Source organism: Theropithecus gelada, chromosome 4, assembly GCF_003255815.1.
Source record: "Theropithecus gelada isolate Dixy chromosome 4, Tgel_1.0, whole genome shotgun sequence".
NCBI classification, from domain to species: Eukaryota; Metazoa; Chordata; class Mammalia; order Primates; family Cercopithecidae; genus Theropithecus; species Theropithecus gelada.
Window position 1 is genome coordinate 34941694 of NC_037671.1, and position 62401 is coordinate 35004094.

The window sequence follows — 62401 nt, forward strand, 5'->3', positions numbered from 1 at the left end:
CAAAAATTTTGCTGTTTCCCTGTGTCTTTCTCTCCCTCTCTCCCTTCCCCCTTACCCAAAACTAAAGATAAAGGGAATGTTAACTGCCCATTTTTCTGTAACCAGCAAACCTTATCTAACTTCTCAATTCCAATTCCTTGTGAACATACTTTATAAAGTCCTGTAAGATCCTGTCTCTTTTGCCGTGCCACTACAAGGTCATAAGGTAAATAAAACCTAGGCTGCAATTCTGGTTTTCCTCAAGATCTAAGACATGGCACAAAATAATTTACTGCCTTTGTTTCTCACTCTGGTAACATCTCCCCGCCACACGTACTTCCCACCTTTCTGGTAACATCTTCCCACTAGCACATATTTCCCGCCTTAAAGAGTTTAAAAGGCAATCACCCAAAACCAGCAGTGGCTACCCGTTCGGGACCCCTTCCACACTGTGGAAGCTTTGTACTTTTATTCTGTTCAATAAAGCCTACAGCTTTTTCTCTCTATTGGTCCGTGTCTCTATCACTCACTGCAGGCAGCCGCCACACCAATTCTTTGGTGTTACAACAATAGCGATAATAGTTAGTTGTCTTAGTCCATTCAGCTGCTATAACAAAATGCCTTAGACTAGGTAATTTATATACAACAGAAATTTATTGCTCACAGTTCTGGAGGTTAGGAAATCCAAGATAGAAGAAACAGTAGTTTCAGGCAAGGGCTTATCTGTTTCCCAGACGGTGCCTTCCACCTGTGTTTTCATACAATGGAAGTGGTGAATAAGCTCCCTCAGCTTCTTTTCCAAGAGCACTAATTCCATTAATGAAGACTCTACCTTCATAAGCTAATCACCTCCCAAAGACCCCACCTCTTAATACCACACTCTAGAAACTGGGAATTGGGCTTCAAAATATAAATCTGGGGGCAGGGGACACAAATATTTAGACAATAGTATAATAAAAAGGAACCAAATAGAAATTATGGAGTTGAAAAGTACAATAATTGAAATAAAAATTCACTAGAGGGGGCTCAACTATAGGTTTGACCTAGCAGGAGAAAGAATTATAGAAAAAAGTTTAAACTATATTTCAAAAGATTTTGGTAGGTCTAGGCTATACTTCTTCCTCATTATCTCTGCCTTTTAAAGTCTAAAGACATATTCAAAGTGTATTTAATTGTAACATTTCCCTTGAAAGTACGCATTATTCTCCAAATGTGCATAATTTATCTTTTTCTAAGAAACCACCCACTACTTAACATTATAAATGGGTACTTCTTTTGTGTCCCATTAGACCATAAGCCCCTTAAGTTTAGACCCTGTTTTCCACAAGTCTGCATCTTCCAGCGTGCCTAGAAAATAGCCTTGATTCAAAAACTATTTCTTGTGTCTTTAAACAAATTGAGCTGAATTCCACACAGAGGGGTATTTCTCTACAACTCTACACTGTCCCTACATTCTCTAGTGTTTTCATATTATACTTACCTCTAACACATTTAATTGTTCCTGGTCTCGCTCTTCTTCAGTAATAAGGTACAACTAACAAATGAATAATATAAAAACAATAACAAGTACTTACCTCATTCTCATGTGTGCTTTTTTAGGTACATATTTCTAGGGATTAATTCAAACACAAGGACTTGCATCTGGAAATTTAGAAGCTAGAATTCTCTAATAATAGAGATTGCCTTGTAATTCTTGTCTGGCCAAGACTAGCACTGTCTTTAGTCAAGATGCAAATGTATACTTCCTCTCTCATTTGTCTATAAGCTCAATCACATGTAGATAAGTCAACTTGTCATGTAATATAACTGGTTGCAAAAGAAGGGTACCAGGGCTTTGGAATTAGGCAGAACTTAGTTTAACTTTTACTCTGCTATATCCTGGATGTCGGACTTTGGGCAATTTTAATGGTCTCTCTGAATCTCAACTTTCTAACCCACACGATATGTTAAGCAAGTCTTATATCAACAAATAATTGCACAACATTAAAATTAAAGTTAGGTATACTATCTATAAATCTAACAAGTTACAGAGATCTGTTACATCAGGGTTTTACATTGAACTAAATAAAATTGATCAAAATTCTTTTTGATCAAAACCAGATGATTGTTGGTAATTTTAGGTAGTTTAATTTAAGCTAACATTTCATTAAAAGACATTAGAGACTGAGAGCGGTGGGCTCATGTCTGTAATCCCAGCATTTTGGGAGGCCAAGGCAGTGGATCACTTGAGCCCAGGAGTTCAGAACCAGCCTGGCCAACATAGCAAAACCTTGTCTGCACTAAAATTACAAAAATTAGCTAGACATGATGTCGTGAGTCTGTAATACCAACTACTCAGGTGGGAGAGACATAAGAAAGGCTGGAACCTGTGAGTCAGAGGTTGCAGTGAGCCGAGATTGTGCCACTGCACTCCAGCCTCCAGACAGTGTGAGATTCTGTCAAAAAAAAAAAAAGACATTAGAGATACCTATGTAAATGGAAAGATATACTATATTCATGAATAAAATATCCAAAAAATAAAATTTTTCTCTGAATTAAACTATAGAGCCAATGCAGTTCTATTAAAATCCCAACATAATATTGTGGACTCACCATGCTGAGTCTAAATAATTATAGAAGAACAATTGTTTAAGACTAGCCTACAAGATAGTTACATAGGCAATAAACAATTTGGTTTCTTTACTAGTTATACATAGAAAGAAACAGCTTGGTAAGATTTTGTCCAGCTAGTCCTCAGTTTATTATCACACTTAAGTATAAATAGGAGAGTGATACTGATGCATGAATAGACATATAGACAAATGAACAAAAACAGCAGGCCCAGAACTAACTCACTCATATGTAAAATCATATTTGTGTTGGAGTTGGCATTGGAATTTACTTATGAAACAGTGCAGTAAGTCATCCTGAGATAATTTGTTATCCAGAGGGAAAACTCAATGTTGGATTCACACAATGTAATATCCACAAAAATTAATTCAATTCAGACTAATCAAATGTGAACAGGAACCACAATGAAGTATCATCTTATCCCAGTTGGAATGCCTACCATCAAAAAGGCAAAAAAAAAAAAAAAAAAAAAAAAAAGGCTGGCAAGGAGGAGTGTAAAAGGGAACTTTTATACACCATTGGTAGGAATGTAAATTAGTACAGCCATTATGGAAAACTGTATGGAGGTTTCTCAAAAAACTAAAAATAAAGCTATCATATCATCTAGCAATCCCATTACTGAATATTTAGCCAAAGGAAAGGTAATTTTTAAATTTTTAAAATAGAAAATTTAGAAGATTATTTTATGGGGGTCCTGGAGCAAGATGGCCGAATAGGAACAGCGCCAGCCTCCAGGTCCCAGCATGAGCGATACAGAAGACGGGTGATTTCTGCATTTTCAACTGAGGTACAGGGTTCATCTCACTGGGGAGTACCAGATAATCGGTGCTGGTCAGCTGGTGCAGCACGACCAGCGAAAGCTGAAGCAGGGTGAGGCATCGCCTCACCTGGGAAGCTCAAGGGGGAAGGTAATCCCTTTTCCTAGCCAAGGGAAACTGAGACACACGACACCTGGAAAATTGGGTAACTCCCACCACAATTCTGCATTTTACCAAGGGTCTTAGCAAATGGCACACCAGGAGATTATATCCCACACCTGGCCAGGAGGGTCCCACACCCATGGAGCATCCCTCATTGCTAGCACAGCAGTCTGAGAAGGCAGACTGCAAGGCAGCAGTGAGGCTGGGGGAGGGTCACCTGCCATTGCTGAGGCTTAAGTAGGTAAACAAAGCCTCCGGGAAGCTCGAATAGGACGGAGCCCACAGCAGCTCAAGGAGGCCTGCCTGTCTCTGTAGACTCCACCTCTGGGGACAGGGCACAGCTAAACAAAAAACAGCAGAAATCTCTGCAGATGTAAATGACCCTGTCTGACAGCTTTGAAGAGAGCAGTAGATCTCCCAGCATGGAGGTTGAGATCTGAGAATGGACAGACTGCCTGCTCAAGTGGGTCCTTGACCCCTGAGTAGCCTAACTGGGAGACATCCCCCACTAGGTGCAGACCGACACCCCACACCTCACATGGCAGGGTATACCCCTGAGATGAAACTTCCAGAGCAAGAATCAGACAGCAACACTCGCTGTTCAGCAATATTCTGTCTTCTGCAGCCTCCACTGCAGATACCCAGGCAAACAGCGTCTGGAGTGGACCTCAAGCAATCTCCAACAGACCTACAGCTGAGGATCCTGACTGTTAGAAGGAAAACTAATGAACAGAAAGGATACCCACACCAAAACCCCATCAGTATGTCACCATCATCAAAGACCAAAGGCAGATAAAACCACAAAGATGGAGAAAAAGCAGTGCAGAAAAGCTGGAAATTCAAAAAATCAGAGCACATCTCCCCCTCCAAGGAATGCAGCTCATCGCCAGCAATGGACCAAAGCTGGACAGAGAATGACTTTGACAAGTTGAGAGAAGAAGGCTTCAGTTGATCAAACTTCTCAGAGCTAAAGGAGGAACTACGTACCCAGAGCAAAGAAACTAAAAATCTTGAAAAAAGAATGGAAGAATGGATAACTAGAATAATCAGTGCAGAGAAGGCCATAAATTAACTGACAGAGATAAAACCATGACAAGAGAAATACGTGACAAATGCACAAGCTTCAGTAACCGACTCAATCAACTGGAAGAAAGAGTATCAGCGATTCAAGACCAAATGAATGAAATGAAGTGAGAAGAGAAGTCTAGAGAAAAAAGAGTAAAAAGAAATGAACAAAGCCTCCAAGAAGTATGGGATTATGTAAAAAGACCAAATCTACGTCTGATTGGTGTGTGTGAATGTGAGGGGGAAAATGGAACCAAGTTGGAAAACACTCTTCAGGTTATCATCCAGGAGAAATTCCCCAACCTAGTAAGGCAGGCCAACATTCAAATTGAGGAAATACGGAGAACGCCACAAAGATACTCCTTGAGAAGAGCAACTCCAAGACACATAATTATCAGATTCACCAAAGTTGAAATGAAGGAAAAAATGTTAAGGGCAGCCAGAGAGTAAGGTCGGGTTACCCACAAAGAGAAGCCCATCAGACTAACAGTGAATCTCTTGGCAGAAACTCTACAAGCCAGAAGAGAGTGGGGGTCAATATTCAACATTCTTAAAGAAAAGAATTTTCAACCCAGAATTTCATATCCAGCCAAACTAAGTTTCATAAGTGAAGAAGAAATAAAATCCTTTAAAGACAAGCAAATGCTTAGAGATTTTGTCACCACCAGGCCTGCCCTACAAGAGACCCCAAAGGAAGCACTAAACATGGAAAGGAACAACCAGTACCAGCCATTGCAAAAACATGCCAAAATGTAAAGACCATCAATGATAGGAAGAAACTGCATCAACTAACGAGCAAAATAACCAGCTAATATCACAATGACAGGATCAAGTTCACACATAACAATATTAACCGTAAATGTAAATGGACTAAATGGTCCAATAAAAAGACACAGACTGGCAAATTGGATAAAGAGTCAAGACCCATCAGTTTCCTGTATTCAGGAGATCCATCTCACATGCAGAGACACACATAGGCTCAAAATAAAGGGATGGAGGAAGATCTACCAAGCAAATGGAGAAAAAAAAAGCAGAGGTTGCAATACTAGTCTCTGATAAAACAAACTTTAAACCATCAAAGATCAAAAGAGACAAAGAAGGTCATTACATAATGGTAAAGGGATCAATTCAACAGGAAGAGCTAACTATCCTAAATATATATGCACCCAATACAGGAGCACCCAGATTCATAAAGCAAGTCCTTAGAGACTTACAAAGAGACTTACAGTCCTATACAATAATAATGGGAGACTTCAACACACCACTGTCAACATTAGACAGATCAATAAGACAGAAAGATAACAAGGATGTCCAGGAATTGAATTCAACTCTACATCAAGCGGACCTAATAGACATCAACAGAACTCTCCACCCCAAATCAACAGAATATACATTCTTCTCAGCACCACATCGCACTTATTCCAAAATTGACCACATAGTTGGAAGTAAAGCACTCCTCAGCAAATGTGAAAGAACAGAAATTATAACAAACTGTCTCTCAGATCACAGTGCAATCAAACTAGAACTCAGGACTAAGAAACTCAATCACAACCACTCAACTACATGGAAACTGAACAACCTGCTCTTGAATGACTACTGGGTACATAACGAAATGAAGGCAGAAATAAAGATGTTCTTTGAAACCAATGAGAACAAAGATACAACATACCAGAATCTCTGGGACACATTTAAAGCAGTGTGTAGAGGGAAATTTATAGCACTAAATGCCCACAAGAGAAAGGTGGAAAGATCTAAAATTGACTCCCTAACATCACAATTAAAAGAACTAGAGAAGCAAGAGCAAACACATTCAAAAGCTATCAGAAGGCAAGAAATAACTCAGATTAGAGCAGAACTGAAGGAGATAGAGACACAAAAAACCCTCCAAAAAAACAATGAATCCAGGAGCTGGTTTTTTGAAAAGATCAACAAAATTGATAGACTGCTAGCAAGACTAATAAAGAAGAAAAGAGAGAAGAATCAAATACACACCGTAAAAAATGATAAAGGGGATATCACCAGTGACCCCACAGAAATACAAACTACCATCAGAGAATATTATAAACACCTCTATGCAAATAAACTAGAAAACTAGAAGAAATGGATAATTTCCTGGACACTTACACTCTCCCAAGACTAAACCAGGAAGAAGTTGAATCCCTGAATAGACCAATAGCAGGCTCTGAAATTGAGGCAATAATTAATAGCCTACCAACCAATAAAAGTCCAGGACCAGACGGATTCACAGTTGAATTCTACTGGAGGTACAAGGAGGAGCTGGTACCATTCCTTCTGAAACTATTCCAATCAATAGAAAAAGAGGGAATCCTCCCTAACTAATTTGATGAGGCCAACATCATCCTGATACCAAAACCTGGCAGAGACACAACAAAGAAAGAGAATTTTAGACCAATATCCCCGATGAACATCGATGCAAAAATCCTCAATAAAATACTGGCAAACCGAATCCAGCAGCACATCAAAAAGCTTATCCACCATGATCAAGTGGGCTTCATCCCTGGGATGCAAGGCTGGTTCAACATATGCAAATCAATAAAGGTAATCCAGCATATAAACAGAACCAAAGACAAAAACCACATGATTATCTCAATAGATGCAGAAAAGGCCTTTGACAAAATTCAACAATGCTTCATGCTAAAAACTCTCAATAAATTCGGTATTGATGGAATGTATCTCAAAATATTAAGAGCTGTTTATGATAAACCCACAGCCAAGAGCATACTGAATGGGCAAAAACTGGAAAAATTCCCTTTGAAAACTGGCACAAGACAGGGATGCCCTCTCTCACCACTCCTATTCAACATAGTGTTGGAAGTTCTGGCTAGGGCAATCAGGCAAGAGAAAGAAATCAAGGGTATTCAGCTAGGAAAAGAAGTCAAATTGTCCCTGTTTGCAGATGACACGATTGTATATTGAGAAAGCTCCATCATCTCAGCCCAAAATCTCCTTAAGCTGATAAGCCACTTCAGCAAAGTCTCAGGATACAAAATTAATGTGCAAAAATCACAGGCATTCTTATACACCAGTAACAGACAAACAGAGAGCCAAATCATGAATGAACTTCCATTCATAATTGCTTCAAAGAGAATAAAATACCTAGGAATCCAACTTACAAGAGATGTAAAGGACCTCTTCAAGGAGAACTACAAACCTCTGCTCCGTGAAATAAAAGAGGGCACAAACAAATGGAAGAACATACCATGCTCACAGATAGGAAGAATAAAGATCGTGAAAATGGCCATACTGCCCAAGGTAATTTATAGATTCAATGTTATCCCCATCAAGCTACCACTGACTTTCTTCACAGAATTGGATTAAACTGCTTTAAAGTTCATATGGAACCAAAAGAGAGCCCGCATTGCCAAGACAATCCTAAGTCAAAAGAACAAAGCTAGAGGCATCACGCTACCTGACTTCAAACTATACTACAAGGCTACAGTAACCAAAACAGCATGGTACTGGTACCAAAACAGAGATATAGACCAATGGAAAAGAACAGAGTCCTCAGAAATAATACCACACATCTACAGCCATCTGATCTTTGACAAACCTGACAAAAACAAGAAATGGGGAAAGGATTCCCTATTTAATAAATGGTGCTGGGAAAATTGACTAGCCATAAGTAGAAAGCTGAAACTGGATCCTTTCCTTACTCTTTATACAAAAATTAATTCAAGATGGATTAGAGACTTGAATGTTAGACATAAAACCATAAAAACCATAGAAGAAAACCTAGGTAATACCATTCAGGACATAGGCATGGGCAAGGACTTCATGTCTAAAACACCAAAAGCAACGGCAACAGAAGCCAAAATTGACAAATGAGATCTAATTAAACTAAAGAGCTTCTGCACAGCAAAAGAAACTACCATCAGAGTGAACAGGCAACCTACAGAATGGGAGAAAATTTTTGCAATCCACTCATCTGACAAAGGGCTAATATCCAGAACCTACAAAGAACTCAAACAAATTTACAAGAAAAAACAAACAACCCCATCAAAAAGTGGGCAAAGGATATGAACAGACATTTCTCAAAAGAAGACATTCATACAGCCAACAGACACATGAAAAAATGCTCGTCATCACTGGTCATCAGAGAAATGCAAATCAAAACCACAATGAGATACCATCTCACACCAGTTAGAATGGCAATCATTAAAAAGTCAGGAAACAACAGGTGCTGGAGAGGATGCAGAGAAATAGAAACACTTTTACACTGTTGGTGGGACTGTAAACTAGTTCAACCATTATGGAAAACAGTATGGCGATTCCTCAAGGATCTAGAACTAGATGTACCATATGACCCAACCATCCCATTACTGGGTATAAACCCAAAGGATTATAAATCATGCTGCTATAAAGACACATTCACATGTATGTTTATTGCGGCACTATTCACAATAGCAAAGACTTGGAATCAACCCAAATGTCCATCAGTGACAGACTGGATTAAGAAAATGTGGCACATATACACCATGGAATACTATGCAGCCATAAAAATGGATGAGTTTGTGTCCTTTGTAGGAACATGGATGCAGCTGGAAACCATCATTCTCAGCAAACTATCACAAGAACAGAAGACCAAACACCGCATGTTCTCACTCATAGGTGGGAATTGATCAATGAGATCACTTGGACTCAGCAGGGGGAACATCACACACTGGGGCCTATTATGGGGATGGGGGATGGGGGAGGGATGGCATTGGGAGTTATGCCTGATGTAAATGACGAGTGAATGGGTGCTGACGAGTTGATGGGTGCAACACACCAACATGGCACAAGTATACATATGTAAACAAACCTGCACGTTGTGCACATGTACCCTAGAACTTAAAGTATAATAATAATTAAAAAAAGAATATTGTAATGTAAAAAATATATATATAGTGTGTATATATACGTATATAATTTTATAACGAACTTAATAAAAATTAAAAATAGAATCACAGTTTAAAATTAAAAAAAGAAAAAGAAAAAAAGATTATTTTATGAACTGAAATAGGGAAGTATTTCTTAACAGGGACGAAATAGCAAAAAAAAAAACAACATTAAAAATTTTTTAACAAATATACTTTAATACATAGTTTTAAAAAGTTAATCAAAATATATTTTAAAAATATGACACAAATTGGAAGAAGTTATTTTTAATACATATAATATAGGAAAATTAAATTGTAAAAACTGAAATTTAAGTCTTAAAGCTTATTATCTATACATATGACTTTTTATATATATAGAAATAATAAGAAATTCAGTGCCACTCCAGGGATGAGAGCTAGTTTATGAAAAGGAAGCATAGCAGGTCAATACATAATATGAAAAGATTTCCACCCTTATTAGTAATCAGATAAACACATTTCAAATCACTAGGAATTATCATTTAATTCTCAAGAAATGGGAAAAATGAAAAGTCTGACAATAATTTATTGGCAAGAAAAATCATTAGTGTGAACAATTAAACACTTCTGAGGGGGTATAAATTCATACAACTAGTTACAGTAAAGTTGTAAACAAAAATATAGTACATAAAACTTCTAGTCTTAGGCATTTGTTCTAAAGAAACATTAGGTATGTGGACAAGGAAGCACGCACAGGGATGTTAACAGAGGTGTAGGTCATAATAGTAAACAAAGAAAGAAAAACAGAAATAACCAGAATTCTATCACGGGAAAAGTTCTCAAAAGTAAAATTCCTGCACCCTTGGTTAGGGATCCACAGAGGTTTAATGTGAAGGAGGCATTCAGATCAAATGCTCAAAGTGGAGTAAGATATCATTGTCTTTCACAGAATCACTTAATAGACTGCAGCAGATCTCCCTTGACCAACGCCCCAAAACCAGTCAAATTCTTCAGTTTCCCCAAAGTGAGGACTCCCACATTAAGAAGCCCTCAGTACTGAGATAACTAGCAAATAAATTTATCCATTGCAAGGGTGGTCCTGATGCAGGGCCTCAAAAATTGGGGTTTTGAGAGTGTTCTTGGCTTCACTCAGGAAAGATTCTAAGGATGAGACAGTGGTGTTAGATAGCAACTTTTATTGAACCAAGCTACTCCTTGCAGAGCAGAGTTACCCCATAGGCAGTGTGCCCAGAATAGTAATTCAGAGGTAGTTCTGCAATCATAGTTATACTCACTTTCAATTACATGCAAATTAAGGGGTGGATTATGCAGAAATGTCTAGAAATAGGGTAGAAATTTCTGCATAATTCACCCCTTAATTTATAGATGGTAACTCCAATTACCACTTCAATAACCCCAGTGGGTCAGTATTGCCATGGAAAGAAGTGGTAGCCTCTGGGCGTTGCCATGGCAATGGTAAACTGATATAGCACACTGGTAGGATGTCTTATGGAGAGGTACTTCTGCCCCATCTCTGTTTTAGTTAATTCTCAATTTGATCTGGTGTCTGAGCCCCCCCCCCCTACTACTTCAGTCTTATGACCCCAGATTCCCCAGTGGATAAGAAGATGCATGAATAAAGGAGGAAATTGAGAAATGCTTCCTTTCAGTGTCCACGTGCCAAAAAGGATTCCTAGTCTTAATTAAAATTTAGATACAAGAAATCTACTGGAAGAAAGTGATTACAGAATTTACAAGTTGACTTGATGATGCCTCAGCAAGAGTGAGAAAGATACAAAAAACTACAAGACAGAAAATCCACGAGAGCTAAAAATGAGCATTTTGTGGTACCAATCTTGCCGTAAAAGTCTTAATATTTTGCGTATCTTTCTCAGCACTAGACTAGAACATGTATGCCAATGGGTAGTGAGACACATCTGTCACTGGTAAAGTTGCATACCAATTCACAATCCTATTGTCATGCCCCAGTTACCACTACACATTGCTCTTGAGTCAGTAATGGCATTTGCCATCCTGGCTCAAAATATCAGCCATCACATTTAGTAAATTCTGTAATACAAAGCAAATTAGCACTGATCTATCAGATTTACCATTGGGTAGGGTGAGGAGGAGGAGGGCGCTGGCTGACTTAGCCCAGGCCCTGAAGAGCCCTGTTCCAGAGAACAGACTTGTGCTCTTCCTCATGGCCCAGCATATGCACAGGGCTCCAGTCATTTGCCTCCAGCAGGGGGTTCTTCACACTCACTCACAGTCAGCTGGGTTCCAATCTCTGTTCAAGTGTGAGCAATGCAGATCCAGCCCCCTGGTTAATGTAGTCCTCACTGTTCAAGCCCATTCTTTCAGATGTTGAGACAATGGCCCTAACTCTGTGTGGCCGGCCCAGAGCTGTACACCTACCCTCACTGTCATACCACATGATTTCAGATCCTTACTATCATGGGTTTCCCATCTATTTTTTTTCTTCAGGGGAAACCTCCACAATGCAGTTTCTAATATGTTGAATTCATACTCCAGAAAGTGTCCTGTAGAATAATGTCTTACTGAAAATAGCTATCACAGCCAGGAGTGCTTAACTACACTCTTTTGATACCCTTAGTTACAGAGAGTTTGTCATCATGTTCTTCACATCTTGGGTGAAGATTGTTTGAGGGTTGACCAAAGGATATGTCATTATCTAAAATTCACATTGAGAACCTCAGAGTAACTAATAATAAGTTTGATGCTTGCAGGAAAGGAAGAGCTGTTTGGTCACAGGATGTGGTTCTTAGAACAGGGTTGTGGTTGAAGGGGAAGGATGATGACATAAATCTTTGCATAAACCACATTAACATGAAACCTTGACATTATCATTACATACTTTTCTTTTTATCTAATAAGGCAAAGTAGAGAAGTCAGCGTCACTTGTCTCTGGCAGACTAAACTGTCAAGAAGGCATACCCAAGGTTGATGGTAGGGGGAGCTTCATTAGCATTAGGAATAATAGAAAATATCAAAGAATAAGTTTTGTCAGAAATATATAGACTCAACAGAAAGTAAAAAATGTACTTTACTGAAAAGAAAACAAACTATCAATGAATCATGAAGTTGGGTGGAGATATAATCTATAGATTTAAAACTACTTTTATTCAAAATCCTCATGAGATTTTAAAAAATAATAAATGTCCTGAAAGTCTAGGATAAGTATACTGTCCATATTGTTAATTTTTAAAAGAGTAGTAGAGTGTATTATATAGCATATTATATAAAGGCATGGGCGTGAGTTAGGCAGTCTTTTTGTTTGTTAAGGTAAAATTCACATAACAAAATTAACCCATTTTAAGGTGTACAACTCAGTAGCATTTAGTGCATTCATCATGTTGTACAACCATCACTTCTATGTAGTTCAAAACATTTTCATCACCTCCAAAGGAGACCTTGTACCCATTAAGCAGTCACTCCCCATTCCCACTTCCTCCTCAGCAACCACAATCTGAATTTAGACAGGCCTTGTTTTGCATCTAGGGTGGTGATTTCTACATCAATCTATGCAGAAGGAGCTTATGCCCAGAATCCTGCATGGTGGGTAGGGGCTGTGGCTTGTCTTGAAGCTGGGTTTGCTTGCATAGCAAATGCTTTATCTTTATTTATGTATGTTTGGGTTATTTAAAAAAGAATATCTTATAAATATTATTGCTATATTGTTAATTTTCAAAGTGTTTTTGTTGTTTTACCTATGGAGAAAAGATTAATAGCAATTTGATTTGTTTTACAAAGGGACTACCTTCTCCAGTGTTTGTGAAAATAATAATTAAAATTTTGTTTGGCTTTGTTTTGTTTCGTGTACATATTTAAAGCTGTCTTGAATTTCTAATCTATCTGTTTTAATTTTTTTCTTTTTGTTTATCTTTATTGCTCTCTTAAAATGTTTTCTGTTTCTTCATATTATTTTACATGTAAGAGTGACTAAAAAATGGTCATGAGTTCGAAGAAATCAGATGGAATTTGGTAGGAATTTGGGGCTAATGTTTCAGGGTCTGATTCCTTCACTGGGGGACCATGAGGGCCATAGCATGGAATTATTTTCTCTGGGCCCATTCAATTTCTTCTGAGAGGAAACTTCATGTATTTTGTTTGAGAGATAGGTGTCAGCCACCTATGTGACAGAGATCAGAGTGGAAGAGAGGTGGGATTAACTATTCTCCATATAATCTTCCAATTAATCTCCTTAAGTGTCCCCAAGTTTTTAAAAAAGAATGTTTAAATAAATACTATTTCAAGTGTATGGTGAAGTTTTTATAGCCACTAAAGATAAGCTTTTATGAAACTGTTTAGGGATGTAGAAGATTGTCTAATCTGTGGGAAATTACCCACAGATTAAGTAAAAAAAAAAAAAAAAAAAACTACAAAGACTAACATTACAATTCTGTAAATGTATCTATACTGTGATATTTCTATTTATAAAAACAGGAAGGATCTTAATGACACTCAGAGGACTAGAATTAGATGATAGAAGAACTACTAAATTTTTCTCCTCTCAACAGTCTTAATAGGGCCTGCAGGTCTAGGGTGAGTGGCCTTGAAAAATCTCTGTTCAGGGAAATTCGTATGGAACATTTTAATGTGGAGCATTGTGTAGAATTTCAGAACCCACCTGCCCATTCTGTCCCTGTAGTGCCTTTTTTCCTCTCCTGCAGGTCTTCATGGTCCCCTGGAATCATAGCCACAAAGTTTCTGTTCTCAGTTGAGCCAGCCACCTATGTGACAGAGGTCAGAGTGGAAAAAAAAAAAAAAAAAAAAAAAGAAATGAAGCATCCTCTACTTTTTCACAAGTGCAAACACATTAAGATGCTGTTATTTACAGTTACTCTTTCCCTGTAGACCTATGCACATGAGCTGTCCTTGGTTTAAGTCACTTGATAGTGACTCAAAGCACAAAGCACAGGGTAATGCCTGTTCTTTTTTTTTTTTTTTGTGACAGAGTTTCGCTCTTGTTGCCCAGGCTGGAGTGTAGTGGTGTGATCTCGGCTCACTGCAACCTCTACCTCCTAGGTTCAAGCAATTCTCTTGCCTCAGCCTTCCAAGTAGCTGGGATTACAGGTATGCACCAACAAGGCCCGGCTAATTTTTGTATTTTTAGTAGAGACGGAGTTTCACCATGTTGGTCAAGCTGGTCTTGAACTCCTGACCTCAGGTGATACACCCACCTAGGCCTCCCAAAGTACTGGGATTACAGGCGTGAGCCACCGTGCCCGGCCTACCTGTTCTTTAATCTGACTATTAAACCCTTCACTTCTCTGATTAGTTAATTTTCTAGACCAAGGGTGCTGAAAGGACACCCATGTATCATGTGTTATTTACAGTTCCTCACCCCAACCCCCAATCTCCACAACTTCACTCCCTTCTAGCAGGTTTTGGTGACAATCGGCCTTTGCAGAAGCTGAGTTTTAAGTGAAACCAAAAAAAGACATTAAATATTTTCCTCTTCAGCAAATCAGAACCCTGTGGGAAGCAGCAGGGTTCCCTGTTTGGAGATATCTCCTGTTTGGAGATAGCATCATCTGTCTCTGGCAGAATAAGCCATGAAGACTGTAAGAAAAAATATTTAGTGATGGAGGAAGGAAGAAAGTACCTATTAACAAGAGCAAAATAATATAATAAGCATTTAACAAGGAATATAAAGAATCATCAGAGAAAGTGTTATAAAACTTTTTTGAGACCACAAGAGATGAATAAGTGGAGAAGAACATGATGTTCATAGAGAGAAATATAATAGATAGAATTAATACAGTTTCAAATTATGTTTTTTCCTGTTGTTGGGTGGAGTGTTCTGTAAATGTAGCTTAGTCAAGTTACTTGATAGCATTGTTCAGTTATTCTATATCCTTACTGACTTTCTGCTTAATTTTTCTATGAAATACTAAGAAACGAGTATAAAATCTCCAATGATAGTTTTGGATTTTTCTATTTCTCCTTTTTTTAATGCCAACTTTGTCTCCTATATTTTGAAGCTCTGTTGTTAGGTACATATGCACTTAAGATTGTTATGTCTCAGGCCGGGCATGGTGGCTCATGTCTGTAATCCCAGCATTTTGGGAGGCCGAGGCAGGTAGATCACAAGGGCAGGAGATCAAGACCATCCTGGCTAACATGGTGAAACCCCATCTCTACTAAAAATACAAAAAATTAGCCGGGTGTGGTGGAGGGCACCTGTAGTCCCAGCTACTTGGGAGGCTGAGGCAGGAGAATGGCGTGAACTCAGCCTGGGCAACAGAGTGAGACTTTGTCTCAAAAAAAAAAAAAAAAAAAAAAAAAGATTGTTATGTCTCCTTGGAGAAATAACCCTTTATCATTAAGTGATGTCTGGCTTTATCCCTATTAACTTTTCTCGCTCCAATTTCTACTTTGTCTAGTATTGCCATAATCATTTCGACTTTCTTTTGATTTCTTTTGCATGGTACATATTTCCCTTCTTTTTACTTTTAATGAAGGTATGTTTTTATATTTAAAATGGGTTGCTGATAGGTTATAGTTCAATATTCCATTTTTATTCAATCTGTTCTTCTCTATCATTTAATTGGTCTGTCAGGACCAATCAAATTTATCAAATTTAATGTACTTATTAATATGGTTGAATTATTTTTGCTAGATATTTCTATTAATTCTATGAAATATTTATTTTTAAAATCAGTTTTTGCTTTCTTTTGGATTAGTGGTTGCCCTAGAATTTTACATATATGTATAATCTATCTTCAAATCTACCTTAGATTAGCATACTCCAGATTTCTCTCTTATTCATTGTGAAATTGTTGTCATATAATGTCTTTTTCATATTCCATAAACACACAATACAGTGCTACTATTTTTATTTTAGAGAGTTTGTTACCTTATAAAGCAATGATTCTTAAATGGGGGCAATTTTTCCCCCCAAATGACATTTGACAATGTTTGGAGATAGTTTTTCTTGTCACTACTGGGGAGGGTGCTACTGGCACGCATTAGGTAAATGTCAGGGGCACTGTTAAAAGTTCTATAACACACATGACACCCTCCTACAAAAAATAATTATCATCTGGCTCAAAATATTAATAGTTCTCAGGTTGAGAAACCTCATTTTAGAGAATTTTTTAGACTTTTACGTCCAAGGGTACATGTTCAGGTCTGTTACATAGGTAAACATGTGTCATAAGGGTTTGTTTTATAGATTATTTCATCACCCAGGTATTAAGCTTAGTATCCAACAGTAATTGTTCCTGATCCTCTCCCTCCTCCCACCCTCCACTCTTCAATAGGTCCTAGTGTGTGTGGTTCCCCTCTATGTATCCATGTGTTGTCATAATTTCGCTCCCACTCATAAGTGAGAACATGCGGCATTTGGTTTTCTGTTTCTGTATTAGTCTGCAAAGGATAATGGTCTTCAGCTCCATCCATGTCCCTGCAAAGAACATGATCTCATTCTTTTTTATAACTGCATAGTATTCCATGGTGTATATGTACCAAATTTCCTTTATCCAATCTATCATTGATGGGTATTTAGGTTGATTCTTTGTCTTTGTTATTGTGAATAGTGCTGCAATGAGCATATGTGTACATGTGTCTTTATAACAGAACGATTTACATTCCTTTGGGTATATAGCCAGTAATTGGATTGCTGGGTCAAACAGTATGTCTGCCTTTAGGTCTTTGAGGTATTGCCACACTGTCTTCCACAATGGTTGAACTAATTTACACTCCCGTCAACAGTGTATAAACTATCCTTTTTCTCCACAACATCACTAGCATCTGTTATTTTTTGACTTTGTAATAATACCCATTCTGACTGGTGTGAGATGGTCATTGTGGTCTTGATTTGTATTTATCTAATGATCAGTGATGTTGAACTGTTTTTCATATGATTGTTGGCTACATGTATGTCTTCTTTCGAGAAGTGTCTGTTCATGCCCTTTGCCCACTTTTTTATGGAGTTGTTTGTTTTTTTCTTGTACATTTGTTTAAGTTTCTTACAGATGCTGGATATTAGATCTTTGTTGGATGCATAGTTTACAAAACTTTTCTCCCAGTCTATATGTTGTCTGTTCACTCTGCTGATAGTTTCTTTTGCTGTACAGAAGCTCTTTAGTTTAATTAGATCCCATTTGTCAATTTTTGTTTTTGTTGCAATTACTTTCGGCTTCTTTGTAATGAAATCTTTGCCCATGCCTATGTCCTGAGTAGTATTGCCTAAGTTGTCTTCTAGGATTTTTATAGTTTTGGGTTTTACATTTAAGTCTTTAATCCATCTTAAGTTAATTTTTGTATATGGTGTAAGGAAGGGTTCCAGTTTCAATCTTCTGCATATGGCTAGCCAGTTATCCCAGCACCATTTATTGAATAGGATATCCTTTCCCCATTGCTTGTTTTTGTCAGGCTTGCTGAAGATCAGATAGTTGTAGGTGTGTGGTCTTATTTCTGGATTTTCTATTCTGCTCCATTGGTCTATGTATCTGTTCTTATACCAGTACCATGCTGTTCTGGTTACTGTAGCCCTATAGTATAGTTTGCAGTCAGGTAGCGTGATGCCTCGAGCTTTGTTCTTTTTGGTCTGGATTGCCTTGGCTATTCAGGCTCTCTCTAGTTCTGTGAAGAATCTCAGTGGTAGTTTTTAATAGGAAAGGCATTGAATCTATAAATTGCTTTGGGAAGCACTTGCTTTTAAAGATTTTATTAAAAATTATTTGTCATTTGTTTAATGATTAAGGCTAAGGAAAGGTAACTGTATAGCCAGGTGGGGTGGTGTGCCCCTGTAGTCCCAGCTAGTTGGAAGACTGAGGTGGGACCTGGGAGTTTGAGGCCAGCCTGAGGAACACAGTGAGATCCCATCTCTAAAAATAAATAAGTAAATAAAAAGATCTATATAAAGAATGTTTACAATATGTACATTAGGACTGGGGAGTTCCTGGGAAGAGAATCAATCACTACCAGACATGAGGAATATTAAGTCTCCAGACAGTCAATTCTGTAAACTGAATCAGATGATTAAGAAGTTCAGTCCAAGTCAGCAAGTATTTATTGATTACATACCATAGTCTCTGCAAAGTCTTCATGAAGTAACCTATTCTGTTTAGCTGTAGAGTACTCTGGAGCTGCGGAGAAGGCAGGTCTGGACATAGAAGTAATTTTGCATGTTTTTCAGGAGACGATCATTACAAAGCAATCTTTCCCCATGTTATTAATCGTGCAGTTTATTCAAGTGAGTTATTTAAAACAACTAGTTCATATACATAGGAGTATGACAATTCTTTGTTGTTGACAAAAAATTGGTGGAACTGATATTGAATAACAAACAATTGTGGGGTTTTTTAATATACTTTAAGTTTTAGGGGACATATGCATAACATGCAGGTTTCATACATAGTTATGCATGTGCTGTGTTGGTTTGCTGCACTCATCGACTCATCATTTATATTACGTATTTCTCCTAATGCTATCCCTCCCCCAGCCCCACACCCTCTGACAGGCCCTGGTGTGTGATGTTCCCCACCCTGTGTCCAAGAGTTCTCATTGTTCAATCCCCACCTATGAGTGAGAACATGCAGTGTTTAGTTTTCTGTCTTTGTGATAGTTTTCTGAGAACGATGGCTTCCAGCTTCATCCATGTCCCTGCAAAGGACGTGATTGCATCCTTTTTTATGACTGCATAGTATTCCACGGTGTATCTGTTCCACATTTATCCAGTCAATCACTGATGAACATTTTGGTTGGTTCCAAGTCTTTGCCATTGTGAATAGTGCCAAAACAAACATACGTGTGCATGTGTCTTTATAGTAACATGATTTATAATCCTTTGGGTATATACCCAGTAATAGGATTGCTGGGTCAAATGGTATTTCTAGTTCTAGATCCTTGAGAAATTGCCACACTGTCTTCTACAATGATTGAACTAATTTACACTCCCACCAACAGTGTAAAAGCATTCCTATTTCTCCACATCCTCTCCAGCATCTGTTGTTTCCTGACTTTTTAATGATTGCCATTCTAACTGGCGTGAGATGGTATCTCATTGTGGTTTTGATTTGCATTTCTCTGATGACCAGTGATGATGAGCATTTTTTCATGTGCCTTTGGCTATACAAATGTCTTCTTTTGAGAAGTGTCTGTTCATATCCTTTGATTTCTTTTAACAACTTTTTTTTTTTCTTTTAAGAAGGAGTCTCATTCTGTCACCCAGGCTAGAGTGCAGTGGTGTGATCTTGGCTCACTGCAAGCTCCGCCTCTCAGGTTCACGCCTTTCTCCTGCCTCAGCCTCCCGAGTAGCTGGGACTACAGGGGACCGCCACCACACCCAGCTAATTTTTTTTTGTACTTTTAGTAGAGATGGAGTTTCACCATGTTAGCCAGGATGGTCTCTATCTCCTGACCTTGTGATCCACCCACCTCGGCCTCCCAAAGTGCTGGGATTATAGGCATGAGCCAGTGTGCCTTGCTAACAAACAATTGTTTGTATAAATTTCCTCTGCTTCATTAATTTTATGATTGTGAGAAGCCATATGACTAGATATTAGCATACAGGAGTTTGTATCAGAATATGAGCTTGGCAATCATAAGAGATTACTTACAATTCTCCACGTTTCTGTATTTTCATCAGTAAAACTCCATAAAGTTTTCTATAAGAATAAATTGTAGCACATTATTCATATTGGAATTCAACAGTTGTTATTTCAAGTCTCCCATGAGAAAGTTTCACTGTGTTTTTAACGCAGATTAGAAAAGGTAAGATTTTGACTGGTAGGTGAGTGGGTGGAATTTATTTCAAATATGGGGGCTCTCCAATGCTCACGCACTAAGTTTATTCATATATTGCCAAAAACCAGAGGATATTTATGATAAGTTACAAAAATAGCTACAAATTCTTTGCAGCCTATTCTGTCAAGAAATGCAATCTATTAACCAATCTCTTGATGTGAGCTACTACTATGACTTGCTTTGAATAACAGAATGTGGTGGAAGTGATGTTGTGAGTTTTAAATTTCAGCTCAAGATACCTGCTGTTTCTATCTTGCACAGGAGAGCTTTCCAGCACCTGTGACAAGCCTCAGCTGGCCTGCTGGATAATAAACCCACGTGGATGGAGAGAGGTCCCTTATCTCCGCCAAACCTATTGATGCTACAGAGATGTAAAGGAGCCCACCTGAGAAAAGCTGAACTTGCCCAGTACATAAAGACCACCCAGGTAGGTTTAGCACAATTTTGCTGTTGTACAGAATCATGAGGAGATACTAAACCATTATTTGAAGTTATTAAGTTTAGGAGTACTTTGTTACATAGAAAAATCTGACAGATACAACAGTCTTCAAAAACATTTTGATTTTCAGCAATTTCTTTTTTCTTTTTTCTTTTTTTCTTTTTTGAGACAGAGTCTTGCTCTGTTCCCTAGGCTGAAGTGCAGTGGTGTGAACTCAGCTTACTGCAAGCTCCGCCTCCTGGGTTCACGCCACTCTCCTGCCTCAGCCTCCCAAGTAGCTGGGACTACAGGCACCCGCCACCATGCCCAGCAAATGTTTTGTATTTTTACTAGAGACAGAGTTTCACCGTGGTAGCCAGGATGGTCTCGATCTCCTGACCTGGTGATCCACCCGCCTTGGCCTCCCAAAGCACTGGGATTACAGGTGTGAGCCACTGCACCCGGCATTTTCAGCAATTTCTTAGTGCTTCTGTGGCTCACAGGCTCCCACATGCCTGGAGAGCCACAGGGAGAAGGTTAAATGAATGAGGAAAAATTGATAGGCTTTCGCAGCCCAAGTCATGATGTTATTATCACTATCATTATTAATATTTGTCTTTATGTAGCAGCTACCACTCAGGAATAGTTGCTATGTGTCAGACACTGGATTGTATTTAACTTTATAATTTGTACTTCTCTATCATTTCATTTTACCATATTAACTATCATCTAATAATTTTCCTTCTGTTTTATAGAAAATAACTTTAAGGCTCAGATATTTTGAGTGGCTTGCCCAAGGTGATGCAGTTGATAAAATAAAAAGCAGAATAGAATACATATTTATCTTCTTACAAAATCTATATTCTTTTTACTTTGCTACTCTAGACTGTTATTGTTGTGAAGCACCTTTACAGCAAGATAGAAGTCTTGGTCTTCAGAGTAAAACTTCACCAGTGCATAAAGTCAGACTAAAAGAATTTGAAAATACACAGAGTATTAGAGAATGTTATAACTGTTTGTTAGAACTAACGTAAATTCTACCTATCTTAGAGAGCCCTTAATAATGTCAACTATAATGGCACATCCTATTGCTATTTTAGTTATGGAATCAATGGCATGTCAATAAGTGCTTTCTAAGAAAATTGTTGGACAAATTTTGAAATCCAAATTTTATTCCCACTATTAATTTATGAAGAGGACCTTTTCTTTTTCTACTAGACAAAGGCAACAAATTAGCTTCTGTTAAAATGGTATACTGTTCTTCTGAGTTTCATTTACTTATTATTTTACCTTACATTAAAATTATGACCTGAAGACAAGCAACTGGAACAAGGTTCACTGTGTTATGGCTGGATGAAGCAGGAAGAGGAGAGAGACAAAACTAGGTTAAAGATAGAAAGGGCACCTATTATCTCTTTAAAGACTTTACCTTGCTTGGACTTTCCCTTCACCCCACAGGATGTGAGATCTGAAGCAGCACCCTTAACTTCCCATCCAAGACACGATTCTAATCTCACAATTTAACACCCTAACTTCTTAACTGGAGTTGAGTTATTTAAACTATAATGTTAATAGGTGAAATTCTGGAGTACCATCCCAAAACACTTTGTTTATTTGACAAAATCCTAAGGAATTTCCATGAGATACAAAGCAGGTGAGTTTAGACACAGGAGAAAAGATAAAAACATGCTATTTGCTAAATGGCAAGAAGGATATTGAGTGGTAAAGGGAGCACATCTCAAATGGGACCTCAGAAACCGTCTTCATTCACAATGGCAGGAGCTAGAAAGAAAAAAGCCACCTATAGGGTCAAATATCTCTCCTCATGATGTTAAGGAACTGGATCCCGAATCCACACAGAAGGAGACTCTCACCCATCACTCCACACAAGAACTCATGGCTTGCCCCATAGCATTGCATCTGTACTACTTACCAGCTGTGTGACCCTGGAAAAAGTCTTTCAACTCTTTGGGCTTTAATATTATCCTTGGAACACGAGGATGATATTAAAATATGATAACTACATGTAAAGAGTCTTAGGAATTTTTCATTCCAAGTGCAGTATATGTACATTCCTCACAACTGCCTAATGAGGTACCTCAATGCTTCCAGCCAAAGACCAGCAGGAGCATACCCTTGAATGAACAAGTTGGCTTTATGGTTCATTGCAATGATAGAGAAAACTCACCATGGGGAATCATGAATCATGCAGCCCCTCAGTAAGGGATTGTTGGAACCAAAGAAGTAGAACCAGAAGAATACATATATTAAGAGAACGATTGAAAGGAATTAATTTTTGCAACTGGGGGGTAGGCTAGGTAAGTCCAAGATCCACTGGGAGGTAGTTGTCAGGAAGGGCAGGCTGGAACTCTCAGCACAGGCTGACGCGCTGTCCAGAGTGGAATTTCTGTTTCCTCAGAGAAACCTCAGCTCAGCTTTTCAACAGCTTAGGTTAAGCTCACCCAGCTTTTCTAGGATAAGCTCACCCAGTTTTTCTAGGATAAATTCTTTTTTTATTTTATTTAATTAATTAATTAATTTATTTATTTTTAGAGACAGAGTCTTTCTCTGTAGCCCAGGCTGGAGTACAGTGGCATGATCTCAGCTCACTGCAAGCTCCGCTTCCTGGGTTCACGCCATTCTCCTGCCTCAGCCTCCTGAGTAGCTGGGACTACAGGCGCCCGCCACCACACCAGGCTGATTTTTTGTGTTTTTTTGTTGTTGCTGTTGTTGTTTTTTAGTTGAGACGGGATTTCACCATTTTAACCATGATGGTCTCCATCTCCTGACCTGGTGATCTGCCCTCGTCGGCCTCCCAAAGTGCTGGGGTTACAGGCGTGAGCCACCACGCCTGGCTGATACATTCTTAAAGTCAACTGATTATGAACTTCGGTGACATCTACAGAATATCTTCTGAGCAACATCTAGATTATTAGTGCTTAATTGAATAACTGGGGATCACAGTCTAGCTGACACATAAAATTGACCATTAATCAATTGTAAGGTTTGTGCTTGTTTAAGGTGATTTTGGGGAGGATTTATGAAAGAGTGATTTTGCTTTTAATTGGATTCTGACAGAAAATGGAGGGTTAGGGTGGCAATGCTATGATTGGGCAGCTTCACAATTCCTATCTAGAGGGAGGTAAGACTACCCTGAGGCTACAGATGTAATTGGTAAAGAAGCAGCAATCACTCCCAAGAGAAAGATGTGCCTGATCATTTTTGTGGTTTGGACAATATTCATGTTTTCTCTGGGTGCAGACATGATGACTGAGCATTCTGGTATTCTGTCTCAATCCATTGTGCTCACAGAGTACCTGTCTGATTCTGATGTTCTATGAAATCCTTTATCTTCAACAGGAGAACCAAAACCACCTGGGAATGCCAGGCTAGCTCCTAGCAACACCAAGTCTTTGTTAATTGCATCCAGGCAGCTCTCAGGTGTCAGGATATTTTTTTGTTTCACCTTTTTTTACAGTCTCTGCCACTGGGAGGTAAAACATAGTGCTGAGAATCTCAGAAGGCCATTTAGCAAGGACAGAGTGATTCTGAATATAAGTTCCATTAACTTATGGTTTCTATCACATACAGAAAATGTATTCATCTGAAAAAAATAATAAGTTTCCCTCTAATGACTAACTTTAGCTCAATCTATAGTCCCTTGCAAATATCTGGAATTTTAATGTGGTAGGATAGCAAATTTTAAAAGATCTGGTAGTTTAAGAAAAGAAAACAATTTTTCTAAGTTAGTGCAATTCTCTTTATTCTACCCTCAACTTTTGACTTGACCTTAACATTTTTTAAAAAAAATCTTAGAGTAATTGAGCCAGCCAAATTTTAAATGTAATCAATGTCCCTAAATTTCCTTTAAACATACTTAGTAAGCACCAAAACACAGAACATAAAAATTACTCAACGCAAAGGAAAATTGTATAAAATCTCATACAGTTACTATAGACAGCACCATCTGACATTATAACTATTTTTTATTGCCCTGGCCAAAACCACCTGGATCTTTTGAGAGCTTGAGAAGAACTTACCCAGCTGGATTTATACAAGTAGAAAAGGCAAAGGTATTGCTTGGCTACCACCAGCAGAGATCCCGAGGTAGGTGGGGTCAACTTAACATTTGGAGAATTTCACATGTACTATGGAAGCAAAAAGAAAAACAGCTAACCCACATACAGAAGCCAGAGAAAGGGCAGGGGATGGGTACTGCCAGGGAGGGAAATCAACTCAGGGAAAAATTCCTGGAGATTGTAACCCAGAAAATCCTGAAGGATGCCATTTCATTTGATGACCTCATCTATCCATGAGGCTGCTCAGAAATGCCCACCACTGGCCAGTTGCAGTATTCCCCACCACTGGCCAAGCCTGTAATCCGAGCACTTTGGGAGGCTGAGACAGGCAGATCACGAGGTCAGGAGTTCAAGACCAGCCTGGCCAACATAGTGAAACCCCATCTCTACTAAAAATACAAAAATTAGCTGGGCGTGGTGGCAGGCACCTGTAGTCCCAGCTACTTGGGAGGGTGAGGCAGGAGAATTGCTTGAACTTGGGAGGCAGAGGTTGCAATGAGCCGAGACCACTCCATTGCACCTCGGCCTGGGTGACAGAGTGAGACTACATCTCAAAAAAAAAAAAAAGAAAGAAAAAAGAAAAGAAAAGAAATGCCCACCCCTCTTGCCACTGGCAGACATGCACACACTAGAGAAGATTCCAATTTAGTGTCCTCCCTCTATTCATAGAACATTTCCTCAAGTCCACTCTGAGTGGAGGCTGCATCACAACCAGGGGATTGCCCTGTCTCCTTCCAGGGCTCTTAATACAAACTCTTCAACTAGTAACTGAGGTGTCATCATAGGGGATTTTTCTAACTGGCCAAAACATGACCTGGCGGGGTTTGGTTTGAGTGTCTTCAGATTTCCTTGTCTCGAGGTCCTCACAATTGCTCTACAGCTCAGAACAGCAATTGCTGAGGCTGCCTTGGGAAGAGGATGATCTTAAACAAAGCTCTGTTGCTGGGGGCCCTCGCCCTGACCACCGTGATGAGCCCGTGTGGAGGTGAAGACATTGTGGGTGAGTGCATGAGTGAGGGATGTTCTCTGGAGCTGGAAGGCAGAAAATTGAAGAAAAAGATAGAAAACCATTTGCAGAGAAACTGTAGAGATTTTCTAAGGGCCCTTTCAGTATTAAGAGATTTAAAAATTATGGCTGTTCCTCCTTCAGGAAACCAGAGTCCCAACCTACTCTTTTTGTTATCTATGCCATTGGCATTCACTAAGGAAGCTATTCTGTTTATATTGTATTCAATGACCACAGCCTGGAGGTCTGTATGTCATTCCATCATGATTGCCTCAAAAATTAGTGAGGTTTCCATCAGTGGAGAATTTTTTATTATTAAAAATTTGTCAAGTGTCACTCTCAAATTTCTCTGAACAACTTTGGAAGCTTTTTGTATATTTCCTGTAGTAGATCTTGGGGTAAATAGTTCCATCAATTATATACTCTATGGACATTAAGAAAGATGCCCTTTTCTTTCTCTCAGACTTACTCACATTTCCACATGGGAACTGGCACAGGTGGGGAGTGGGTAAAGGAGTCCAGCAGGCTGAATGCCTTCAACAATCATTTTATCACATGGTCCTCACTTACTCTCAGCTGCCTCATATGTGTCACCTCACAAATAAATAAAATGGCCATGTAGATAAGGTTTGTAAATAGTGAAAACATGAATGTCAATTTTTTCCCATATTTCTATTACAAGTATAGCTTCACATTTATTTTATTTAACAAAATAAGGAATCCTTTTATTTTAAAATTGAGAATTTATAGTAGAAAAACTTGGTAAATCAAATCATTTTATTCTCAAATTATCAATCCAAATTACCTGTTCTTCACCTCATCTAATGAAGTCCTATAAAAAGAAAAGTGGTCCAGACATGGTAGCTCATGCCTGTAATCCCAGCACTTTGGGAGGCCAAGGCAGGAGGATCCTTTGAGCCCAGGAGTTCGAGACCAGCCTGGGCAACATAGCAAAACCTCATCTATACAAAAAATAAAAATAAAAATTAGCCAGGCGTAGTGGTGCGTACCAGTTGTGCCACCTACTCAGAAGGCTGCAGTGGGAGGACCACTTGAGTCCCGGAGGTCAAGGCTGCAGTGAGCCATTATGGCACCACTACACTCCAGCCTGGGCAACAGAGAGAGACCCTGTCTCAAAAAGAAAGAGGGAAGAAAGAAAGAGAGAAAGAGAGGAAGGAAAGGAAGGAAGGAAGGAAGGAAGGAAGGAAGGAAGGAAGGAAGGAAGGAAGGAAGGAAGGAAGGAAGGAAGGAAGGAAGGAAGGAAGGAGAAAGAAAAAGGAAGGAAGGAAGCACAGATTAATTATTTGGTCCCTTAGTCCCCTCTGCCTTTGTCATTTATCTCTTTCCACCTCTCTTCATACATTCCTTTCTCCCTCTTCTCTTTCAGGATCCATCTCTGACTCTCTGCTCCTTTATAGATGTGGATAGTGGGTTTGTAAAACAAAAGTTGAAAAGTCAGATAGTTAAAAGGGGAAGTGAACTGGAAGCTACTCTAAACCTTCCACAACCTTATTAACTGTGGCTGCTACCATTCTAAATACCTGCTTCTCCAGAACACGTGGCTTCTTTGTTCCAAATTTTGTTTCTTCAACCTCACACCAGAGAGCCCTGGTTAGACTCGGCTCACCCGTTAGGCACACTGCGGTAGTGCAGGGGAGCCTCCATACTATAAAGCTACATGAGAATGTTTTAACTCCTTTAAAAGTTAGGAAAAAATGAAATTTTAGAGCCTAAGAAAATGTTTTAACTGTTAATTCAGCCTGGATTGTATTGTCTTTATATGAATTCAGTCATAAAATACATTTTCCATATTTTTGTGGAGGAAGGGGCCCACACAAGCAAGAGTGCTCGGAGCTCATAAGTTAGAACGCAGTGCTGGTCATGGCTGATCCTGGCCTCTGTATGGTTCTGCCACCTGTGTGCCTGTCCATCTTCCCCAAAATCTATGTGGTCTTCAAATATAGCAACTGTCATTCAATCACATGTTTGAGCACACAGTGAGCTAAGTTTTAATGATTCAAAGATGAAAAGTCATGCTGTCTTTCCTGCAGAGGGTGACCAGACTAGTGATGGAAATAGTATGGGGTGCAGGAAAGCAGAAGGCCATTGCTGAGCAGGGCAGTGGACCCAGCAGAGGCTGAAACAATACAAGTGACTTGGTTTCAGCTGGGCCAGCAGGGTGACATCCTTCAGCAAAACTCAGCAATCCAAGACAAGTACCAGATGAAAAGAAGGATTGCATATATTCCATTTATATTTATGTTTGAACAAAGAGTCAAGGTTTATTGCAAGGATAAGGAGGCTTTGTTGGTGGCTTGTTAAGACCATCCAGGGTGGTCATACTGGATAGGGAAGAAGGTGAGCTGTAAGAGGAACAGACAAACTTGGATGGCCAGTTGTTGAGATGGAAGAGCTGGAGGTCATAACATGGCCAAAAACATGTTGATGAGAGGCCTTAGCTACAAAGTTGTTAACTTAAGCAGAAACCTCAAGGATGGATTTTAGGATTTCTCCAGGAAGTCCTAAAAGATAATTTCATTTCAGGGAGAAAAACAACAGACCACTGCAAAGACCAGGGAACATGAAAGGATAATGTAGTTTGGTTTGATTGGCAGATACTTGTGAAGGATGTTGGACTGTAAGGCTGTCGATATCCTCCTCACAGAACTTACCACAGTACATTGTATCTGCTCCCTTTCCTACCTGACTCTTCCACTGTTCAGTTTGTTCCTTAATGGTAGACCATGCCTGATCGGTGTTTCACACATCCCCTGCTATGTCTGACACTTGTGGATGCTCAGAAAGTGGGGAAGGAAGGAAAGATACGATGGTAAAAGGCTTACACATGTCTTGACAAGCATGTCCAGTTCGGCTCATTTGGCTGGAGTCATACTGCACGACTGCTGTTCTGCTCTGGCATCCTCAGACAAGCACACTGCCCATTAGAGGAAAACGGGTTTAATTTACCTGAGTCCTCAAGCAAATATAAATGTTGAATCAGAACGCTGTAGACATTTAGTAACCTCCTTCAGAGGAAAAAAAAGGTGAGAAAAGGTTGGGGGAATGACAGAAATCCAAAACCTAGTAGAGCTTCCACTTTTCATTTCAGAAGAAATCAGTTGCTCTCCTCCAAGGATCATTGCTATTAACAAAACAGAGACCTTAGAAGGAAGCATTGCTTATTTATTATATATTTTGTAATGTTATTACTTTTCTTGTTATAGTCTTATACCCTACAATTGTTAGCAGAAATTATTTTGAATTAATAAGATCCTGCATGTTTTTCCTTTTTTTAAAAAAAGAAAGATCTCTGTGTAGAGTGTCCTGTTCTGAGCCAGTCCTGAGAGGAAAGGAAGTATACTCAATTTGTTATTAATTCATGAAAGAATTAAGTGAAAGATAACTCTTAGGAAGCAGAGGGAAGTGAAACTAATCTATGACTAAGAAAGCTAAATACTATGATAACTCATTCATTCCTTCTTTTGTTCATTTATATTATTTAATAACAAGTCCATGATGTGCCAGGCACTCAGGAAATAGTAAAAATTGGACATGCAATATTCTGCCCTTGTGTAGCACACATTAGAGTGGGAAAGAAAGTGCACTTTTAACTGGACAACTACCAACACGAAGAGGGGAGGAAGCAGGGGCTGGAAATGTCCACAGACTGTGCCAAAGATGAAACCCGTAATATTTGAATGTCAATTTCTTCTGTCATTTTGTGTAGTAAGGTTCTTTCTTCCCCTGTTCTCCGCCTTCCTGCTTGTCATCTTCACTCATCAGCTGACCACGTTGCCTCTTACGGTGTAAACTTCTACCAGTTTTATGGTTCCTCTGGCCAGTACACCCATGAATTTGATGGAGACGAGCAGTTCTATGTTGACCTGGAGAGGAAGGAGACTGTCTGGCGGTTGCCTCTGTTCAGCAAATTTGCAGGTTTTGACCCTCAGGGTGCACTGAGAAACATCGCTGTGGGAAAACACACCTTGAACATGATGATTAAACGCTCCAACTCTACCGCTGCTACCAATGGTATGTGTTCACCATTCTGCCTCTCTTTACTCAATCTATCCTCTCATATCAAGTTTCATTATTTTCTTTCCAAGAGGTCCCCAGATCTTCTTATGGCATTTGCTGAAATTTTATCATCTCCCATCTCTAAAATCACATATTCCCATGGAATACAAGGGTCTTTCCTTTATGCATTCATTAAATCCTTCTAGGAGAGGTCTCATCAACCTCCTACTTTATTAAACATGCCCACAGAGAGAAGGGCATAGGGATAAAGCAGAAGCAAAGTGTCGTTGCTCCCAAGCAGAAGGTGAATAAGGCCTCTTTGACTATCAGGTGGTGAAATGCTGGTAGGAGGGCTCTTCCAGGATGTAATGCAGAAGCTCAGGGCAGAGCTGTTCACACTTCACATCAGTGCTGTTTCCTCACCACAGAGGTTCCCGAGGTCACAGTGTTTTCCAAGTCTCCCGTGACACTGGGTCACCCCAACACCCTCATCTGTCTTGTGGACAACATCTTTCCTCCTGTGGTGAACATCACATGGTTGAGCAATGGGCACTCAGTCACAGAAGGGGTTTCTGAGACCAGCTTCCTCTCCAAGAGTGATCATTCCTTCTTCAAGATCAGTTACCTCACCTTCCTCCCTTCTGCTGATGAGATTTATGACTGCAAGGTAGAGCACTGGGGCCTGGACGAGCCTCTTCTGAAACACTGGGGTAAGGATGAGTTCCACCATTTTTTGATGCTTTCTTATCTGTCAAGTTCAGAACCTTCTACCTTTTACTCTTATATCCCAAAACTTGTTTTCCACGCTTCATTAGTTTCTTTTATCTTTTTTTTTTTTTGAAATAATAAGCAACAAAAGCAGAGATGTATTAAAAATGAAAGTACACTCCACAGGGTGGGAGCAGGCCTGCCACCTCATGGGTTTCTAATGATAGACTTCACTCTCCTCCCTAAGCCGGGGGCCTTGAGTCTTTGCAGAGCCAACCCTCCACCCCATCCCATCCCAGACACACACGCATGAGCACACTCTGCTTTCTCACCTCAACAATTTCACTTCCGCAGAGCCGGAGATTCCAGCACCTATGTCAGAGCTCACAGAGACTGTGGTCTGCGCCCTGGGGTTGTCTGTGGGCCTCGTGGGCATTGTGGTGGGGACCGTCTTGATCATCCGAGGCCTGCGTTCAGTTGGTGCTTCCAGACACCAAGGGCCCTTGTGAATCCCATTCTGGAAGGGAAGGTAAGATTGAGATTGGTTAGAGCTGAAGCCTCAGTATGAGAGGAAGGAAAGTGGGAGGAAGCTGTGAACATGAATGGTTGAAAGTTGTAGGGGAATTGGGAAGTGGCATGATGATGACATAGGAGTGGCCTAACACCCACCAATCTCATGTCTGTCCTGTTGCAGGTGCATCGCCATCTACAGGAGCAGAAGAGTGGACTTGCTACATGACCTAGCATTATTTTCTGACCCGATTTATCATATGCCTTTTTTCCTCCAAATGTTTCTCCTCTCACCTCTTCTGTGGGACTTAAATTGCTATATCTGCTCAGAGCTCACAAATGCCTTTGAATTCTTTTCCTGACTTCCTGATTTTTTCTTTTCTCAAGTGTTACCTACTAAGAGATGCCTGGGGTAAGCCACCTAGCTACCTAATTCCTGAGTAACCTCCATCTATAATCTCCATGGAAGCAACAAATTCCCTTTATGAGACCTATGTCAAATTTTTCCATTTTTCATCCAGAGCTGACTGAAACTATGTCTAAGAATTGGGAGGCTCTTATGGAAAATTTAACCTTATTTCCCAGATCATTTGTCATGTCCAGTAACACAGAAGCAACCAAGTACATTATAGCCTGATAATACGTTGATTTCTTAGCTGACATTAATATTTCTTTCTTCCTTGTGTTCCTACCCTTGGCACTGCCACCCACCCCTCAATTAAGGCAACAATGAAATTAATAGATATCCTCTGCCTTTGGCTCAGAATTGTTACAGCAAAAATTTTAAAATAAAAAAGTAAGTCTGTAGTAATTTCAATATGACTTTTGAAAGTATGACAGATAAATAGGTTAGGATAAAGGAACTTTGAATCTCAAAAATATCAATAGTGAAAATTGATTCTCAAAACTTTTTTTTTTATTATTTTTTTATTTTTTTTTTGAGATGGAGACACCTCTGTTGCCCAGGCTGGAGTGCAGTGGCCGGATCTCAGCTCACTGCAAGCTCCCCCTCCTGGGTTTATGCCATTCTCCTGGCTCAGCCTCCCGAGTAGCTGGGACTATAGGCGCCCACCTAGTTTTTTGTATTTTTTTAGTAGAGACGGGGTTTCACCGTGTTAGCCAGGCTCGTCTGGATCTCCTGACCTCGTGATCCGCCTGTCTCGGCCTCCCAAAGTGCTGGGATTACAGGCTTGAGCCACCGCGCCCGGCCTGATTCTCAAAACTTTAAATTGTGAAGAATGATGACAGTAGAACCCTTCCTCCACCCTCCTCATCTTGAGGGAATAAAAATTCCTTAGGCAGGAAAAGAAATGGAAGTCAGAAAAACATTAGAATAAGACAATAATGTGGGTATCTGAAAAGGAACAAGTACTTATTCCTCACATAGGGTTAGTGACAATGAGGAAAGGGATGGGAGTAGAAACCGCAGACATATCTAGGAGCCCTAGTATATCTGCCTCACCTCCTGAATGAAGCTTTGCTAGATAATCATGTAGCTTTCCCTGTGCCACCCTGGCATGAAGGAGACAGTAGAGTAGATATGGCTGCAGGATGTTTCTAGTAAACATGCCGATAAAAAACAATGCCAATATCTTCAGAAATCCTCAGCCCTTTCCCCTCACCCCTCCTGGCTAAGGAAAGCACTAGCTTATGAGAGGAACCCTAGGAGGAATAACACAGTTGAGACAATGTAGCAGTAGCTGTGGGTGCTGTGTCCTCCACTGGGTTGGCTGTCTCCTGACAGAAACTCTGACAGAGAAAATGGGTCAGCAGTGATCTCATGGCTCTAAACAGCTATGAAATCTGTGAGGATATTTCTAACCGCGCTACATGCATCCGTGAGTTTAAATTTTAATTGGAGGAAAAAAACCAAAACATTAATGCAGTAATTGATACAGTATAGTTTGGTGCAAAGAACCCTAAATCCAAATCCAGGACTCAGTACTTTGAAGCTAGTATTTTAAACTTTATAAATGGGTAAAGTATCTAACATTTCCGGCCTTATTTTTCTCATCCACAATGTAGGAATAATAATAATTTCCTCACAGTTATTGATGGAATTTGAATATTCTTGATATATAGTTAATGCCTTACACATAGTATATAAATACACAAGAAAACATTGTAGTTATATTAATAATTAATTTATTTAAAATAATGGATCACATTATATGAAAAGTACTTTTGTTTTTCTCAGCCCCTTAATGATTTAGGAGATTCAAATGTAGAGCTATGGGTGAATTTCTTTTCATATGATCATTGGAGGATTTTTTTCTCCAGAATGAGAGAGACTGAGATCGATTACTAACAGAACTCTTAGGATGAGAAATTGTAGTATTTGACTTTGGTTTTCAACTCTCTAAGAAGGGATATATTCCTTCCTTATAGCCCATAAGTGTTTATTCAAGGTATTTCATATGCGACAGATGTTAATGCATGTTTACTTTGGGGAGGAGGCGAAGAAAGTTCAAGGGGAAAATGATTTAAAATGCTGACTGGGAATCAGTAAGCACAGGGAGTCGGAACCAGTGATGATCATGAAAATGTCCATCACAGAAGACAGGATTTTTAGGGCAATGAATCTACTCTATTTGATACCACAATGATGAAAAATGTCATTATGCATTTGCCCAAATCCACAGAACGTACAACACCAAGAGTGAGACTTAATGTAAACTGTGGACTTTGGGTGATAATGATGTGCCAACGTAAGTTTATAAATTACAGCAAATGTACCACTCTGGTGGGAAACGTTGCCAATGGGGGAGGCTATGCATGTGTAGGAGCAGAGTGTGTCTGGCAGCAGTCCCTAGCCTTTTTTGGCACCAGAGACCAGTTTTATGGAAGACAATTTTTCCACAGATAGCAGGATGGAATGTGGGTATGATTTGGGGATGAAACTGTGAAACTGTTCCACCTCAGATCAACATGCATTAGTTAGATTCTCAAAAGGAACATGCAACTTGGGTCTCTTGCATGCACAGTTAACAATAGGGTTCGCGCTCCTATGAGAATCTAATGCCACCACTGATCTGACAGAAGGCAGGGCTCGGTTGGTAATGCTGGCTCACCCACTGCGTGGCTGTTTCTAACAGGCCACCAACTGGTACCGGTCCATGGCCGGGGGGTTGGGGACCTCTGGGGTATCTCTGTACCTTCTGCTCAGTTTTTCTGTGAATCTACAACTGCTTCAAAATAAAGTCTATTTTTAAAAAGGAAAAGAAAAAGTAACTAATTATGATCCCAAATATATAAAATAAAAATTTTAGTATGAAAAATAGTCACATTAAAATGCACAAATGTGCTAAGAAATTTATAGCAATAGGGTTTCAAATAAATTGCATATAAATTTCAATGATTCATGAGGCAAGAACCCAGTATTTTGGAGTTGTGTGCTTTTGTGTGCATGTGTATGTGTATTTGTGTGTGTGTAATATAAGGGTTATACTGAATGGCATAATGATCAGAGTTGTGCAGAAATCTACAAGTGCTGTGCAACTCAGGCTTCTTCCTCAAGAAGTATTGTGGAAAGCTTTTAATAAAATGATAGTTGCATTTTATTAAAAGTATGTATTCAAAAAATGAGTATGTAATGTTAAAATAGCAGAATTAAAACTAATTCTAAAAAATAAGAGTAAGTATTTATTTTTATCAGCTAACAAAATAGAGTCATTATTGACATTACTGTAAACAGGGTTACCAATCCACCTGCATGATTTTAAATCATGCGATTCTTAAAAAATTATTTGAGTTATTTGAATTATTTCAGATTACATACATAAAGTATGATTTCATTAATATTTAATATCACACTGTTTAAAATTTACAAAATTAGGGGGTCACAGAGGCTCGTGCCTGTGATCTTAGCACTTCGGAGGCCAATGGGGGAGGATTGCTTGAAGCCAGGAGTTCAACAGCTGCCTGGGCAACAAAGCAAGACTCCGTCTCCACAACATAAAAATAAATTAGTTGGCCTGGTGTGGTGGCTCATGCCTGTAATCCCAGCACTTTGGGAGGCTGAGGTGGGTGGATCACCTGAGGTTGGGAGTTTGAGACCAACCTGATCAACATGGAGAAACCCCATCTCTACTAAAAATTTAAAAAAAAAAAATTAGCTCTCAAAAATAAATAAATAAATAAATAAATTAGCTCATGGTGGTGCTCCTGTCCCAGCTACTCTGGAGGTTGATGTGAGAGGAGTGCTTGAGCCCGGGAGTTCAAGGCTTCAATGGGCTAGGATTGTGCCACTGTGGTCACCCCAGCCCAGGCAACAGGGCAAGACCCCATCTCTAAAAATATATAATAAATAAAATTTACAAAATTCTAAAAATCACATGAAATATTTCAGGCTTGTACTTACCACATACAAACTAGGGATTTGAAGAATTAAACATTTTATTACAAATGAAGCACTTCATGCACAGACTGGCATATAGTAAGTAGTCAATAGGTGTTAACAACTGGTGTTATTGTTATTTTCTGGAGTCCAACTAACAAATCCCATGGTGAATGACACCACAGGGATGCAACCAACAAGATCCAGAATATGTGAACTTCTAGATAAACAACTCCATTTCTTCAGCAACAATTCAAAGAGAGAGAGAGAAGAAAAGCTATACATTTTTAAAAGGCTGAAGAAATATATGAACCAAATTTACATGAGGTAATCAGAAAAGTTGACACTGACCGTATTAAGGTATTCTCTAATTTTAGTGTGGTAATGGCATTGCTGTTATGTTTCTAAAAAGCCATTATGCTTTAGATTTTCATAATAAAATAATCATAAATGAAATACGATATCTGAAAGTATCTTCAAAACAACCCAGTGTGCAAGTATGATTAATTGGGTGGGCTTACAAAATTGCCCACGAATTGAGCATTGTTAAAGCTGGGCTGTTAAAACATGATATTTGGCCAGGCGCAGTGGCTCACGCCTATAATCCCAGCACTTTGGGAGGCCCAGGCGGGTGGATCGCCTGAGTCAGGAGTTTGAGACCAGCCTGGCCAACATGGCAAAACCCCGTCTTTACTAAAAATACAAAAAATTAGCTGGGCATGGTGGTGGGTGCCTATAATCCCAGCTACTTGGGAGGCTGAGGCAGGAGAATCACTTGAACCCGGGAGGTGGAGGTTGCAGTGAGCTGAGATTGTGCCACTGCACTCCAGCCCGGGCAACAGAGTGAGATTGCACAACAAGAGTGAAACTCCGTCTCAAAAAAACAAAACTAAACTAAACAAAAAAACATTATGTAAGATGGTTCATGAATTAAAGCAGGGTTTTAGAAATTGGACTATCAGTCAGTCACAAAAAGTCTTCAGACTAATCCCCAGGGAGTTCTGAAGCTGTTAAGAGCCCTTTAGAGTTGGCCCAAATTAGGGAAAGGGTTTAGGACCTTTATACCCCTACACTGACCAGTCATTATAGGTGGGTTCTTCCTGGGAAGTGGAGTAAAATTCGATGAGGAAGCTTTCATCACCTAAGGGAATTCCAGGGGATGACTGACAGCTAAGGGCAGTCAGCCAGCAACATTCCCAGCAATGAGAGAATAAAATCTTCAGTTCCAAAGGGGGGAGTTTAGGTAGAACAGAATAGCATCCACAACAGAAATGGTGTCTAGTTCCTGGGAATACATATATATTCATGTGGAAGAAAACAAAAGTGTGTGTGTGTGTGTGTGTGTGTGTGTGTGTGTGTGTGTGTTTTGAGATGGAGTCTCACTCTGTCATCCAGGCTGGAGTGCAATGGTGTGGTCTCGGCTCACTGCAACCTCTGCCTCCTGGGTTCAAGTGATTCTCCCACCTCAGCCTTCCGAGTAGCTGGGACTACAGGTGCGTGCCACCATGCCCGGTTAATTTTTGTATTTTTAGTAGACACAGAGTTTCACCATGTTGGCCAGACTGGTTTTGAACTCCTGACTTCGTGATCCACCCTCCTTGGCCTCTCAAAGTGCTGGGATTACAGGTGTGAGCCACTGCACCCAGAGCACCCAGCCCAAATAAATGTTTTTTAAAATTCATCATCTATTTAAAAATTTAAAATAGAACTACCACATGATCCAGCAATTCCACTCCTGGGTACATCGACAAAGAAAATGAAATCAGTGTATCAAAGAGCTCTCTGCCCTCCAAGGTTCATCGCAGCACTACTCACAATGGCCAAGAGATGGAATCAACCTAAGTGTCCATCAGCAGATGAGTGGAAAAAGAAACTGTGGTCTATGTATGCAATAGAATACTATTTAGCCTTGTAAAAGAAGGAAATCTTTTACATTATTTACAACATGGATGAACCTGGGGGACATTATGTTAAGTGAAATAAGCCAGGCACAGAAAGATAAATACCGCATGACCTCACTGACATGTGGAATCTAAAAAAGTCAAAATCACGGCAATTGGGGAAGTGAGGGTAGTAGGGAGGGGGACAAGGAGGAATGAGAAGACGTTGGTCAAAAGGTACAAAGAAGTGCATGGTGTGGTGGCTCATGCCTGTAATCCCACCACTTTGGGAAGCTGAGGAACGTGGATTCGTTGAGCCCAGGAGTTCAAGACCAGCTCGGCAGCATGGTGAAACCCTATCTTTATAAAAAATACAAAAATTAGCCAGGCATGATGGCACACGCCAGTAGTCCCAGCTACTCCAGAGACAGAGGTGGGAGGATGGATTGAGCCTGAGAAGTCAAGGTTGCGGTGAGCTGTGATCATACTACTGCACTCCAGCCAGAACTAGACCCAGTCTCAGAAAAAAAGTACAAAGTTTCAGTTAGGCGGAGGAATAAGTACTGGAGATCGATCGTACAGCATAGTGACTACGGTTCATAATAATGTATAGTCGTCCCTCGGCATCCATGAAGAATTGGTTCCAGGACCCTCCCTGTATACCAAAATCTGAGAATGCTCAAGTTTCTTCCTAAGAAATGGCTTAGTTTTTGCATATAACCTAAGCTTATCCTCCCATATACTTTAAATCATCTCTAGATTACTTATAATACCCAGTGCAATGTAAATGCTATGTAAATGGTTGTTACACTGTATTATTTTTGAATTGGAATTATTTTTACTGTTGTATTTCATTTTTTTCTAAATATTTTCAATCCACAGTTGAATGAATCAGAGGATGTGGAACCCACAGATACAGAGGGCCAACTGTATTGTATATTTGAAAATTGCTAAGAGAGTAGACTGTAAATATTCATACCACAAAAAAAGTGAAGTGATGGATATGTTAATTAGCTTGGTTTAACACATGTATCAAAAAGTCATGTAGTACCCTGTAAATACAGTTATTTGTCAATTAAAAATAATTAATGAATCTAAAATTCTTTTGAAGTGTAACATTCTTAACTTTTTCTTGTTCAAATAAAGTTTTCTGTTTTTTAAATTTTTGTTTAAAAAAATCATCTCTTAACTTCCATTAACTCAATTGGTTCACCCTTTTAACTTAAGAACTCTCTTCCTTAAGTTAAATGTTTCTTGGGCCAGGTGTGGTGGCTCACGCCTGTAATCCCAGCACTTTGGGAGGCCGAGGCAGGAGGATCATGAGGTCAAGAGATCAAGACCATCCTGGCTAACATGGTGAACACCTGGCTAACACTGTCTCTACTAAAACACATAAAAAATCAGCCGGGCATGGTGGCGGGCGCCTGTAGTCCCAGCTACTCAGGAGGCTGAGGCAGGAGAATGGCATGAACCTGGGAGGCGGAGCTTGCAGTGAGCCAAGAAAGTGCCACTGCACTCCAGCCTGGGCAACAGAGTGAGATTGTCTCAAAAAAAAAAAAAAAAAAAAAAACCAACAACAACAACAGAAAAGACATTTCATGATAATCAGGAAGGGCAAGGTTATGTTGTAATATCTTAACCCACAGTAAAAAGTAGATCTCAGTGGCTTAACTCAATAAGGAGACTTAATTCCACAGTTATTCAAGTGACTCAGGTTATGGAGTTTCCAGCATCTCATACACCATCACACACCTACTTGCAAGTTCCATTGGCTACTGTTAGTCAAATGACCCTAACCTAACAGCAGAAAAGACTTGGAAATGTACAGGAGCTTTGGAATACTGACGAGCACCACTGTCTCCAAAAGATATACTGTTAATATTCGTAAGGTAAGGAAAAATGTTCAAGACTGGTAGGTTGTTCTCTAGAACACCTACATACTTTCCTCCATGTTATATGCTGTCTAAGACTCAGTTATTTGTGTTAGCAAACTTATTTTCACAGGATATACTTGTTCTTTTAATTAAATTATCCATGAAATATTATACTATCCAATGAAATCTGGGTGCAAAAAAAATAGTTGTTTCTATGAAACTGTCAATGGAAGAAAGAGAAGATTTTGACCCTCTCATTAATAAAGAATCTTCCAGCATGTGCTCAGTGTGACAATGCTGAACTACTGTAAGAAAGTCCTAGAATATGATCTATCACCCAACCCGATTATAGGGTTTATGCTTCAACTAGAAAAATCAGACCTCGATGTCTCCCTAAACTTTGAGTCTGGTGCAATCCCAGCCCTGCCTCTTCCCTTTGCAGGGTCAAAAGCCAGGAGCTACACATAGAGACTGAGGACACCCTGGATAACCCAGCACATGCCTTCCCCATTTCCCCAAAAGCATCACACCCTTTTGATCCCTATGGTGAATGACAATGCACACTCTGAGGAAGAGGACAAAATCGGCACAAGACTTTTGACTCCCTTCAGCATTTTGCTTGGGGAAAATTCAGACCATAACCCTGGGGAGCAGAATCTCAAGTGTCGGTGCCTCTTTGTGCGCCAGTGTCCCTGTCTGAGGACCTGCATGACAGCCTGGAGTACAGGAGATGAAGGTCCCAAGGAGACCTAGTTCTCCATTCTGACCTCGTCCATAAGAAGGAAGAATCTGCCAAAGACTCCTCAAGTCCAGTGTGTGGGTGAGGGAAAAAGGAAGATGGGATGTCTGCTTTCAGGGTCATGGCCTTCCATAACCTCGCAGAAGCTCCCAGACTCTGTCTTCATGACAAAACTCAGACACTGAGATGTAGATCAGCTTCAGAGCTGGGCCCACACCAAAGGGGCCACAGTGTGTAGTGACCTCCCTCATAACCGGGAAGAGAGTGTCATCAGGAATCAACGGGTTACTGTGTCAATGACAAAGGGAGCTCAGACAAGGAGTGGAATGACTGTGAACAGGTACTCCCAACGAGGGACCCTAGAACCAGAGGGAGCTCTGCCATTTGTCCTGTGGGCTCCACAAGAAACAAACTACCCCTTACACCCCTCCACTGTGAGGAGGCTCTGGAGGCTGAGGTGCTCCACATGGCTGGTGTAGACATCTGCACACTGGAAGTCATTTCCAGCACCACAAGGATCTGGAAAATCCAGTCTTCCTTCTAAATAAGAGGGATGAGCACGCTGGCTGTCAGCCTCCCATGCACAGGATGGTGTATGTGAGAGGTGTGCATGTTACCCAGGCTTGGCCAATCAGAATCTTTCCTAAAGTTGTTAAAACGCTGGTAGACATTCTAGAAACATATATAATGGAGACAGACAAACAGACACACACACACACACACAGAGCAAGAGAGAGAGATGAGATAAGATGTGAAGTGATAAGGAAGAGAAATACAGAAAAATAGATGCAAAAAGAAACACGGAGATAGAAAAAATCGCAGATAAATAGTGACAATGGATTAGAAAAATAGAAAGAAAGGCAACAATGTAGTGAAAGACACAACAAGGGGGCAGAGACAAAGATGCAGAGAGACACACAGAAAGAACTATACGGGACAAAGAGGCACAAAGAAAGAGAGACAGATTCACAGATAGAGGTCAAACAGAAAGAGACAGGTGAAGATCTCATTGTGTATCTGGGACTAGTCACTTCTGAAATCAACTTGACTCTAGGCTTCCTTTGTACCATGAACAAAATATATTTGGGTTTCTCTCATTTAGAATCAAAAAATAGTACTCTTATTGCTGGCTATGCTTTCTTAAAAATAAAAATTATTATTGATTGATGTGACTTGCCAGAATGTTTGAAACACCAGTGACCCAGGGTCACTATATCTGTCCCCAAACAATTCCACCATGCTTACTTACACAGCACTCACCAAACCAGAAGAGAGGCTGGGATATTCTCAGGCCACTGCACTGAATATCAATATGAAAGAACCATGAATGTTGTGACAACTGAGTTGACTTTCTACCTCCTCTGCCCACCCTGACTTTGCACCCCAAATTCTTTCAGCGTCTTTTCAAGGTACAACCCTCCTGGCCACAGGTTGGCTGGGTCACCTCAAGGTATGTTCCTTCATTCTGCAGTGATTTCCTGCCTCTGCTCAATTAAGGAAGTTCAGAATACAGATAACTCAGGATCATGTTTAATTACGTAAAAAAGCTCTAAAGTCAGGTAATGGTTTTTATGTGCTTCTCTTGAGCAGTCTGAGGAGAGAATAGAAAGAGAAACCCCTTGGGGCCTGAGCAGACGCAGCTGGTCATACATAGGCAGAGGCTCTGGGTCAGTGCAGGAAGCAGGGTCACAGCCAGCGCCTTGCGGTGGGGATGAAAGGAGATGACCTGGTGGCTGCGTGACAGCCACTGTAGGACTCTGATCTCAGAGGGACAGGCTGACACAGGCAGCTGGGAATTCTGGGCAGGGACAAGCAGGCATTACAGAAGAGTGATAACCAATCCCAGTTAAAATAGTCTCAGGAGTCAGTGCGGGAGCCCTGGAGGAGAGAGAAGGATGATCAGCACAGGGCACGCTGGTGGGCCTGCCATCTCCCCCACCCCTCAGAGGCCCCCTGCAGCTTCAGACAGAGAAATCTGAGGTCCAGGGTGTATCATCTTCACCTCCCCCAAGATCTGTGTAAAGGTGAAATCAGCTCACAAGGACACAGAACTTCAGCTTGATGCAGATGTGTGGGAGGTGGGGGAACAGCTGTTACTCTTCCGGGGAATATGAAGGGTTCAATCTTTTTAGGAAATTGGATGATATCTCATCCCTACCACTAGCAGCCTCTTTCAGTCACTGGAAAATGCCTACAGGCAGAAGCCACCAAAATATGGCACAAAGTGGGCATCATCCTAGTGTCTAACAATTAAGTTGTGGTTCTGGCTCCACATTTCACAAGAATATATCACCAAAGTTAAGGCTTGGTTCTAGGGAACAACCTCTGGAGATTCCCAGAAACTGGCAAACTTTGCCCCTAAGTCTTCATTCTCATAGCAGCAAATATACCATAAACAGAGACCATTTTGATCAGGTACACTCAGCTCATGCTCTTCCCTCTTACACCTGCGCCCTCCCCACACTGGATCACAGCTGAAATATTAACTGCTGGTGGAGGCCCTTGAGGTCTTACAAAAGGAAGTTATGCAGAGAAAGGTCTCGTTACACAAACAACCACTTTCTCACCCCAAAGAAAATGACACATGTGACTTAATTAGAGTTATATTATCTTCCCACCCATGTTCTTCAAGGCCTTAAGCACCCTAATTGAAAATCCTCTAAAACAAAGGAAATTGTCACTAGAAGGCAAGGAGGCCAACGCTCTGACCCTCTTCATGGAGGAAGCTTTTGGAAAGGAGCCAGTGAGACAACGATGAACGGTAAGGATGCCCTGGAATAAGCTCTATCAGTCAGCTCTGTGACAGGGCAGCCTTTCAACCAGTAAAATCAGATTCCAATGCCTCCTCCAATCTTGTCCTGTCTCCTCCCACCTCCAGCTCAGCCTTCTTCCTCTCAGGGTCAGGAGGAAAGAGCTACATCTAGAGACAGGTCCTCTCTGAACAGAGGGTCTGGGTCACAGCCCATCTTCCCCTTTTCCCCTGAGGTTCCTCACCTTTCTGACTCCTGTGATGGATGATAACGCCCAGCCCGAGGAAGATCAATCCCAGCATGAAGCCTCCAACACCACTCAGCATCTTGCTCTGGGCAGATTCAGACTGAGCCCCTAAGAAGTAGAGCCTGAGTGTCAGTGTTTGTCCCCATACCCCAAAACATCCCTACTGAGGAGCTGAAGTCCAGTCTGAGATGCAGGAGGTGAAGGCCTCAAAGGAACCTAGTTCTCCATTCAGACCACCCCAAAGGAAGGGAAAGGCCAGCCAATAGGCCCTTGGATACAGTGAGTAGGTGAGAGAGTGGCAAAGCAGAGCTCCACTCCTCAGAAACTCATCCATAACCTTAAACCCTAAGATCCCAGTCACCAGCCCTAATAATCTGTCCCTCTGAGCTATCAGGACTGGGATCCAGAAGAACAGTACGTAGAGTAATTTTCCTAGCATCTGGAAAGGTGATGAGATCAGGATTCTTCTGATGCGCTTGCCATGGAGCTAGAGGTGCTCTAGTCTCCTGTGATTCCCAGCTCAGTAGTGACATCAGGGATAAGAGATGGGAAGGGATGGGTCAGAAGGAGCTGTTTGTCTTGTGGGGCCCATAGTAACAGAAACTCAATATCCCCTTACGCCACTCCACGGTGATGGGGTTCTGGAGGCTGGGGTGCTCCACGTGGCAGGTGTAGACATCTCCACGCTGGGGAGTCATTTCCAGCATCACCAGGATCTGGAAGGTCCAGTCGCCGTTCCTAATAAGGGGGGTGGACACAATGCCGGCTGTCTCCTCCTGGTCATTCCGAAACCACCGGACTTTGATCTGGCCTGGATAGAAATCTGTCACCGAGCAGACCAGCAGGTTGTGGTGGTTGAGGGCCTCTGTCCTGGACAGGGAGATGGTCACTGTGGGCTCCACTGAGGGCAATAACAGACAGGAAAAGACATAGGAGTGAGATGTGAGACCACACAGCACGTCTGCCGTGAGGAAGGGTCGCTCCTTGGAACCAGAGTGGGAAGATACCTGGAGTCCAAGTCTTGGATTAAGATTCGTTCAACAAATATAAATATGACAATCACTGAGAATCCAAAGATAAACAGACCCTGGTCCCTGCCTTTACAGAATGTGCAATCTAGTAACAGACACCAAAAAACAAAAAGAATCTTATTTCAAAAGTTTGTAATATTTGAAAAAAAAGTAGGCAGGCCTTCAAAACAAATAACACTGATTAAACATCATGTTTGCCCATAACTCAATTCCTTTATCTTCTCAGATTGTTGCTCATAGTATAAAAAAAATTACACATCTTTCCCTGCCTCTTCACACATCTCATCCTTTACCTTTCAGGCCACTTTATTGCATTTCCTTTATTCTCTTAGTGTGAAACTATAGTACATATTTAATGTATTGTTCTCTCATTTTCTTTTTTTCCTTAATTTATTTTTAACACACAAGTGAGTTTAATTACTAGCTGTCTACCCTACTCCACTCCCTTGCTATTGAGAATTACTGTCTTGTCCTGAAATCAGACATTATCATGTATGTTCTCCATAGAAAATATTCTGAGATCCTTGCAGAGGTCTGCCTAGGTTAATAAGCCTGTAATGTGAGCATATAAACATAGTTGAGATTTGGTGAGGTCAGCAGGTTGCACCCCAATTAAATGGCATTCATAAGCCACCATCCGGAAGGAACCACGGTTTCTGCTTGGACTTGAACTTTTCTTTGGTTCTCCTTCCTGGAGTCCCACTGAAATCACAGTCAGCTATGTGGCCTTGTAAGATTTGTTCATCTTACCCAGATTGGTGGTAAAAAGAGAGGGCACAAATTTATGAGACAAGATGATAAAATAAATTTTATGGAAATATAACTGAAATAGCAAAAATATAAGTACTTGCTGGCACTAGGACGTGAGTCAAAAGAAGGCAAGCGAATATAAAGTAAACTAAAAGTTTTGTGAACCTGCACATATAACACTGGGGTCAGACTAGGGATTGATTAATCATAAATTTTCAATGCCTTGAAAGTATCATTTTGTCCCATTAACATGGAGATCAAACAGGAATAGACTCATTGCTACTTCTGGTCAAAACTGGCTTTAACAAGGCTTTATGTCCGTTTGACCTACAGATGTGTAGTGAAGAACATAAAGAATGTTGTGTACTTTTGGAGCTTAAGGTCTTGGTAAGTAACTGTGGGCTGCTTACTTAAAGTGCTTATCATGTACTAATATTAGGATACATAAAGTGGTGACGCTAATCTCTAATGCACAGGTAACTGTGAGATTAAATGACATAACATATATGGTATTTGATAAGGCAACTGTCTAGAAATAAGTGCTCACTAAATGAGTAAATTGACTTTCAGAATGTTTATTCCTGAAGTGCATAGTGATGAGGGGGAAGGGAGAACCTAGGCCAAAAGCAACCTGAAACTATTTTTATCCAATAATTTAGTGGCTTCAATCTATTTATTCCAAAACTTCTGCTCTTTGCATTGTGCCATTTGTTCAGCTTTTCTAAGAAATTAAAACTGCCTTACAAACATCACTCGTGTTGTTTTTATTTTTAGCAAACACTTTTCCTCAGACTTTTTATTCACAAACTATTAAGATTCAAGTCAGTAAGAGTTTAAAGAATTAAGCAAAATGATAGAAAATAATTAATAAAAGTCAATTTTTAAGGTTCTGTTTACCTCTGGTTTTTCTTGAACCTAAGTGGACTGGCAGCTGAGTACCTTTATTCATTAATTTAACAAAAGATCATTGACCTCATACCACACGCCAGTCGATGTGTCAGGTACCATGCATCCAAAGATTAAAACAGCCTCACCTCAAAGAGCTCCGCCATGAATGAGAGCCATTTAAGAAAACAGAATTACGATGAATAATAATTTGAAGCCAAAAGTCAAAATATCTTATTTCACAACCGTAATTCCTGGATGCCCTGCGCGCAGTTGTGGAGCAGCCCTAACTCCGCCAGGCCAAGCCTGAAGCTTCCTGCTGCATGAGCTGCGCACGTGGGCCTTACTGGGTGGGGCAGTGCTAGCCGGGCGGGCGGGCAGGGGAAGAGGGCGGAAACTGGGGGCAAGAGAACTGCTTAGCAAAGGTAAGGCACGAAGAGGCAAACGCATAAGGCACGAGGCAAGAATGTGCAGAGCAGAGGATGAGGCCCACGGATGTGGAGGCTGGGGCCAAACTAGGCAGCTTGACCAACTCTGCCTGTCCCCCTGCTCTGCCGTGAGTACCTGCCCCTCCGATGCACCAGCCCCCAGCACCCCGACTGCCGCCTCCTGTTCCCTGGGGTGGAACGAACAAGGCTTAGGTTCCAGAGGCCGCGCCCTTTCCTCCCTCCCGGCGCAGAGACTCGGGGCCCCTGCCAAGGGTGGGCCTCGCAGAGGGGCGACGACGCTCACCTCGCCGCTGCAAGGTCGTGCGGAGCTCCAGCTGGTAGTTGTGTTTGCACACCGTGTCCAACTCCGCCCGGGTGCTCTCCAGGACGTCCTTCTGGCTGTTCCAGTACTCGGCGCTAGACCGCCCCAGCGGCGTCACCGCCCGGTACTCCCACACGTCGCTGTCGAAGCGCGCGTACTCCTCTCGGTTATAGACGTACCTGGTCACAAGACGCACGCGCTCCGTCCCATTGGTGAAGTAGCACATACCCTTAAACTGGACCACGAAATCCTCTGCGGGGAATCACCCGCCGGTCAGTCAGGCCCCAGCCCGGCCCCAGCCAGGCTGCCACAGCAGCCCCCGCCCTGACCCGGCCTGGATCTGTGGAACCTACCGCGCGACCTCCAGTTCCCGCCGGCCTGTGCCTGGCGCTCCAGACCTGGGACCTCCCGCCCTCTCTGGGGGTTTCGGGAATCCGCCTTTCTACAGGCAGAAAAGGGCGGAAAGCCCTGTCCCTGCCTGAGCCTGTGAACCCAGCGAAGAAGCAGTCGGGCTAATTTTGCGTGGACCTCTGCGCTTAGAGGGATCAGGACGCTCTTGCATGAAATCCCATTTTCCACTGAGCTCCTGAAAACCTCAGAGATAAAATTATCCACATAAACTTGTGAGTTAAAGGGAATGGTGAGACAAGGAATTAAGCCTGTCCTCGTTCTGATACGCGTATTCTCTCGGTCCCTGGGTAAAATACCTTCCTTCCCATGCCCGGATTTACCCTCCCGAGTGCCGTGTGAGGGTCACTCACTTCTGTGTTGGAAAGGACCTACATCTCTGAGTCCTAGAAAGAAACATTTATTCATGGAAAGAGCACAAACTTTTGAATTTGATAAACTAGATTCCAATTAAACTGTGGCAGTCACCAGCTCGGGCTGGTTGTGTAACATAATATCCATATCACAAGTATGATTGTGTAAAAGAAAATCATGATATCTACACACAGGATGTTAGAAGGAGTGAGAAAGAATTTATGTAAAGTATTGTTCTGTGTCTGAAGTGAGTGGTTTCACAGTATGTGTTATTTCCCTTCTTTACATCCTCCTTTCTACTAAAATTAGTCCACGATCAACTCGGGTCTCTGAATCCCACTCAAGTCACCATTTGCCCATAGATCAGTGAAACTTGAAGATCCCCTGTCTGTGGTCAGCCAGGCAGCTTCCCTCAGTACCAAGATTTTGTCTCCACAAACGCTGCACACTGTCAGGAATACAGACAACTTTTCCTCAAATACGGAGACTACGGACACCATTGCTGCCTTACATTTCCCAGTGCAGGATCTCATAATATTTAGGCCAGGCGAAGTCTTGGGGCACGCCTAAATGACAAATCCTGCTGTGTCTTTGGAGAAATTCATATCTTCAAAAATAACCCCATGCTCACTTTGTCCTATCACTGGTAGTAAATGTACACTTTTTCTCCTCTTTCCTCCTCTCTCCTCCTCTTCCAGGCTTAAGCCTGTAGGATAGGGATTGGACTGTGCTCACCTCATCACTAAAAGATAAATGGGAATGCAACATTGTTCTCTTTCCCCAAAGAGAGGAAATGTCGATAAAAGATGTGTCTGAGATCTTAGAAATCACCATCCCCCTACCCTAGCCCAGGGAGAGCCTGTTCCCAGAGTGGCCGCTGTCCTGCACTTACCGGGAGAGTCTCTGCCCCCAGCCACTGGAGGGCTCAGCATCGCCAGCATCAAGGTCACAGTTGTCCCACAAAGGCCTCCGGGGATCCGCAAAGCCTTCATCCAAGGCATAATTGAGACGAAGGGAAAAGTAGTGGTAGTGAACACAGCTCGGACCTGATGGATCTGCTGTACCTGGCAGAAAGAATAAAAACCTGTGAACATTTCCGTGCGTGGTAGGATTGGATGGTCCCTTGGAAAAGAACCAATCAGCACTGGAGCTGAAGGGCCTTATCTGTCTCTGGGCAGACATTTTTCGTGTGAAGGTTCTCAATCCAGTGCCTGGCACTGTGAAGTCTTCAAACTGCACTGGATGAACATTTGAGGTGAAAATTTCCTCTCAATCGTAGAAGAGCTGAAGAATGAATGCCTCAGGGATTTGGAGAGGCAAAAGAAAAATGCGATTCAACCATAAACATCTCTGTAATATTGATTAAAAACCTGTTATTGTACTTGGGATTTTTAATAAAGCAAATTAAGTGGGGATCATATTTCAGGGGAGAGAAAATTGCTGTTACAGAAATTTTTACTGCTGTTTTCTTAGACCCGCTGAAGAGCCTTAAGTTTTGGTGAGAAGAGTAAAGTTCTTAGAAGGAAATAATGGTGAGTTGCAGTTCCACCACTAATGTGCTTTAGGAGAGTCAACAAATCACTGAATTTATTTTCGCCCCAGGCTTCTCTTTGTAAAATGTGGGTCATGTTTCATGTATGTTACATCTAGATCTTCACATATACAAATTTAAGATAATTTGTCTTGTTTAATATTACAAAAGGCTCCTCAACTGTTATGTGTAACTATCAAGTTAATATGTGGAACAAGAAAACAAGCCAAAAAAAAAAAAATGACACCCACCCCTGCTGGTACATGATTCTTCATTATGCAAGAATATATTGTATTTATGCTCTTCGAGTGAAAGTATTTGAAAAATCAATTAAGTTGACATTTCTCTTTTAAGTTCTTCAACTGTTTAAATCCTCCCTGAACCATGAAATAGGTGCATCTGATATCAGCAAAGGCACAATACACAAACATTTACAGTACTCAGACATAGTCATGTTTATTTTTGAAGAGACAGAGCAAAAGCTGTAGAGAAGCATTTCTTAGATTCTGAATAGTATTAATGATGGAGAAAGTGTTTAGTCTCACAGATTCTACTGTGCCAGCCCTAAACATCAAATCCCAAATGGCAGAAGTATCAATGTGTTTTTTTCAATTCTATTTTTTTTTATTTAACAGTTCCTTATGGACATATCCACATCATGTGTTTTTATAAATAAACTTGTAACTTATCAGGCTCCTCTTGCCAGTGACTAGGGACAGTACTAATTGTTATAAAGCAATTAGAGCAATGTCTGGCAAACATTACTTCTGACCTCAACCAAGACAGTAAATATCTCCACCTCTCTTCTTCTCTCCCTTTCTCTCTTTCTCTTCCTGAAATTTTAGGTTCTGTTTTTAAAGTGGATAATACAGATGACATGATTGTATATTTAGAAAACCCCATCATCTCAGCCCCAAATCTCCTTAAGCTGATAAGCAACTTCAGCAAAGTCTCAGGATACAAAATTAATGGGCAAAAATCACAAGCATTCTTATACACCAGTAACAGACAAACAGAGAGCCAAATCGTGAATGAACTTCCATTCACAATTGCTTCAAAGAGAATAAAATACCTAGGAATCCAACTCACAAGGGATGTAAAGGACCTCTTCAAGGAGAACTACAAACCACTGCTCAGTGAAATCAAAGAGGACACAAATGGAAGATCATACCATGCTCATGGATAGGGAGAATCAATATCGTGAAAATGGCCATACTGCCCAAGGTAATTTATAGATTCAATGTCATCCCCATCAAGCTACCAATGAGTTTTTTCACAGAATTGGAAAAAACTGCTTTAAAGTTCATATGGAACCAAAAAAGAGCCTGCATTGCCAAGACAATCCTAAGTCAAAAGAACAAAGCTGGAGGCATCATGCTACCTGACTTCAAACTATACTACAAGGCTACAGTAACCAAAACAGCATGGTACTGGTACCAAAACAGAGATATGGACCAATGGAACAGAACAGAGCCCTCAGAAATAATACCACACATCTACAGCCATCTGATCTTTGACAAACCTGGAAGAACAAGAAATGGGGAAAGGATTCCCTATTTAATAAATGGTGCTGGGAAAATTGGCTAGCCATAAGTAGAAAGCTGAAACTGGATCCTTTCCTTACTCCTTATACGAAAATTAATTCAAGATGGATTAGAGACTTAAATGTTAGACCTGATACCATAAAAACCGTAGAAGAAAACCTAGGTAATGTCATTCAGGACATAGGCATGGGCAAGGACTTCACGTCTAAAACACCAAAAGCAACGGCAACAAAAACCAAAATTGACAAATGGGATCTAATTAAACTACAGAGCTTCTGCACAGCAAAAGAAACTACCATCAGAGTGAACAGGAAACCTACAGAATGGGAGAAAATTTTTGCAATCCACTCATCTGACAAAGGGCTAATATCCAGAACCTACAAAGAACTCAAACAAATTTACAAGAAAAAACAAACAACCCCATCAAAAAGTGGGCAAAGGATATGAACAGACATTTCTCAAAAGAAGACATGCATACAGCTAACAGACACATGAAAAATGCTTGTCATCACCGGCCATCAGAGAAATGCAAATCAAAACCACAATGAGATACCATCTCACACCAGTTAGAATGGCAATCATTATAAAGTCAGGAAACAACAGGTGCTGGAGAGGATGTAGAGAAATAGGAACACTTTTACACTGTTGGTGGGATTGTAAACTAGTTCAACCATTATGGAAAACAGTATGGCGATTCCTCAAGGATCTAGAACTAGAAATACCATATGACCCAGCCATCCCATTACTGGGTATATACCCAAAGGATTATAAATCATGCTGCTATAAAGACATATGCACATGCATGTTCATTGTGGCACTATTCACAATAGCAAAGACTTGGAATCAACCCAAATGTCCATCAGTGACAGACTGGATTAAGAAAATGTGGCACATATACACCATGGAATACTATGCAGCCATAAAAAAGGATGAGTTTGTGTCCTTTGTAGGGACATGGATGAAGCTGGAAACCATCATTCTCAGCAAACTATCACAAGAACAGAAAACCAAACACCACATGTTCTCACTCATAGGTGGGAACTGAACAATGAGATCACTTGGACTCGGGAAGGGGAACATCACACACCGGGGCCTATTATGGGGAGGGGGGAGGGGGGAGGGATGGCATTGGGAGTTATACCTGATGTAAATGAGTTGATGGGTGCTGACGAGTTGATGGGTGCAGCACACCAACATGGCACAAGTATACATATGTAACAAACCTGCACATTATGCACATGTACCCTAGAACTTAAAGTATAATAATAAAAAAGTTAAAAAATAAAAAAATTTAAAAAAATTTTTTTAAAGCTGAAAAAAAAAATAAAGTGGAGAATACAATCTAAAATCAGAATATAAGTTTGCCAGGTAAAAAGAAGAGGAAAGAGGCAATAGCAAGAGGTTTGCAATAGTGGCACATAAAAGTATTGAGCCACTCCAATGTTCTGTATTATTCAGTGCATAATTCTAGAGCCCCTGAGACTGAGAAAGTTGCCACTGGGCGTCCAACAGCAGTGGTGTACTCACGATCAGGGTAAACCCAGTCTAAGGAGGATCTCCGCTGCTGTGATGGACACATAAAGAAGGAACCATACTCACACCTGGAATGGAGTTGGGGCAAAGAAAACAGGCAGAGAGACCTGAAGATACCCTCAGTGTCCTTCCTCAGCCCCCACCTCAGTGTCCCTCAGAATAGATGTCTCTAATCCATCCTCTCCTTCCTGTCTAAGGGAAAAACTTCCCGCAGGTTTATTCTGAGGCAAAGGCTGCGTCAGACCTGGGGATTCCCCGGTCTCACAGGCCTCTTCACACAGACTTTTCAGCCAGCAACAAGTGTCATTTTAGAGCCTTTTTCTGATTGGCTTAAACCTCACTGGAAAGGTTTTGCTTTGGGCTTCTGCCAGCTGTGTCAGTTGTCTACCCTGGTCCTATCCCTGCTGTATTATTCAGGACATTCAGGCAGAAGAAGACCAGAGAAGAAAGAAACTAGGTCAAGCATCCTTATTGCGAGTGTCTCACCTGAATCGCCTGCCCAGCCTCTGTGGGGTCAGAGCAATTAGGTTGAGGCTGTGCACACCCCATGTGGGTAAATGGGCTAAAAAGACACTGCCATTAGTAGAGAGGGTCAGGGTTACAGTAGGGAGACTCTCTTCAGGGGACATCCTCTCTTTCTTCAGGTTGGAAGAAAAAGTCGTGGACTCCTTCTCTCTCTTGATTTCTCAAGGGAGAAATCATCTTCCCTGGTCAGCATCTCTTGGAATCTGTGCTTGGTCAGTGGAGTTGAATGTGAACATAGGAGTCATCCCATCACCAGAAGGACCATCCAGGACCCTATCCTGCATTTACTTCAGAAATCAAGAATCACTGTATATTCTGAAAGGTTCTGTGGCCTCCTTAATGCCAATGGTGATATAACTAGAAATGCTGCCCCCAGAATATTGTTTTCCTTTAATTAAAATTTATCAAGCAATTATCCCTAAATTTTTCAAAATCTTTGTGAAGCTACTTACATATTTCTCTTATATCAGTTTCTAGGTAATATTATATATAAGAATTTTTCATGGCACATATAAACTAGGTCCTTTCTCTTGGCACAAAGCTATCTCTTTAAAATATCAGTCTAGAGAATCTGAAGAAAGAGCCAAATCAGTAGCATTCGGGGGCTGTATTCAGACCACGGCTCCCACAAGCAAGTGGCCGTGGTGAAACTCCAGGGTGGAAGTCAGGTAAGAATTGGAGGATATTAGAGAGTGAGGGAGTGGCAGTATGGGAAAAGCTTTAGCAGGAAGATAGAAAATCAGGTGACACAAGGCATTTGGAACATTTGAGGGGAAATGAGGAACATGGGTGATCTTGGCACAGAAGCCCAGATCTCACTAGTCCCATGGCTCCTCATGCTGTATGAAAATAGCCCTGGAAGACAGAAGACTGGGACGAAAACCAAGCTGCCTGCAGTGGATATGCTGTACAATGAAGCTTTGCTTCCTGATCTATCTTTTCAGGTTCCTTCTTCCTGTCAATCTCCTGATCCACGCATTGCCTCAGTTGGACCACTGGTGATTAAACCACCCAGAGCTAACCTACACATGTCACTCTATCCAACACACCTCTGCTTGTCTCTACTTCTGGTTCCCTAGTGATGCCTGGGATGTTTCCAGAGACAGCTCTTCCCCCAGCCTCTAGATTGTAGTCACCATGCTCCTTCATTCCCAGAAAAAAATTAAATATCTCTCTGTGAAATCTTTATAATGTCTCCTTTTTCTATAAGTTCTTACCAGTAAAGAGAGGCTCTAATGTTCAGCCACATAAAAATATATATAGTTCTTGAATACTTAAACCCATATCCAAGTACTCAAAAACTCATGTGTCCAAGAACTCAGCTCAAGGCCATGGTTCATGCAAAACAGCAACATTAGCAGTAATATTCTGGGAAGAGTACTCTTATATACTCAAATAGGAAAACTTAAGATATTCCATTTTAACCACAATGACATATCACCTCACATCTTTCCCATGGAACAGAATGGCTATTATCAAAAAGACAAAAGATAACAAGTGTTAAGGATGTAGACCAAAGGAAACATTTGTACGCTGTGGGTGGAAATGTAAATTAGTACAACCATTATGGAAAACAATATGGAAGTTTCTCAGAAAGTTAAAAACAGAACTATCATATGATGTAGTAACCCCATTTGCAGGATGTAGACAAAGAATTTAAAATTAGTATGTTGAAAATATACCTATACTCCTATGTTCCTTGCAACATTATTCACAATAGTCAAGGTATAGAATCAATCTGCATCATTCAGCAGATGAATTAAAGAAAATGCGGTATGTATACACAATTAAATCCTATTCAGGTTTTTAAAAGAAGGAAATCCTGTTGTAAGTCAAAAAGTGACTGAGGTAGGTCTCAGTCAATTAAAGGTTTATTTTGCCAAGGTTGAGGAATTCACCTGGGAAAACCACAAATCACAGGAGCATCTGTGATTCATGCTTTTGCCAAAGAGGGTTTTGAGAACTTCAGTATTTAAAGGAGAAAGAGCAAGAAGGAGGGGAAGGAGAAAAAAAAGGAGGAGGAGTAGGCCGTGACACAAGTGGTTACATTCCTGAGTCTTTGATTAGCCTCAGTAAATCTACATTTTACTTGTGAAAAGAGAGTAGAGGAAAAAGTTGATTATAAGTTATCTTACATTCAGTAAATCTACATTTTACATAAAATTAAGTAAACGTGAAAAGAGGGAAAGAGTAAAGGAAACGAGGTTATGACCCGGGGTTGTGAAATTACCGTTATCTGTTTGGGAACAAAAGGAAGACAGTATTGGTGCCTCAGTCCTCAAGATTAACTATTATTCTTTCACACTCTTATTTGTGACAACATGCATGAACCTAGAGGATATTATGCTAAGTGAAATAAGCCAGACATGGAAAGACAAGTAATGAACCATCTTACTTATATGAGGCATCTAAAAAATCCCATTTTTGAATAGAATTGTTTCATTATTTTATTTTATTTTGTTTTATGTTCTAGAGTACATGTGTAGGACATGCAGGTTTGTTACATGGGAAAACGTGTGGCATGGTGGTTTGCTGCACCTATCAACCCATCACCTAGGTATTAAGCCCAGCATACACGAGCTATTTATCCTGATGTTCTCCCTGCCCCTGCCCCCACCCCTCACAGGCCCCAATGTGTGTTGTTCCCCTTCCTGTGTCCATGTGTTCTCATTGTTCAGCTCCCACTTATTAACGAGAACATGCAGTATTTGGTTTTCTGTTCCTGCATTAGTTTGCTGAGGATAATGGCTTCCAGCTCCATCCATGTCCCTGCAAAGGACATAATCTCATTCCTTTTTATGGTTGCATAGTATTTCATGTTGTGTACATACCGTATTTTCTTTATCCAGTCTATCACTGAGGGACATTTGGGTTGATTCCATGCCTTTGTTATTGTAAACAGTGCTTCAATAAACATACACATGCATGTGTCTTTATAATAGAATTATTTATATTCCTTTGGGTATATACCCAATGGTATGGTTTGGCTGTGTCCCCACCCAAATTTCAACTTGAATTCTGTCTCCCAGAATTCCCACGTGTAGTAGGAGGCACCCAGGGGAAGGTAATTTGATCATGGGGGCCGGTCTTTCCCATGCTATTCTCATAATCGTGAAAAAGCCTCACATTATCTGATGGGTTTATCAGGGTTTTCTGCTTTTGTTTCTTCCTCATTTTCTCTTGCTGCAGCCATGTAAGATGTGCCTTTCACCTCCCACCATGATTCTGAGGCCTCCCCAGTCATGTGGAACTGTAAGTCAAATTTAACCTCTTATTCTTCCTAGTCTCCAGTATGTCTTTATCAGCAGTGTGAAAATGAACTAGTAAATTGGTTCCAGGAGTGGGGTGTTGTTGAAAAGATACCTAAAAATGTGGAAGCAATTTTGGACTGGGTAACAGACAGAGGTTGGAACAGTTTGGAGGGCTCTGAAGAAGACAGGAAAATGTGGGAAAGTTTGGATTTGTTGAATAGCTTTGACGAAATTGCGGATAGTGATATGAACAATAAGGTCCAGGCCGAGGTGGTCTCAGATGGAGATGAGAAACTTGTTGGGAACTGAAGCAAAGGTGACTCTTGTTATGTTTTAGCAAAGACACTGGCGGCATTTTGCCCCTGCGCTAGAGATCTGTGGAACTTTGACCTTGAGAGAGATGATTTAGGGTATCTGGCAGAAGAAATTTCTAAGCAGCAAAACATTCAAGAGGTGACTTGGGTACTGTTAAAAGCGTTCCATTTTAAAAGGGAAACAGAGCATAACAGTTCAGAAACACTACAGTCTAGTGATGCAGTAGAAAAGAAAAACCCATTTTTTAGGAAAAATTCAAGTCAGCTGCAGAAATATGCATAAGTAGCAAGGAGCCTAATATTAATCCGCAAGACCATAGGAAAATGTCTCCAGGCCATGTCAGAGACCTTCACAGCAGCCCCTCTCATCAAAGAACCAGAGGCCTGGGAGGAAAAAGTGGTTTTGTGGACCAGGCCCAGGGTCCCTGTGCTGTGTGCAGACTAGGGACTTGGTGTCCTGTGTTCCAGCTGCTCCAGCCTTGGCTGAAAGAGGCCAATGTACAGCTCAGGCTGTGGCTTCAGAGGGTGGAAGCCCCAAGCTTTGGCAGCTTCCATGTGGTGCTGAGCCTGTGGGTGCATAGAAGTCAAGAATTGAGGTTTGGATTTCAGAAGATGTAGGGAAACGCCCAAATGCCCAGGCAAAAGTTTGCTTCAGGGGCAGGGACCTCATGGAGAACCTCTGCTAGGGCAATGTAGAAGGGAAATGTGGGGTCATAGCCCCACACAGAGTCCCTACTGAGGCACTGCCTAGTGGAGCTGTGAGTAGAGGGCCACCATCCTCCAGACCCCAGAATGGTAGCTCCACTGACAGCTTGCACTGTGGGCCTGGAAAAGCCACAGACACTCAAAGCCAGCCCTTGAAAGCAGTCAGGAGGGAGTCTGTACCCTGCACAGCCACAGAGGTAGAGCTGCCCAAGACCATGGGAACCCACCTCTTGTACTGGCGTGACCTGGATGTGAGACCAGGAGTCAAAGGAGATCATTTTGGAGCTTTAAAATTTGACCGTGGTTGGGTGCGGTGGCTCATGCCTGTAATCCCAGCACTTTGGGAGACCCAGGCGAGCGGATCAAAAGGTCAGGAGATTAAGACCATACTGGCTAGCACGGTGAAACCCCGTCTCTACTAAAAATACAAAAAAGTTAACTGGGCATGGTGACGGGTGCCTGTAGTCCCAGCTACTCAGGAGGCTGAGGCGGGAGAATGGCGTGAACCTGGGAGGCGGAGCTTGCAGTGAGCAGAGATGAGCAGAGATCTTGCCACCGCACTCCAGCCGGGAGGACAGAGCGAGACTCCATCTCAAAATAAATAAATAAATAAATAATTTTAAAAATAATAATAAAATAAAAAATTTGACTGCCCCGCTGGATTTCAGACTTGCATGGGCCCTGTAATCCCTTTGTTTTGGCCAATTTCTCCTATTTGGAATGGCTGTATTTACCCAATACCCATACCCCCATTGTACCTAAAAAGTAACTAGCTTGCTTTTGATTTTACAGGCTCATAGGTGGAAGGAACTTGCCTTGTCTCAGACGAGACCTTGGACTATGGACTTCTGGGTTAATGCTTAAATGAGTTAAGACTTTGGGGAACTGTTGGGAAGGCATGATTGGTTTTAAAATGTGAGGAAATGCGATTTGGAGGGGCCAGGAGAATAATAATATGGTTTGTCTGTGTCCGCATCCAAATCTCAACTTGAATTGTATCTCCCAGAAATCCCACGTGTTGTGGGAGGGACCCAGCAGGAGGTAATTGAATCACAGGGGCTGGACTTTCCCATGCTATTCTCATGATAGTGGGTAAGTCTCACAAGATCTGATGGGTTTATCAGGGGTTTCTGCTTTTGTTTCTTCCTCATTTTCTCCTGCCACTGCCTTGTAAGAAGTGCCTTTTGCCTCCCGCCACAATTCTGAGGTCTCCCCAGTCATGTGGAGCTGTAAGTCCAATTACACCTCTTTTTCTTCCCAGTCTTGGGTATGTCTTTATCAGCAGCATGAAAACGAACTAATACACTCAGTAATGGAATTGTTGGGTCAAATGATATTTCTGGTTCTAGGTCTGTGAAGAATTGCCACACTGTCTTCCACAATGGTTGACCTAATTTACATTCCCTGCAACAGTGTAAAAGTATTTTTCTCTGAAGCCTTGATAGCATCTGTTGTTTCTTGAGATTTTAGTAATCACCATACTGACTGGCATGAAATAGTATCTCATTGTGATTTTAATTTGCATTTCTCTAATGATCAGTGATGTTAAGCTTTTTGCATATGTTTGAAATGTCTTCTTTTGAGAAGTATCTGTTAATGTCCTTTGCCCACTTTTTAATGTTTTTTTTTTTCTTGCAAATATGTTTAAGTTCCTTGTAGACTCTGGATACTAGACCTTTGTAAGATAGATAGGTTACAAAATTTTTCTCACATTCTGTGGGTTGTCTGCTCACTTTGATAATATTTTGTGGTACAGAAGCTCTTTAGTTTAATTTTATCCCATTTGTCAGTATCTGCTTTTGTCGCAATTGCTTTGATATTTTTGTCATGAAGTCTTTGCCCATGTCTGCCCTGAATGGTGTTGCCTAGATTTTCTTCTAGGGTTTTTATAGTTTTGGGTTTTACATTTAAGTCTTTAATCCATCTTGAGTTAATTTTTGTATAGGATGTAAGGAAGGGGTCCAGTTTCAACTTTATGCATATGGCTAGCCAGTTCTCCCAGCACCATTTATTAAGTAGGGAATCCTTTCCCCATTGCTTGTTTTTATCAGGATTTTTGAAGATCAGATAGTTGTAGATGTGTGATCTTACTTCTGAGTTCTGTATTCTGTTTCATTGGTCTGTTTTTGTACCAGTACCATGCTGTTTTGGTTACTTCAGCCTTGTAGTATAGTTTGAAGTCAGGTAGCATGATGTCTCCAACCTAGTTCTTTTTGCTTAGGATGATTGTCTTGTCTATATATATATATATATATATATTTTTTTTTTTTTTTTTTTTTTTTGGTTCCATGTGAATTTTTTCTAATTCTGTGAAGAATGTCAGTGGTAGTTTGATGGGAATAGCATTGAATCTACAAATTACTTTGGGCAGTATGGCCATTTTCATGATATTGATTTTTTATATTCATGAGTATGGGATCTTTGTCCATTTGTTTGTGTCCTCCCTGATTTCCTTGAGCAGTGGTTTGTAATTCTCTTTGAAGAGGTTCTTCCCTTCCCTTGTTAGCTGTGTTCCTAGGCATTTATTCTCTTTATAGCAATTATGAATGGGAGTTCATTCACGATTTGGCTGTTTGCTTGTTTGTTGTTGGCATATAGGAATGCTTATGATTTCTGCACACTAATTTTGCATCCTGAGACTGCTGAAGTTCCTTATGAGCTTAAGAAGCTTTTGGACTGAGACAATGGGATTTTCCAGGATCTAGGATCATGTCATCTGCAAACAAAGACAATTTGACTTCTTCTCTTCCTATCTGAATATGCTTTATTTCTTTTTATTGCCTGATTGCCCTGGCCAGAAATTCCAATACCATGTTGAACAGGAGTGGTGAGAGTGGGCGTTGTTGTTTTATGCATGTTTTTTAGGGGAATGCTTCTGGCTTTTGCCCATTCAGTATGATATTTTCTGCGGTCTTGTCATAAGTGACTCTTATTATTTTGAGGTATGTTCCTTCAGTACTTAGTTTATTGAGAGTTTTTAACATGAAGGGATGTTGAATTTTATTGAAGGCCTTTTCTGTGTCTTTTGAGATAATCATGTGGTTTTTGTCTTTAGTTCTGTTTAAGTAATGAATTATGTTTATTGATTTGCATATGTTGAACAGCCTGGCATCCTGGGGATGAAGCCAACTTGATCGTGGTGGATAAACTTTTTGATGTGCTGGTGGATTCTGCTTGCCAGTATTTTGTTGAGGATTTTTTTATCAGTGTCCATCAGGGATATTGGCCTGAAGTTTTCTTTTTCTGTTGTATCTCTGTCAGGCTTTGCTATCAGGATGATGCTGGCCTCATAAAATGAGTTAGGGAGGAGTCCCTCCTTTTCAATTATTTGGAATAGCTTCAGAAGAAATGGTACCAGCTCTTCTTTGTGACTCTGGTGGAATTCAGCTGTAAATCAGTCTGGCCCAGGCTTTTATTTTTGTTGGTATGCTATTTATTATGCCTCAATTCCAGAACTTGTTATTGGTCTATTAAGGGATTCAACTTCTTCCTGGTTCAATCTTGGGAGGCTGTATGTGTCCAGGAATTTCTTTTAGATTTTTTAGTTTATTTGCATAGAGGTGTTTATAGTATTCTCTGATGGCTGTTTGTATTTCCGTGGGGTCAGTGGTGATATTCCCTTTATCACTTTTATTGTGTCTGTTTGATTTTTCTCTCTATTATTTATTCGTCTAGCTGGCAGTCTGTCTATATTATTAATATTTTCAAAAGACCAGATCCTGGATTCATTGATTTTTTGAAGGGTTTTCTGGTGTCTCTATCTTCTTCGGTTCCAGTCTGCTTTTGGTTATATCTTGTCTTCTGCTAGCTTTGGGGTTGGTTTGTTCTTGGTTCTCTAGTTCTTCTAGTTTTGATGTTAGGATGCCAACTTGAACTCTTTCTAGCTTTTTGATGTGTGCATTTAGTGCTATAAATTTCGTGCTTAACACTGCTTCAGTTGCACCCCAGAGATTCTAATACATTGTCTCTTTGTTCTCATCGGTTTCAAAGAAGTTCCTGATTTCTGAATTAATTTCATTATTTACCCAGGAGTCATACAGGAGCAAGTTGTTCAATTTCCATGTAGTTGTGTGGTTTTGAGCGAGTTTCTTAATCCTGAGTTCTAATTTGATTTCACTATGGTCTGAGAGACTGTTTGTTATGATTTCAGTTCTTTTGCATTTGCTGAGGAGTGTTTTACTTCCAAATATGTGATCAATTTTAGAATAAGTGCCATGCGGCACCAGGAAGAATGTATACTCTGTTTTTTGGGGTGGAGAGTTCTGTAGATATCTATTAGGTCCACTTGATCCAGTGCTGAGTTCAAGTCATGAATATCTTTGTTAATTTCGTGTCTCAATGATCTAATATTGACAGTGGGGTGTTAAAGTCTCCCACTATTATTATGTAAGAGTCTAAGTGTCTTTGTAGGTCTCTAAGAATTTGTTTCATGAACCTGGGTGCCCTTGTGTTGGCTGGATATATATTTAGGTTAGTTAACTCTTCTTGTTGAATTGAACCCTTTGCCATTATACAATGTTCTTTTTTGTCTTTTTTGGTCTTTGTTGGTTTAAAGTCTGTTTTGTCAGAAACTAGGATTGCAATCCCTGCTTTTTCTTCTGCTTTCCATTTGCTTGGTAGATTTTCCTCCATTCCTTTATTTTGAGTGTAAGCATGTCTTCACAGATGAGATGGGTCTGTTGCATACAACACACTGATGAGTCTTGACTCTTTATCCAGCTCGTCTTTTTGTGTCTTTTAATTGGGGCCTTTAGCCTATTTATATTTAAGGTTAATATTGTTATGTGTGAATTTGATCCTATCATGATAATGCTGGCTGGTTGTTTTGCAGACTTGTTTATGTAGTTGCTTCATAGTGTCATTGATCTGTGCACTTTAGTGTGTTTTTGTAGTGGCTAGTAATGGTTTTTCCTTTCCATATCCAGTGCTTCCTTCAGGAGCTCTTGCAAGGTAGACCTGGTGGTGACGAATTCCCTCAGCATTTGCTTGACTGAAAAGGATTTTATTTCTCCTTTACTTCTGAAGCTTAGTTTGACCAGATATGAAATTCTGGGTTGGAAATTCTTTTCTTTAAGAATGTTGAATATTGGCCCCCAATCTCTTCTGGCTTGTAGGGTGTCTGCTGAGAGGTCTGCTGTTGGTCTTATGGGCTTCCCTTTGTAGGTGACCTGGCTTTTCACTCTGGCTTCCCTTAACATTTTTTTCTTCATTTTGACCCTGGAGAATCTGATGATTATGTCTTGGGATTGGTCTTCTCATGGAATATCTTGCTGGGGTTCTCTGAATTTCCTGAATTTGAATGTTGGCCTGTCTTGCTAGTTTGGGGAAGTTCTCCTGGGTGACATCCTGAAGGATGTTTCTCAACTTAAGTCATTCTCCCCATCTCTTTCAGGCACCCCTATCAGTCATAGTTTCAGTCTTTTTTACATAATCTCATAGTTCTTGGAGGTTTTGTTAATTCTTTTTCATTCTTTTTTTCTGTAATATTGTCTGCCTGTCTTATTTCGGTAAGATAGTTTTTAAGTTCTGAGATTCTTTCTACCGCTTGGTCTATTTGGCTACTGATACTTGTGGTTGGATTGCAAAGTTCTTGTGTTTCTCAGCTCCATCAAGCTATTTATGTTCCTCTCTAAACTGGTTATTCTGGTTAACTGGTTAATAGCTCCTGTAATGTCTTATCATGGTTCTTAGCTTCTTTTGCATTGGGCTGGAACATACTCCTTTTTCTCAGTGAAGTTTATTATTGCCCACCATCTGAAGCCTACCTCTGTCAAGTCATCCATCTCAGCCTCAGCCCAGTTCTGTGCCATTGCTGGAGAGGTGTTGCAATCATTTGAAGGAGAAGGACACTCTGGAGTTTTGTATTTTCAGCATTTTTTGTTGACTTTTCTGTGCCTTCATGGGTTTATCTACCTTCAGTCTTTGAAAATGCTGACCTTTAGTTGGGGTTTTTGTGGAGTCGTTTGTTGTTGTTTTTGTTGTTGTTGTCATTATTGTTGCTTTCTGATTCTTTTTCTTTTTTTTTTTTTTTTTTTTTTTTTTTT

The 62401-nt window shown here is 40.6% G+C and overlaps 2 protein-coding genes across 6 annotated transcripts; one reads left to right on the forward strand and one right to left on the reverse strand.

Annotated features, from left to right (window-relative positions):
* The first annotated feature begins 25348 nt into the window (after positions 1-25348).
* Positions 25349-31820, forward strand: LOC112623519 (HLA class II histocompatibility antigen, DQ alpha 2 chain). 3 transcript variants are annotated; one of them, XM_025384050.1, is made up of 5 exons: positions 25349-25709; positions 29499-29747; positions 30161-30442; positions 30795-30969; positions 31338-31820. In XM_025384050.1, exons 1-4 carry the CDS (start codon positions 25628-25630, stop codon positions 30947-30949), a joined length of 768 nt encoding a protein of 255 aa, XP_025239835.1. In that variant the 5' UTR covers positions 25349-25627; the 3' UTR covers positions 30950-30969; positions 31338-31820. The 3 variants fall into 3 exon arrangements, with proteins under 3 accessions (XP_025239835.1, XP_025239834.1, XP_025239833.1); XM_025384049.1 differs by having other exon boundaries at positions 31472-31820; XM_025384048.1 differs by having other exon boundaries at positions 31135-31767.
* Positions 31821-40876: 9056 nt separating this feature from the next.
* On the reverse strand, positions 40877-48037 carry LOC112623518 (HLA class II histocompatibility antigen, DQ beta 1 chain). Of its 3 annotated transcripts, XM_025384046.1 has the most exons (5): positions 47847-48036; positions 46175-46444; positions 43396-43677; positions 42774-42884; positions 40877-41657 (listed from the first exon to the last, which is right to left on the reverse strand). In XM_025384046.1, exons 1-5 carry the CDS (start codon positions 47953-47955, stop codon positions 41644-41646), a joined length of 786 nt encoding a protein of 261 aa, XP_025239831.1. In that variant the 5' UTR covers positions 47956-48036; the 3' UTR covers positions 40877-41643. The 3 variants fall into 3 exon arrangements, with proteins under 3 accessions (XP_025239831.1, XP_025239830.1, XP_025239832.1); XM_025384045.1 differs by having other exon boundaries at positions 40877-42884; positions 47847-48037; XM_025384047.1 differs by lacking the exon at positions 42774-42884 and having other exon boundaries at positions 41288-41657; positions 47847-48037.
* Between the last annotated feature and the right edge of the window lie 14364 nt (positions 48038-62401).

Bases quoted from the DNA above. Each gene is read 5' to 3' on its own strand.
- LOC112623519 (XM_025384050.1), top strand. From the start codon at position 25,628: ATGATCTTAAACAAAGCTCTGTTGCTGGGGGCCCTCGCCCTGACCACC. The intron at 25,710-29,498 runs GTGAGTGCATGA...TTCACTCATCAG, and splicing joins TGGAGGTGAAGACATTGTGG to CTGACCACGTTGCCTCTTAC. The intron at 30,443-30,794 runs GTAAGGATGAGT...TCACTTCCGCAG, and splicing joins GCCTCTTCTGAAACACTGGG to AGCCGGAGATTCCAGCACCT.
- LOC112623518 (XM_025384045.1), bottom strand. From the start codon at position 47,955: ATGCCTTGGATGAAGGCTTTGCGGATCCCCGGAGGCCTTTGTGGGACA. The intron at 46,445-47,846 runs GTAAGTGCAGGA...GATTCCCCGCAG, and splicing joins TGGGGGCAGAGACTCTCCCG to AGGATTTCGTGGTCCAGTTT. The intron at 42,885-43,395 runs GTAAGGGGATAT...TCTACTTCTTAG, and splicing joins CCCCATCACCGTGGAGTGGC to GGGCTCAGTCTGAATCTGCC.